This window comes from Rana temporaria, chromosome 3 (genome assembly GCF_905171775.1).
Source record: "Rana temporaria chromosome 3, aRanTem1.1, whole genome shotgun sequence".
Taxonomy (NCBI): Eukaryota; Metazoa; Chordata; class Amphibia; order Anura; family Ranidae; genus Rana; species Rana temporaria.
In genome coordinates, this window is record NC_053491.1 from 460,282,676 (window position 1) to 460,343,623 (window position 60,948).

The 60,948-nt window shown below is 44.0% G+C and overlaps 3 protein-coding genes across 3 annotated transcripts; 2 read left to right on the forward strand and 1 right to left on the reverse strand.

Annotated features, from left to right (window-relative positions):
* The first annotated feature begins 2,187 nt into the window (after nt 1-2,187).
* Nucleotides 2,188-14,053, forward strand: LOC120930585 (homeobox protein siamois-like). Its single transcript, XM_040341760.1, has 3 exons — nt 2,188-2,572; nt 6,228-6,448; nt 13,913-14,053. The coding sequence occupies exons 1-3, from the start codon at nt 2,257-2,259 to the stop codon at nt 14,051-14,053; spliced, it is 678 nt and encodes a 225-aa protein (XP_040197694.1). The 5' UTR covers nt 2,188-2,256.
* An 11,016-nt stretch (nt 14,054-25,069) lies between these two features.
* LOC120933517 (flavin-containing monooxygenase FMO GS-OX4-like) lies at nt 25,070-45,624 on the reverse strand. Its single transcript, XM_040346760.1, has 5 exons — nt 45,421-45,624; nt 33,086-33,224; nt 30,525-30,664; nt 27,116-27,168; nt 25,070-26,147 (listed from the first exon to the last, which is right to left on the reverse strand). Exons 1-5 carry the CDS (start codon nt 45,621-45,623, stop codon nt 25,168-25,170), a joined length of 1,515 nt encoding a protein of 504 aa, XP_040202694.1. The 5' UTR covers nt 45,624; the 3' UTR covers nt 25,070-25,167.
* A 10,385-nt stretch (nt 45,625-56,009) lies between these two features.
* LOC120930586 lies at nt 56,010-60,671 on the forward strand. The gene is made up of 2 exons (XM_040341761.1): nt 56,010-58,175; nt 58,410-60,671. Exons 1-2 carry the CDS (start codon nt 56,184-56,186, stop codon nt 60,669-60,671), a joined length of 4,254 nt encoding a protein of 1,417 aa, XP_040197695.1. The 5' UTR covers nt 56,010-56,183.
* Nucleotides 60,672-60,948: the final 277 nt, after the last annotated feature.

Consider the following 60,948-nt stretch of genomic DNA (forward strand, 5'->3'; position numbering starts at 1 on the left):
ATATTTAATTCTTATTTATCTCTTCACGTTCCCATTATTCTATCTATCTATCTCACATGAGCCCATGCATGTATTTCATATTTACCTCTTAACCAACTCTTGGATATTTCTTCACTGTCCCATTATTCTATCTATCTATTTATCTATCTATCTCATATGCACCCATGAATGTATTTAATCTTTACTTCCTAATTATCTCTTGGATATTTCTTCACGGCCCCATTATTCTATCTATCTATCTATCTATCTATCTATCTATCTATCTATCTATCTATCTATCTATCTATCTATCTATCTATCTATCTCATATGAACTCATGTATGTATTTCATATTTACCTCTTAACCATGTCTTGGATATTTCTTTACAGTCCCGTTATTCTATCTATCTACAAATCACATTATTTATATATCCTTCTTTTAGTCTCAAATCTATCTCTTGTCTACTTTTATTATTTATATATGTCTGCCTGTCTATCTATCTATCTATCTATCTATCTATCTATCTATCTATCAATCTATCTCATATGAACCCATGCATGTATTTTATCTTCACTTCTTAATTATCCCTTGGCTATTTCTTCACAGCCCCATTATTCTATCTATCTATCTATCTATCTATCTATCTATCTATCTATCTATCTATCTATTAATCTATTTACAAATCACATTATTTATAGATCCTTCTTTCAGTCTCAAATATATCTGTCTACTTTTATTATTTATATGTGTCTGCCTGTCTATCTATATATCTATCTATCTATCTATCTATCTATCAATCTATCTCATATGAACCCATGCATGTATTTTATCTTCACTTCTTAATTATCCCTTGGCTATTTCTTCACAGCCCCATTATTCTATCTATCTATCTATCTATCTATCTATCTATCTATCTATCTATTAATCTATTTACAAATCACATTATTTATAGATCCTTCTTTCAGTCTCAAATATATCTGTCTACTTTTATTATTTATATGTGTCTGCCTGTCTATCTATATATCTATCTATCTATCTATCTATCTATCTATCTATCTATCTATCTCACATGAACCCATGCATGTATTTCATATTTACTTCCATATTACCTCTAGGATATTTCTTCACGTTCCCATTATTTTATCTATCTATCTATCTATCTATCTATCTATCTCATACCTATCTCTCGTCTATCTATATGTCACAATAGTTATCTATTCAACTCTTATCTTCTAATTATTTATCTCTAAATCTATTAAATCTCACATTAATATGTGCATTTATCCCATATTATACCACTCATCGATCTTCATACGAGTCTGTCTGTTCTACAGCATCTATCTATTTATTTGTCCATCTATATATCACATTATTTATCTTGTCTACCCTATTATTTCTATCTATCTATCTATCTATCTATCTATCTATCTATCTATCTATCTATCTATCTATCTACAGTATCTCATATGAATCTATGCATATATCGTATATATACCTCTTAACTATCTATTGCATATTTCTTCACTGTTCTTTTATTCTATCTATCTATTCCCATATCTATCTACAACCTATCTATCTATCTCATACCTATCTCTCGTCTATCTATTTGTGCACCTTTAAAATACAATTATATTTATAATAATTTATATTTTTTTAACATTGTCATTATTGATGATGATTGTTGTTATTAGTCTTAGTGGTTGTTGTATGCTAAACAAATGCAAGAGTTGAAATTTATACACTTTTTCAAAATACAGTATTACATTTATTATTATCATTATTTTTAAAATGTGATTTAAAACTAAAACAATGAATGTTCATATTCCATAAGGCTGTCTAAATAAAACTAAATGCATTAACTTAATTATTTAGAATTAGGAATACAATAATATGGGTGGTATGGAAGGTTATACTAAGGAACTGCCCCTTGATGATGTTTTCCTTTGAATGTCAACCAAAGATGTGGATTACATGTATTTGAAGTGTTTAGCAGTTTCACCAAGTTTCTTTTGATATGAAAGGACTCCATGTGTTTACAATATGCAATCTACACACAAATATCTTTTTCTGGTCCAAATGATGTGTGAACAGGCAGACAGCTTTGGGGGGGATCAAGGACCAGAGGTTTCATTGCTGGTCCTCTTAGGGCCATCAAAGTATAGTAACCTTTGTCCTACCTCACCCTTTTGACACTTCATGAGTCACCTCTAATTTATATAAAGAGTTTTAAATGAACTATGACCAATCATTTTGAAAGAAGACCCAGATGAGCCAACATGGAAAATGACCCGGAGTTGGAGCAGGTTATTTGTAATGCTCTTTCCCTACAAGAGGACTATCCTGACCTTTATCTGCCCACCAAGTCAGTGGGCAGCTCTGGGACTTTTCCTTCAGATGTGGAATTACAATTGCCTTTGAAGAACCCAAACACCCTTCAGAACACCCTAGTGGAGCTTTATTCAATTATTGGGTTCCCACAAGAAACCCCAACAAGTGGCACCATTGTTACTGTCAAGCAAGAGGAGTCCACACAAACCACGTGCATCCAGGATCAGCTTCATTGCACAAGTCAAAACACAGCTGCGCTTAACAGTAAGTTCCATACTTTATAAATATGATTTTTTTAAGGGTATATAAACCTGCATGTTTTTTAAGCCAATCTCTAGATACAAACTATTTAAAATACTTTAGTTAAAGGCATAGACCACATAAAGCAGTTAGAGCCAATGGGGTTGATTTACTAAAGGCAAATATATGTGTCACTTTGCAAGAGAGTTTAGTGGATGAAGTGAAGCTTGGCTGACTTCCACCATCCAATCATGTGCAATCAAAATTATTATTATTATTTTTTTTTTAATTTTCCTTGCATGTGATTGTGTATTCTTTGCAATGTGAAATTTCAACATGTTCACTGAGCTCTGGAGAAAATTCCCTTACAAAGTGAACAGCCTTTTGTAAATTAATCCCTATGTCTGATTTTTAGTGAGGGTCCCTATTAGGTGAGTTTACCCTCACTTCCTTTCAGGACAGGAAGTGAAGAGAAATACCTCCAATATGAACAGAAACAAAAATATTTTTTTAGTAGAGTGAATTAGAGTTAGAATATCGTTTTACTGCCATTGGTCTCTTTCTGTCTAACTGACAATGGCTCCCCTAATCAGTCTTATGGGTGTCACTGAGACAGCTGGCCATACATTATACAATTTTCATTATTCAATGTCCTTTAGAATTACCTCTGACTATGTAGTGCAAGGGCTTGTCTGATTGCATATAAATTTAAAGTGTTTAGATTTGACCTCATATTACAGACGGTCCTCGGGTTACAAACAATATAGGGTCTGTAGGTTTGTTCTTAAAGGGGTTGTGAAGGTTTATCTTTTATTTTCTAAATTGGTTCCTTTAAGCTAGTGCATTGTTGGTTCACTTACCTTTTCCTTTGATTTCCCTAAATGTTTTTTTTCTTTGTTTGAATTTCTCACTTCCTGTTTCTCCTCAGTAAGCTTTCCACCATCATCTGAGCGGTGGAAAGTCATTTAGAACAGCTTACTGAACACCTTACCGAGGAGGAACAGGAAGGGAGAAATTCAGACAAAGAAAACAAAGAAAAAAAACATTTAGAAGGGAACTCAAAGGAAAAGGTCAGTGAACCAATAATGCACTAGCTTAAAGGAACCTATTTAGAAAATAAAAAACGAACCTTTACAACCCCTTTAAGTTGGATCTGTTTGTAAGTCGGAACACATTTTTTAAGTGTAGCTCTAGCCAAAAAACGATTTTTAAGCTTTTTGGATTGCATAGGGAAGGGTTAACCCCCCCCCCCCCCTGTACCATTTATTTTGCTGTCTGTGCCCCTGTTCAGAAGATTTTACCTCACTTTCTGTCCAAATGACAATTAGATTTAGAACATTTTGGGTTGTTGTGGAAACAAGCCTTGGTGATAAATAATCAGTGGAGGGCCCCTTTTTCCCATGATAATACTTCCTAGGGGTAGATTTTCTCTCACTTCCTTATGTCTCCCTCCATTTGTAAGTAGGAGTTGTTTTGTAAGTCAGATGTTTGTAACTAGGGGACCGCCTGTAGATGGTTTTGGTCAATCTAAAACTGTACAAGAAAATGGTATATCGTATTGCCAGCCTAAAAAAAAAAATCCTCAGTAAGGCAACATTAAAAAATCTAGCAGAGATTTTGACTTTTCCCAAATAAAATAATCAGAGGTTGGTTATAACCCTTTCAAATAAAGTTATATTATCATGACTATTATACCATGCTAAAACATAGATGCTTTGGGCCAGATCCACAGCCAGCGGGCTTAACTTAAATGTTCCAATTTAAGTTACACCGCCGCAAAATTTCTACCTAAGTGCCCGATCCACAAAGCACTTACCTAGAAATTTGCAGCTGTGTAACTTAAATCCGTCCAGCGCAAGGCGTGCCCAATCTAATGGGTCGAGTCCCATTTAAATTACGTTGTGCCGAGTTTTGAGAATCGCGACGGGTGTAAAAGAAAAAAAAAATTGCGGCGGGAAAATTTTTTTTTTTTAAAAAATTTGACAGCGACGCGGGAAAGAAGGGTCTACTTTTACATGGTGTACTAAGTTTACACTTTGCAAAAGCAGCCCTAATTTTGCGACGGCAAACTAACACTTACGGAAAAAAAACGAAGGGAAAAAGCTTCGTGGATCTCCGTAAGTGCTAATTTGCATACCCGACGCGGAATTTCGACGAAATGCCCCCAGCGGCGGCCGCGGTACTGCATCCTATGATCCGACAGTGTAAAACTATTACACCTGCCGGATCTTAGGAATATCTATGCGTAACTGATTCTATGAATCAGCCGCATAGATAGAAACAGGCATACGACGGCGTATAAGTAGATACGCCTGCATATCCCTTTTGTGGATCTGGCCCTTTGTTACTTAGAATTCATTAAACTTCAAAAATCTGCGTCAACACACAAATGTGTTGGCTTGGGCAGAAAATAAAGGTGTATTTTATGTATGGACCTGCACAAAATGTACAAATCTCACAATTCTAATGGCATGGTGTTCCATAGAATACTATAAGTTATATATTCAAAGAATATTTATTTTTCTTCAATATTATAACTATTTTTAGAACTGTAGAACATTGTACAAAGTGACAAAATGTAAAAATACCACAATTCAGATTTTTTATTGAATATTCTTAGGTGGATTCAGAAAGACTTAGGCCGGCGTATCAGTAGATACGCCGGCCTAAGTCTGAATTTGCACCGGCGCTAATTTAAGCGTATTCTGGAAACCAGATACGCTTAAATTAGGCTCAGATACGAGCGGCGTAAGTGTCTTACACCGTCGTATCCTAAAGTGTAATTTTTAGGCTGACCGCTAGGTGGCGCTTCCATTGCGGTCGGCGTAGAATATGTAAATCACTAGATACGCCTATTCACGAACGTACGCCCGGCCGACGCAGTACAGATACGCCGTTTACGTAACGCATTATCAGGCCTAAAATTATTCCATCAAATAGCTGGAATAGTAATGTTAAGTATGGCTGTCATTCCCGTGTCGAAATTCGAAAATTTTACGTTGTTTGCGTAAATCGTCCGTGAATAGGGATTTACGTCATTTACGTCTACGTCGAAACCAATAGGACCGTGCGGCGTACTTTGCCGCAATGCACACTGGGATATGTAGGCGGACGGCGTTCGTAAAATACATCAATCACGTAAGGTCACCCCCCATTACCATAAAACACGCCCCCTCAGCTAAATTTGAATTAGGCGCAATTACGCCCGCCCGATTTATGCTACGCCGCCGTAACTTAGCAGGCAAGTACTTTGTGAATCATGTACTTGCCTCACTAACTTACGGCTGCATAGTGTAAACACGATACACTACGCCGCCGCAACGATACGCCTGCCTACCTGAATCTAGCTATTTATGTAAATATTCAAAGAGGTTTTCTTTTCTTGTACCTATCATAACTCTTTTTAGAACTGTGGAAAAAATAATGTTTTTATCATTTACCTGAGCTCTGTCCCAGGCCACAACCAAGTCACCCCTTTATTTTTAGCAGCAACACAAAACTCTGCAAAACACTGGTATATTCCAAGCTTTTCTAAGCAGGCTTATTAGATAGCGACTGGTGTAATCTGATCATTAATTTATGAATAAGAACCATTTAGGAGCCATATATATGTTTTTTTTATTTTCATACCAGTTACTTTTCTTTTATTAATATCAGACTTTTGTGGTCTCTTTGATAGGGCCCTACCTTGTGGATGAACAAGAAAGTCATAATATGATCAGAGGTGACATAGAAGATCAGCTTCCATCAACTTCAAGTCAGAAGTCTAGAAAAAGAACCTTATACAATAAACAACAAACCCTCTTCCTTCAAAAACAGTTTAACTTCAATCCCTACCCAGACTATGTGAGCAGATGCTGCTTCTCACAGATAACCGGGATACCAGAACCCAGAATACAGGTGAGAGGTCGTTCTTATTTGTTGTAGAATAAGTTCAAGGGCAATAATATGTGTCAAGAATTGGAAATACACAGTGGATTAAAAAATATTATGAAAATACCCTTTGGAAATCCTACTTATATATTATGAACAATTTAGCCTTCTCTGAACTGAAGATCAAAATGTAATACAAATGTAAATTTCTACTTAAAATAATACATTAATAAATAGTATTAATGTAATTTTTATTCAATGATGTAATTTTAATTTCAACTGTAAATTGTAATTTAAATATTGAATTAAAAATTACTTTTGGCATTTGCAATAGAACCATTAACTATATTTTGGAGGAAAAAAAAGGTATTTAACAACTTAACCCCCGGACCATATTGCTGGTCAAAGACCAGAGCACTTTTTGCGATTCGGCACTGCGTCGCTTTAACTGACAATTGCGCGGTCGTGCAACGTGGCTCCCAAACAAAATTGGTGTCCTTTTTTCCCCACAAAAAGAGCTTTCTTTTTGTGGTATTTGATCACCTCTGTGGTTTTTAGTTTTTGCGCTATAAACAAAAATAGAGCGACAATTTTGAAAAAAATGAATATTTTTACTTTTTGCTATAATAAATATCCCCCAAAAATATATAAAAAAAAAAATTCCTCAGTTTAGGCCGATAGGCGTTAATTGATTGGTTTGCGCAAAAGTTATAGCGTTTACAAAATAGGGGGTATTTTAATGCCATTTTTATTAATATTTTTTTTTTACTAGTAATGGCGGCGATCAGCGTTTTTTTTCGGTACTGCGACATTATGGCGGACACTTCGGACACGTTTGACACATTTTTGGGACCATTGGCATTTTTATAGCGATCAGTTCTATAAAAATGCATTGGATTACTATAAAAATGCCACTGGCAGTGAAGGGGTTAACACTAGGGGGCGGGGAAGGGGTTAAGTATGTTCCCTGGGTGTGTTCTAACTGTGGGGGGGTGGACTGACTAAGGGAAATGACTGATCTTCTGTTCATACATTGTATGAACAGAAGATCAGCATTTCTCTTCCTGACAGGACCGGGAGCTGTGTGTTTACACACACAGCTCCCGGTACCCACTCTGTAACGAGCGATCGCGTGTGCCCGGCGGCAATCGCGCCCGCCGGGCACACGCACAGGAATCGGGGGCGAGAGAGCCGACGTAGAGCTACGGGCTCTCGCGCAGGGGAGCCGACCTGCTGCCTTAAAACGACGGCGGCTGGTCGGCAAGTAGTTAAGAATACTATGTAAAGATATACATTTTTTTCATGTATATATGTTGTCTAGAACAGTGATTCTCAACCCTGTCCTCAAGTACCCCCAACAGGCAATGTTTTGGGAACCAAGCCATTGACTCTGATTTAGAGCACCTGTGCAAAATAAAGGAAAATCTGTAAACATGGCCTGTTGGGGGTACTTGAGGACAGGGTTGAGAACCACTGGTCTAGAAGACAGTATAGTCATTAACCACTTACGGACCGCCCGCCGCAGGAATACGTCGGTATTTGGAAGAGGAATACCGTTGTTATGGTAGCAGCTGGTTCCCATAACCCCAGTATCCTCTTCTTCAGCGGGCGGTCCTTTTTCAGATAAAAGTGGTCTCTGCGGTGGATACGCTGGAAGATCACTTTAATCGGCGGGGGGAGAGGAGCCTCCCACCATCCCGCTGCTGTCCGGTGCCCTCCGCCGCTTACCGGAGCCATCAGAAGCAGCGGAGGTGATTGGGTCTGTTCCCTGCCTGGGTATGGAGATGAGTGAGGGGAAGGTGGCCCCCACCCATCTCCATATCATTGCAGGGCGGAAGCGACATCAAAATGTCACTTCCGCCCAATGCTCTTAAATGGCCATTTTTTTATAATATAAATTTCTGTTTATTTTTTATTGCATTTTAGTCTAAATATGAGATATACTGGTCTTTTTGACCACAGATCTCATATTTAAGAGGACCTGTCATGTTTTTTTTCCATTACAAGGGATGTTTACATTCCTTGTAATAGGAATAAAAGTGACCCCAATAAAAAAAAAACAGTGTCAAAATAAAGAAATGTAAGTAAAATAAAAAAGAAAAAAAATATTTTGTAAAGCGCCCTGTCCCGACACACACGTGAGCAGTGCCCACATATGAAAACGATGTTCAAACCACACATGTGAGGTATCACCATGATCATTAGAGCGAGAGCGATAATTCTAGCCCTAGACCTCCTCTGTAACTCTAATCATGTAACTTGTAGAATTTTTTAAACGTCGCCTATGGAGATTTTTAACCACTTAAGCCCCGGACCAATACGCTGTCTAAAGACCCAAGGTGTTTTTACAATTTGTCACTGCGCTGCTTTAACTGGTAATTGCGCGGTCATGCAATGTTGTACCGAAACGAAATTTGCGTCCTTTTCTTCCCACAAATAGAGCTTTCTTTTGATGGTATTTGATTGCCTATGCGATTTTTATTTTTTGCGATATAAACGGAAAAAGACCGAAAATTTTGAAAACAAAAGATTTTTCTTATAACAAAAAGTAAAAAATATCGAATAAACTAAATTTTAGTCAAACATTTAGGCCAAAATGTATTCAGCCACATGTCTTTTGTAAAAAAAATCGCAATAAGCGTATATTTATTGGTTTTCGCAAAAATTATAGCGTCTACAAACTAGGGTACATTTTCTGGAATTTACACAACTTTTATTTTATGACTGCCTATCGCATTTCTTGAGGTGCTAAAATGTCAAGGCAGTACAAAACCCCCCCAAATGACCCCATTTTGGAAAGTAGACACCCCAGGGAAACTGCTGAGAGGCATGTTGAGTCCATTGAATATTTTTTTTTTTTGTCCCAAGTGATTGAATAATGACAAAAAAATAAAAATAAAAAAAAAATTACAAAAAGTTGTCACTAAATGATATATTGCTCACACATGCCATGGTTATATGTGGAATTGCACCCCAAAATACATTCTGCTGCTTCTTCTGAGTACGGGGATACCACATGTGTGGGACTTTTTGGGAGCCTAGCCGCGTACGGGACCCCGAAAACCAAGCACCGCCTTCAGCATTTCTAAGGGCGCAAATTTTTGATTTCACTCCTCACTACCTATCACAGTTTCGAAGGCCATAAAATGCCAAAATAGCACAAAACCCCCCCAAATGACCCCATTTTGGAAAGTAGACACCCCAAGCTATTTGCTGAGAGGCATGTCGAGTCCATGGAATATTTTATATTTTGACACAAGTTGCGGGAATATGACAAACTGATTTTTTTTTGCACAAAGTTGTCACTAAATGATATATTTCTCACACATGCCATGGTTATATGTGGAATTGCACCCCAAAATACATTCTGCTGCTTCTCCTGAGTACGGGGATACCACATGTGTGGGACTTTTTGGGAGCCTAGCCGCGTACGGGACCCCGAAAACCAATCACCACCTTCAAGATTTCTAAGGGCATAAATTTTTGATTTCACTCCTCACTACCTATCATAGTTTTGAAGGCCATACAATGCCAAGATGGCACACAACCCCCCCAAATGACCCCATTTTGGAAAGAAGACACCCCAAGCTATTTGCTGAGAGGCATGTTGAGTCCATGGAATATTTAATTTTTTTTGCCCCAAGTGATTGAATATTGACCAAAAAAATAAATAAAAAATAAATTACAAAACGTTGTCACTAAATGATATATTTCTCACACATGCCATGGTTATATGTGGTATTGCACCCCAAAATACATTCTGCTGCTTCTCCTGAGTACGGGGATACCACATGTGTGGGACTTTTTGGGAGCTTAGCCGCGTACGGGACCCCGAAAACCAATCACCACCTTCAAGATTTCTAAGGACATACATTTTTGATTTCACTCACACAAATCTTGAAGGCGGTGATTGGTTTTCGGGGTCCCGTACTTGGCTAGGCTCCCAAAAAGTCCCACACATGTGGTATCTCCGTACTCAGGAGAAGCAGCAGAATGTATTTTGGGGTGCAATTCCACATATAACCATGGCATGTGTGAGAAATATATCATTTAGTGACAACGTTTTGTAATTTTTTTTTTTTTTTTTTTTTTGGTCAATATTCAATCACTTGGGGCAAAAAAATGTAATATTCCATGGACTTAACATGCCTCTCAGCAAATAGCTTGGGGTGTCTTATTTACAAAATGGGGTCATTTGGGGGGGTTGTGTGCCATCTTGGCATTTTATGGCCTTCAAAACTATGATAGGTAGTGAGGAGTGAAATCAAAAATGTATGCCCTTAGAAATCTTGAAGATGGTGATTGGTTTTCGGGGCCCCGTACGTGGCTAGGCTCCCAAAAAGTCCCACACATGTGGTATCCCCGTACTCAGGAGAAGCAGCAGAATGTATTTTGGGGTGCAATTCCACATATAACCATGGCATGTGTGAGAAATATATCATTTAGTGACAACTTTGTGCAAAAAAAAATCAGTTTATCATATTCCCGCAACTTGTGTCAAAATATAAAATATTCCATGGACTCGACATCCCTCTCAGAAAATAGCTTGGGGTGTCTACTTTCCAAAATGGGGTCATTTGGGGGGTTTTTGTGCTATTTTGGCATTTTATGGCCTTCGAAACTGTGATAGGTAGTGAGGAGTGAAATCAAAAATTTACACCCTTAGAAAGCCTGAAGGCGGTGATTGTTTTTTGGGGTCCCGTATGCGGCTAGGCTCCCAAAAAGTCTCACACATGTGGTAGCCCCGTACTCAGGAGAAGCAGCAGAATGTATTTTGGGGTGTAATTCCACATATGGGGGGAGTATGTTTTGCGCGTGGGTGTAAGCGTTACTGGCACTAACTAGCTACCTAGCGGCACCAGCGACACTAATACAGCGATCAGAAAAATGATCGCTTAGTGATGCTGGCAATAGGGGGGTGAAAGGGTTAACTCTAGGGGCAATCAGGGGTTAAAACCTTTATTAGAAAATGTATGGGGGGTACCTAACGCTATAAAAACCTAGCGGGCGAACCTCAAAAAATAACTAGCTACCTAGCGGCACTAATACAGCGATCAGAAAAATGATTGCTTAGTGACGCTGGTAATAGGGGGTAAAAGGGTTAACTCTAGGGGCAATCAGGGGTTAAAACCTTTATTAGAAAATGTATGGGGGTACCTAACGCTATAAAAACCTGGCGGGCGAACCTCAAAAAATAACTAGCTACCTAGCGGCACCAGCGACACTAATACAGCGATCAGAAAAAAACGATCGCTTAGTGACGCTGGCAATAGGGGGTGAAAGGGTTAACTCTAGGGGCAATCAGGGGTTAAAAACCTTTATTAGAAAATGTATGGGGGTACCTAACGCTATAAAAACCTGGCGGGCGAACCTCAAAAAATAACTAGCTACCTAGCGGCACCAGCGACACTAATACAGCGATCAGAAAAACGTTCGCTTAGTGACGCTGGCAGTAGGGGGTGAAAGAGTTAACTCTAGGGGCAATCAGGGGTTAAAACCTTTATTAGAAAATGTATGGAGGTACCTAACGCTATAAAAACCTGGCGGGCGAACCTCAAAAAAGAACTAGCTACCTAGCGGCACCAGCGGCACTAATACAGCGATCAGAAAAACGATCGCTTAGTGACGCTGGCAATAGGGGGGTGAAAGGGTTAACTCTAGGGGCAATCAGGGGTTAAAACCTTTATTAGAAAATGTATGGGGGTACCTAACGCTATAAAAACCTGGCGGGCGAACCTCAAAAAATAACTAGCTACCTAGCGGCACGAGCGACACTAATACAGCGATCAGAAAAACGATCGCTTAGTGACGCTGGCAAAAGGGGGGTGAAAGGGTTAACTAGGGGGTGATCAAGGGGTTAAAAGTGTTAGGTCCAGTGTAGCCCCCTACCCCCCCCCCCCAATAAAGGTTTTAACCTCTTGATCACCCCCTAGTTAACCCTTTCACCCCCCTTTTGCCAGCGTCACTAAGCGATCGTTTTTCTGATCGCTGTATTAGTGTCGCTCGTGCCACTAGGTAGCTAGTTTTTTTTTTGAGGTTCGCCGCCATGTTTTTATAGCGTTAGGTACCCCCATAAATTTTCTAACGCTAAAAAAAACATGGCGGCGAACCTAAAAAAAAACTAGCTACCTAGCGGCACGAGCGACACTAGTACAGCGATCAGAAAAACGATCGCTTAGTGACGCTGGCAAAAGGGGGGTGAAAGGGTTAACTAGGGGGTGATCAAGGGGTTAAAAGTGTTAGGTCCAGTGTAGCCCCCTACCCCCCCCCCCAATAAAGGTTTTAACCCCTTGATCACCCCCTAGTTAACCCTTTCACCCCCCTTTTGCCAGCGTCACTAAGCGATCGTTTTTCTGATCGCTGTATTAGTGTCGCTCGTGCCGCTAGGTAGCTAGTTTTTTTTGAGGTTCGCCGCCATGTTTTTATAGCGTTAGGTACCCCCATACATTTTCTAACGCTATAAAAACATGGCGGCGAACCTCAAAAAAAAACTAGCTACCTAGTGGCACGAGCGACACTAATACAGCGATCAGAAAAACGATCGCTTAGTGACGCTGGAAAAAGGGGGGTGAAAGGGTTAACTAGGGGGTGATCAAGGGGTTAAAACCTTTATTGGGGGGGGGGGGGCTATCCTGGACCTAACACTAACTGCCTGACACTAACTGCCTGTCACACTGAAACTAAATGCAGTGATCAGTAAATGATCACTGCAATTTAGTGACAGTGTGACAGGGGGGGGCTGGTGGGGGCAATCGGGGGGTGACCGGGGGGGGGATCGTAAGCCTATGTGTACAGGTGTCAGTGTAGTGCTTGTGTACTCACTGTGTGATGTCTCCGCTCCTCCGCCGGACGAAAATACCGGCGGGAGGAGCGGTGACATCACTTCCTCCTCTGCCTGTGTTTACAATGCAGGCAGAGGAGGGCGGGGGAGGAAGCTGATTGGCTGGGGAGCGATCCGGAGGGGGCGGACAAAAACGAACTGCCGCCCCCGCATCCCGGATCGCTCCTGAAGATTACCGACCCGCGCCATGTACCGGGGGGGGTCCCGATCGGACCCCCCACCGCCGTCAAGCAGAGGACGTACAGGTACGTACATGTGCCTGTCCGTGCCATTCTGCTGACGTATATGTACATGAGCAGGTCGGCAAGTGGTTAAGGGTAAAAGTTTGTCGCCATTCCACGAGCTGGCGCAACTTTGAAGCTTGACAAGTTGAGTATCAATTTACTCGGCATAACATTATCTTTCACAATATAAAAAAAATGGCCTAACTTTACTGTTGTCTTACTGTTTAATTCACTTTCAAAAAAAGTGCGCTTGTAAGACCGCTGCCCAAATACGTTGTGACAAAAAGTATTGCAACGACCGCCATTTTACTCTCTAGGGTGTTAGAAAAAATATATGATGTTTGGGGGTTCTACGTAATTTTCTAGCAAAAAAAAAATGTTTTTAACTTGTAAACACAAGTAGTTAATATCAACTTGTTTTTACAGGTCTGGTTCCAAAACCGAAGAGCAAGATACCAGACGAAACCTCCCGGTTCTCAGGAAACTGAAAATGCCTTAATGGCGGGAAGAAAGACAAACTTTGTATGTGCAGGATCTCCTTATCCAAAAGTATGCAAAAACAGCTAAGAACTTCCACACAAGAACTTTTCACACCCAGAAGGAGAAACATGAAAGTCAAAGTTTAAGACTATTTATATTAAATGGCATTTTCAGCACTTTTTTTATCCCTTTCCCCTTCACACTACTTACTGTGATACCCAAAACTGACCCCCTGCTCTTTTTAAGTCAAAGTGAAGATTCAGTGTTCACTTTGGGTTGTTCTTCTAATGACATTTTTAAAATAACATAATATAAGCTTAAAGGTTAACAATTGTATTCTGGCTTGGCCATTTTTTTTTCAATTTACAGTAAGACCTCTTTCACATTGGGGGGGCGGGGAGCATTAGCTGTAAAGCGCCACTAGTTTTAGCAGCACTTCACTGCTGCTTTAGTGCCGATGTTCGGCTGCTAGCGGGACGCTTGTAAACCCCGCTAGCGGCTGAGGAAAGGGTTAATAGCGACCAAAAAGCACCGCTGCCGAAGCGCTTTGCAGGCGATTCATTTCAATGGGCAGGAACAGTGGAGGAGCGGTGTATACACCGCTCCTTCACCACCCCAAAGATGCTGCTTGCAGGACTTTTACTAACGTCCTGCAAGCACACTACTGCAGTGTGAAACCATTCCGGCTTTCACTCTGGGTCTGCAGGGGAGGCGTTTTTCAGGCGCTTTATATATATATTTTTAGCACAAAGGCGCCTTAATAAAGCCCCAGTGTGAAAGGGGTCTAATAGCAAATATCAGAATTGGGTGTTGTTCATCTGAAACTTTTTTGTAATGCTAATTCGGTGAGGGGAAAAAAAACAAAAAACAAAAGCAATACATCAAGGTATAATATATGTACTGTAATAGAACAAACATTAAATACAATTTGAAACTTTTTCAAAAAAATAATATAAAAAAATGAGTAATAACTATGTTTGTAAGTCTTTTATATTTAAATTGAAATGTCTTTATTTAAATAAAATTTTAAACTTTTTCAAATAATATAAAAAAGGAGTAATAACTTTATTTCTAAGTCTATTTTTATTTAAATTGGAATTTCTTTATTTAAATGAAATTTGAAACTTTTTCAAATAAATAATATAAAAAAAGGAGTAATAATTATGTTTGCAAGTCTTTTTTTATTTAAATTGAAATGTCTTTATTTAAAAAAAATGTGTAACTTTTTCAAATAAATAATATAAAAAATGAGTAATAACTATGTTTGTAAGTCTTTTTTATTTAAATTGAAATGTCTTTATTTAAATAAAATGTTTAACTTTTTAAAATACATAATATCAAGGAGTAATAACTATGTTTGCAAGTCTTTTTTTATTTAAAGTGGAATGGATTTATTTAAAAGACCATACAGTATTTCAGATTTAAATATAAAAAGTTCTGAAGTAAATTAAACACCTGTTAATAAGAGTTTTCGTTTTCAAATCCAATATGTTATATTATGTTAACAAATTGTAAAACTATTACACCATCATTTCTATTTAAGAATAATCCAATTTAAATCCAATGTGTAACTTTGTATGCAAATGTTTTTAAAACATGTACATTAAATGAATGGTTAATAAAAATACATTAAGTAATTAATTTAAATGTATTTTATGCCTAAAGTAATATTGATGGTGCCAAATACAAAAAATCAAATAGCGCAAAATTATTTGTTATTTAAATAAAGAAAAATGGAAAACTATTAGACCATAATTTCCAGTCAAATATATTTTTTTTATATGAGTAATTACTTTATTTTATGTTAGTAATTCCTTTTATTTTAGTGTCTAGAGGTAAGTAAATAAACATTATTTTCACACTCTGATAAAGATTTGATAAGGTGTGGTGTACTGTAGATCAATGCAAACAGTAAATGCTTCTCTAAACCATAACTTCAAAGAAACATCAAACACAGGGGTTTTTTTTGGTACCCCAATACACATTCTAGTTTCTGCAGAAATGGGCCAGAACCACGCATAGGGCTCAGTAAACTGAAGTCATCTTAAAAAATGCATTGTAAGCAGAAACTGAAAATACTGTACTATTTTTCACAGTTTAGTATTCACTAATAATATATTTGTTAGATTAAATACAGTTACTATTTTTTTTGTTTAAGACAAATCTTCCTGTAGCTATTGTATTCCGACAGCCAGCACCAACAGCTGTCAGAATACCTGAACAGTGGCTGCATCCGATTGGATGCTGACATTGTTTGACTCTTTCTGCTTGGCTCCTTCGATTTATCAGTAGAAGGATGTCAGGTGGAAAAGGGCCAACAAGGCCACCCACTAAGGGAGTTGTGGTTGGTTTATCAGGAACCGGACAAAATTTGAACAGTGTATGGCCAGTTTTACTCTGCAACAGGGGAGGGCTGGGAAGATTTGGCCTGGGAGACAAACACAACCAACTGATCCTTTCATGGTAGGGATCCCTTTGTGCCACAGAAAGTGTACCACACAAAGTGTGCCGGTACCATGGGACTGCATTGATTGGTGGGCATATTAGGGTGAATATTGTCTTAGATAACAGTAACATATATAGATATATATATATATATATATATATATATACAAAGCTTCTAATCAACTCCCTGGTCATCTCTCGCCTTGACTACTGCAACTCCCTCCTTACTGGCTTACCTCTAAATAGGCTACCCCCACTTCAGTCCATCATGAATGCTGCTGCCAGGCTCATCCACCTTACAAACCGTTCAGTGTCTGCTTTAACCCTCTGCCAATCCCTCCATTGGCTGCCACTCAACCAACAAATTTCATTCAAGATACTAACAATAACTTACAAAGCCATCCACAACTTGGCCCCCAGCTACATCACTAGCCTAGTCTCATAATACCAACCAAATTGTTCTCTTTGTTCATCCCAAGACCTCCTGCTCTCTAACTCCCTTGTCACCTCATCCCATGCTCACCTTCAGGACTTTTCCAGAGGCTCTCCCATCCTCTGGAATGCTTTACCCCAATCTGTCTGACTTTCTCCTACTTTGTCCACCTTCAGATGAGTCCTAAAAACTCATCTCTTCAGAGAAGCCTATCTGGGCCCTACCTAACAACTGTACATTTATTTTCTCAATCATCACATCCCCCAAAGTTATTACCTCTTGTATCTCTTGACCTTACCTCTTAGATTGTAAGCTCTAAGGAGCAGGGCCCTCTGATTCCTACTGTGTTAAAGTGGTTGTAAACTCCTTTTGTTGACTTCTACCTATAGGTAAGCCCAGAATAAGGCTTATCTATAGGTAGTGGAAATATCTCCTAAATGCTTGTAGTGTAAATTGCGCATGCGCTGGGAAGAAACTAAACTCCGTGCTGTTTCTTCCCTAGCGTGTGCTGTTACCGTGCACATGCGCGGGAGTGACGTCATCGCGGCTCCGGCCAATCACAGTGCCAGAACCAGGAAACCTGGAAATAACCTCCAGGAGAGATGTGTATGGCCGGAGGGGAAGACGAGGGCGGCTTCCGGGGCTTCGATCTAAGGTAAGTAATTCATAATAAGCTAGTATGCTAGTCATACTAGCTCATTATGCCTTTTGGGGGGTTTAAGAGGGTTTACTTCCTCTTCAAAGAGTATTGTATTTGTACTGTGTACCCTCAAGTTGTAAAGTGCTGCGTAAACTGTTGGCGCTATATAAACCCTGTATAATAATAATAATAATAATAATAATAATAATAATAATAATAATGTATTGTAGCAATATAACACGGGTACTGACCGGGGATTCAACTATAATTAAGGTCTGAATGAGGGGAAGTCTATACTCAGCAGCAGGCCAACATATATTATTTGTACTGTCCTGGGATATCTTATAAGAGTACAGATACTGTAGCTGCATGTAATACTGGGCAGCCATATTCAGCCCATTCCTTCCCTGTTCTTCACCTTCTTTGCCATGCCAGTAACCAGTGTAAGTACATTCACTATAAGAATGAATTAGCAGTTCAGCTGTTGTGCAAGAAATGATGAAAAAGTAATAAAAATAAATATTACAGGTAATTACAAAAAAATAATATTTTTCCAGTTGTTCAGTAAACATGAATAAGCAAGAAATTGAAAAATTTCGACTTTCCTGGAATCTTTAAAGAAAATCAATTATATTTCATATGTTTTATCTAATATGTAAATCTGATAAAAGCATTATTGTCCATGTTTTTATGTTTTTAGAAATCTTCTTTCTATTCGGATTGTTTCATTATGCATGTAAAACTAGGCAGCCGTATTCCCTTATAGAATGTTCAGTTTTCAGTTGTAAAGGATCAAAGCACTGCTGATATATCTGACCACACCTGTCTCAGTGACAGCCTATTGTCAGGTCATCAAAGCTATAAGTAAGGTGACAAATAAGGACAAAGGACACATTTCATAGCTTAACAGACTATAAAATTACATGGGGATTGGGTGTTTTGATGTTTGCATTCTTTTATATTAAATACATGCTCCTCCATGGGCAAAGAAAATGGTCACTTTAAAGCACATGTAAAACCAAAATCTGTTTGTGTTTTGGATTGAAGACTTCCACTCATAGACACAACAGAAAGTTGGAGAAAAATCTCTCCAGAATGAGGGGAAATTTCCTCTTAAACAATTTTCAAATTCAAACATATTATAAGATGATATAAAAGCCATCACAAGCAATTGAACAGGTAATATATTGGTATTGGTTCCAAGGTTTGTGTCAGCAGCGGTCCCAGGAGCTCATATTGGTGACAAAGTGGGCTAGATTCACGTAGATCAGCGGATCTTTAGATCCGCTCGATCTATCTGATTTAAGATACGCTGCCACTTACCACTTACCTCCAAACTTGCGGCCACGGATCGTAAAACCCCCGGCGGAATTCAAATTCCGCGGCTAGGGGGAGTGTACTATTTAAATCAGGCGCGTTCCCGCGCCGATTTAAATGAGCGTGCGCCGTCCGCGAAATTTCCCGCGTGCATTGCTCCCACTGACGTCACTAGGACGTCAGTGGTTTCGACGTGAGCGTAACTTGCGACGCGCGGGTTTCTGAATCGGCGTACGCAAACGACGTAAAAAAATTCAAACTCGACGCGGGAACGACGGCTATACTTAACATTGGCTGCGCCTCATAGAAGCAGGGGTAAGTATACGCCGGGAAAACCGCTACGGAAACGTCGTAACAACACTGCGTCGGGTCCACATACGTTCGTGAATTCGCGTATCTCGCTGATTTACATATTATTCAGCGTAAATCAGCGGGAACGCCCCCCGCGCCATTTTCAAATTGAAAATAAGATCCGACGGTGTAACACAGTGTAACACTGTCAGATCTTAGCCATATCTATGCGTAACTGATTCTATGAATCAGGCGCTTAGATACGACCAGTGTAAGTCAGAGATACGACGGTGTATCAGAAGATACACCGGCGTATCTCTTTGTGAATCTGGCCCAGTAATGGATTTGGTTAATGGGGTTGTAAAGGTTCGTGTTTTTTCACCTTAATGCATCATATGCATTAAGGTGAAAAAACACCTGGCAATCACCGGCCCCCCCAGCCCCCCCCCCCATTTTACTTACCTGAGCCTGTTCACCCGCTCGCCGCGTACCAGGCGTCCTCTTCTCCACTGAGTCCTGGCATTGATTGGATAGATTGATAGCAGTGCAGCCATTGGCTGCCGCTGCTGTCAATCAAATCCATTGACATGGGTGCTGGGGGGCGAGGCCGAGTCATACACTCGGCGTCGTTGGATGCCAAGTGTATGCCTCGGGAGGACGCCCACAAGATAACCCCCTTGGGAGAGCTCTTTTCCAAGGGGGTTATCTAATGCAGGAAGGAGCCATGACAGCTGCCGAGGGACCCCAGAAGAGGATGTTCGGGGACACTCTGTGCAAAACGAGCTACACAATAGAGGTTAGTATGACATGTTTGTTATTTAAAAAAAATTCTGGTGTTCACTTTGTTATCCTGAAGTGTTGCTTCAAACTTAGCATGTATCTGGATGACTCCATTTTTTATCGCAGTAACACAAAGAGCCGGTGTCTTCCAGGCTCTGGTTATAATCTGATTCACAATGGTTGTGGTGTAAAAGAGGAGGCAACGTTGTTTCCTGGTCAGCTCCAAAGGTGAGTAATTTAGTAGTACTATCTGTCGATCAGGTGGGACATGTTTATCAAACAGCAATGACAGTATAGTAAAGATTTCCACCCAACTATAATAAAGATTTCCACCCAATTTTCTTAAACAATTTTCCATTATATATGTCCACCCTGGATGCTTACCCAAAGCCGGCGTTTAAGGGACATATACCCTAAATTGCCCAAGAATGCTCTGTGCTTTCCTGTGCAGAACATGAAATCTAGGTGCAGTGCAATTTCAGCCCATTCATTTGAATGAGAAATCACGCTGGATCACGCCAATGCATGCAATATTTTATAAAGCTCACAGCAAACAAATCGCATGATACTCCTAATGTGATCCGATGCAGGCAAACATGTATAGAACTTGGGTTAACCAGCGTTCTGGTGTGAACTGGCCCCTTATCCTGTTCCAGTGGCAGCTCTAAAAGTTTGAATTTCCCATCACATTCTGTTCTGAGTAGCAATGGTCATCAGGACTAGGGATGAGCCGAACATACCCGCGTTCGGTTCGCACCAGAACTTTCGAACGGACCGAACGTTCGCACGAACATTTAGAACCCCATTAAAGTCTATGGGACTCGAACGTTCGAATTTAAAAGTGCTAATTTTAAAGCCCAATATGCAAGTTATTGAAGTAAAACGTCTTTGAGAACCCGGGTCTTGCCCCAGGGAACATGTATCAATGGAAAAAAAAGTTTTAAAAACTGTAGTTTTTTCTGGAGCAGCGATTTTAATGATGCTTAAAGTGAAAAATAAAATTAAAAATTCCTTTAAATATCGTACCTGCTGGGTGTCTATAGTAGTGGCACGTGTTTAGAAATGTCCCTGCACAACATGAGATTACTATAAGAAAAAATTAATTTAATACTGCTTGCGGCTTTAATGTAATGTTTGGTCCCTGCAATATGGATAAAAATCATTGAAAAAAATAGCATGAGTTTCCACGCCACCACTCCCCCCAGGTCATTACAAGACCCAGTGCCGATCCTGACCTCCCTGGGGCCCTAAGCAAAATGACCTGGCACATTAAAAATGAGAAGCGGAGGGCGCTGACGACAGTGACATGTCACATTAAAGAAAGTTGAGAAGCGGGGGGAGGGGGCGAAAATGACTTCTCACCAGGCGGGGCCTCTAGTAATTTGGGGGGCCCTTCGCAGCTTTGCGGGGCCCTAAGCGGCTTGCATAGTGAGCCTATAGGGAGGATCGGCCCTAACAAGAACCTTTGGCCCTATATACTTTGAACAGCAGTATACAGGCGGGGCAAACAAGATAAGGACTGTAGGTTTGTTAAGTAGAATCAGAACCATGTCATACTTTGCTGCTGCATATTGCACAATTTCCTAAAGAGACCCTCAACAAACTACATGACACTTGTGCCTGATGAGGCCACTGATGTTCCAGTGGTGGTGGCCCGTGAGACCGTCCATGCAGGCTTGGCCCCCCAAAGCGCACATGCTGTGTGGCAACAATATGTCGATTATTTTAGGGTTGGGCGGGGGGGGCATTACAATGCCAGATCTTGGCTCAATAAAACATTTTTTGGGGAAAGAAAAATTCTAGAAAAAAGAGGGGTTGCCATCCGTGGCCCCCTTTGAACAAATTCTGTGAAGAACTCCTGTTCTCTGAAGGCCTCCATAATTTCTGCAAGTCAAAATGTAGCAAAAAAAGCTAATGTCAGTCAAGCCTTAGCTTTCTTCCCATATCTAACCCACAAACTCATCCACTGATCATAAAATCCAAAATCAAGTTTCGTATCGTCGTACTGCACGATCGTTTTTCCGACGTTTTCTACCGACTGTGAACGACGTTCTCACTCACGTAATATCCCTTTATACACTGCGCATGTGAGAAGCTCTGCACGTTTCCCCGCACACAGGCAATACAACACGTTAGAGCACTGCAGCTAGCACAATCTACTGCCTGCCAAATAGGAATAGCTGATCTAGCTAAGCTATACAGTGTATAAATATATGTACAACTCCTAGGATGTATATATATCCTCTACACACTGTAAATTTAACTAAACTGACTAGCCTGCCTGCTCTATCTATCTATCTATCTATCTATCTATCTGGTAGAAAAGACCCTGGGCCGGATTCAGAAAGAGATACAACGGCGTATCTCCTGATACGCCGTCGTATCTCTGAGTGCGCTCGGCCGTATCTATGCGCCTGATTCAGAGAATCAGTTACGCATAGATATCCCTAAGATCCGACAGGAGTAAGTGTCTTACACTGTCGTATCTTAGGCTGTAATTTCAGGCTGGCCGCTAGGTGGCGCTTCCGTATTTTTATGCGAGGAATATGCAAATGAGTATTTACGCCGATTTAGAAACGAACGACCGCCCGGCGCTTTTTTTTTACGTCGTTTGTGTTCGGCTTTTTCCAGCGTATAGTTACCCCTGCTATATGAGGCGTAGCTAATGTTAAGTATGGCCGTCGTTCCCGCGCCGAGTTTTGAAATTTTACGTTGTTTGCGTAAGTCGTTCACGAATACGGCTGGACGTAATTTACGTTCACGTCAAAAGCAATGGCGTTTTGCGGCGGATTTTCGAGCATGCGCACTGGGATGTTTTCACGAACGGCGCATGCGCCATTAAAAAAAAACGTCAAATACACGGGGTCAAGCAAAATTTTAATAAAACACGCCCCCCACATCCCCATTTGAATTAGGCGGGCTTACGCCGGCCCACATACGTTACGCCGCCGTAGCTTAGGGCGCAAGTTCTTTCTAAAAACGGAACTTGCGCCCAAAGTTACAGCGGCGTAACGTATCTAGGATATGTTACGCCGGCCGGACAGATACGCTCAGGTATCTGAATCCAGCCCACTGTGTCTCTCTCTCTCTCTCTCTCTCTAACTGACTGACTGTCTGATCTGTTCTTTAACAACGCCGCAACACACTACACGCGGCCAACTTGCAGGCGGCCTTTTATAGTGTGGGGCGGGTACTAAACCTCCTGTGCCATAATTGGCCAAAGCCACCCTGGCTTTGGGCAATTATGGCTCTCCGTTTTTTGCGCGCTGTGATTGGCCAAGCATGCATAGTGTCATAGTGCATGCTTGACCAATCATCAGCGCGCAATGCCGCAGTGAATTATGGGCCGTTGCACGTCACTCGAATTTGGCGCGAACGGACCATTTTGTTCGAATTTCGTCAAACGTACGAACAGACGATGTTCGAGTCGAACATACGGTCGAGTCGAACACAAAGCTCATCCCTAATCAGGACAAATCCCTAATCAGGATAAATCTCCCCTTTGGGGTTGGAAATAAAAACCTGCCAGAGGCTCTAACCCATCCCCAATCCATCCAAAATTAATAAAAGATTGGCTTCAGATATTCTTTAACCGCTTACCGACCAGCCGCCGTCATTATACAGAAAGAAGAGAGGGGAAGTTGGGGACTTTGAATGAGGTGCATATGAGCTGCACCTCCATCCCTGATTCAAGAGAATAATACAGGAGTTTGGGACTTTGAGTGAGACTGTAGGCATGGTGTAGGTATTCAAGGGGTACATATTTATTAATCATAAAAGCATGACACATCTCCAAACAGAAATCACATGAGAGAAACAACATTCTAGTAAATGCTATTCCTTAAATTCACACACACACACACACACCTTTAAAACCTTACATCATACATCAAGGGGGTGAATAGGGTTCAAAGGGGCAGTATTTTCAATATGAAAACAAGATCAAGAACACAGGGACATTACCTCAAACTAGCTGGAGGACATGATTCCCGGTGGACACCGGCCCCCAGGCCCAGATGTTAAGGTGGTCCGTGCTCCAGTGGCTATGTTCCCCTTCTCTACCTGCCAGGGTCGGAGGCTAGCTCAAGTTACAGTCTTTACAGTTTTTATTTATTTAATTTATTTTTTCCTTTTGCTATGTGTCCCTTGGCTGAATCCATCCAAGCTAAAAACTGTGTACCCCTGATGGGGGGTGAGTGCACCGCTTCCTACACCCTGTTCCCAACCCTTTCCCCTCCCCTTCCCCTTTTTCCATCTCAGGCCTTCTCTTCTCTCTACTTCCTTCTTTCCGTTTTCTCTTCTGGCTGACGCTCTCCAGCCGTATCTTGGCTTTATTTATGCACAATCTGATTATTGTATATGGTCAATTGCTTTTGCATTTCATTATTGTTTTCTAAAATTCATTGCATATGGTATTAACGAGTAAGGGTGTCCCAGTCAACTGCCTACATTAGGTAATTCGACCTTCCTTACTCCCCTGAGCCTTGGACGCAGCTGATCCCATGGGGGCGTCCGGGTCGGGGGAGGTCATCACAGGCCGAGGACTAAGAATTAACATTTTCCAAATCCATCTCTTGCTGCAGTAACTGCTTGTACCATTTTAACATCTGCAATAAGGATTGTTCATGTTTTATGATTTTGTGATCGAGTCGCCCTTTGTCGGACGCTCGGTCACACCCTTCTGTTTATGCTGTCTTAAAAACTCAATAAATCTTTATTGAACCTAAACTAGCTGGAGGAAAGTTCAAAACTAATTTAAGAAAGTATTATTTTACTGAAAGGATAGATGATGCTTGGAACAAACTTTCAGCAGAAGTAGTGAGCCAGTCAACAGTAACTGGTTTCAAACATGCTTGGGACAAACATAGATCTACGCTCAGACAAAAAAAGTTACGGAAAAAAAATCACACACACACACTCTGACGCGCAAAATTCCGACGCATGCTCGGAAACAATTTGACACATCCTCGAAAGCATTGAACTTAATTTTCTCAGCTCGTCGTAGTGTTGTACGTCACTGTGTTCTTGACGGTTGAAAGTTCAGAGAACTTTTGTGTGACCGTGTGTATGAAAGCCAAGCTTGAGCGGAATTCCGTTGGAAAAAACATCCAAAGTTTTTCGATGGAAAATATGATCGTGTGTACGGAGCATAACTGTAATGCCTGCCTTCATTTTGTAAAGCGATGAGCAAACTGTTGGCGTGATATAAATCCTGTATTATATTAATAATGTTTCTATGTTTCTATATACAGTGTACTTAGATTCATCAGTCCCTGCCCTCAAGGAGCTTGCAATCTAAGGCAATGACTTCTTAAAAGCATTTAAAAAAGGAAGTGGAACCTCTCCCTTCATCTCATACTCCTCTCTGTTCAAGAGCTTGAAGTTAAGTCTTCGGTATAATGTAGGTTCTATATTCTTGAAGTTCCAACAGGCCTGAAATATTTTGCAGAGCACGGGGGCCAATGGCTCAAAACCTGCTGTATCGGCAAGCCCTTGCATGTACTCCCAATAGTTTTTTCCAAGGCGGTGAAGATACTTTAAGGGTATCCCAGAATTCTGGGTTTTTAAGACTTCTTCGCGGGATTCTGAAAGCATTTCCTCTGGAGGAGGTAGCTGGAATTTACCTCCCAGTACAGAAAGAAAAAACTGTGCCTGGCAATGAAACAATGAGAAAGGAATCACAAATTTAACAGCTCCAATGAAGCCCAGAGTAGGGTAGCGAGCATGAAAGAGATGCTTGTAGAGTGGAGGGAGATGACCCTGTTCCCCATTAGTTCCCACAATGTCTTCATCCTCCAACAAGTCCACTCTAGGAAGGACTGATTTTACAGTAAGTGTTTCATTTACTTGAGGGTTTTCCTCATTTTTTTTAAACCCTTTCCCAGATTCCAATTCTATAAGTTCATCTAAATTTTTTCTCTTCATCTTATCTCTCTGGTCTATCTTCTGGTTTTCCATCATGTTACTGCCAGTCAACAAGAATGGGTAGGTATATTTATAACCAGTACAGAAAATCAAAGTGTCAGCCATTATTTCTGTCCCGTCTTCACAAATCAGACTATTGTGAGTAGCCCGCACAACTGGAGGCACAAATGAGAGGTTTGCAGGCGGGGTCCACTGTAATGGAGAACCCTGGTGGCTCAGACTGACATGCTTAGCATGTGGAGACAGCTCTAGGGATATATCTAATCCAGATGGTCCTGCACCCAGTACGACAACTGAATGGAAAGAGAAGACTTCTGGGTAGCGGTAATATTTGCTGTGCAACACTTGACCTGAAAAAAGAGTGGGAACAACTTAATGACAAGTACATTTATATATTATATTCTTAAAAATATCTATCCCAATTGTACAGTACAGGACACATTCTGTATATGATTTGGAAATACAACCTCTGTGGTGCTCAAAAACTCAGCCTCCCTCTTGGCAAAGAAACCATGTAACAGGAAAGGTGTTCGGGACAACATAAATCCTCAATTATAAAACCAACCAATCTTCGAACCCAATTTTCACAGGGCCTTGATTATATTTTTATGGACAAGCCTACCCCATTTCTACACCCTGCTCGGTGAATACTCTCACTAATAACAATCCAGGTGCAAGGCAACTGTGGCAAAAACTCAAGCAAATACTAACCCTACTGAAGGCCTGTAAACATTCAAACAACTCAACACCGCTCTTCGCTTCTGAACAGATAAAGAAGGCAATTTATGATGATTGGGGCAGACTTTAAAAAGATTTTTACCCCCTTCAAGAATAATGGTGGTCTGGTACAGTTGCCCGGTGGCGTGTTTGGATAAGGGTCTGGTATGGATTTTGGTGGAACCACGATTACGATAAGCCCTCAGCCAGCAGACCCCCACAACCACCGGGCAAGTGTTGTGGGGAAGAGGCCCTTGTGCCCATCAACATGGGGACAAGGTGTTTTGGGGGGGACCCCAAAATACCCTCCCCATGTTGAGGACATGTGGTTAGGTACGGTTCAGGAGGGGGGACCTCTCTCGCCTACCCCCCTTTTCCTACGGCCTGCCAGGTTGCCGGCTCAGATAAGGGTCTGGTATAGATTTTTGGGGACAGTAAGTGAGAGAAGTGAGGGAAAATCTCCCCAATGAGCAGACAGCAATAAAAACGTGATTGAAATTCTAGGTTTTAACTACCTTGTACTCCATCTTTACCCAAATAAATTGCTTTATTTCACTAACTATCCTTGTCCTTGAACCTGATTTGAATGTTATTTTCTCACCTTGAAACTGCTCCAGCCCTTCAATGTCTGGCAAAAATGGATGGGAGTAGTGTCTACAGAATAAGAGAAAAGTGAGTGTCAGGTTTATTGAGCAATGCATTTTTATTTTTTTGGATAGTGTAAGGCAATGGTTAAAGCTGATATCCAGCCCCCCCCCCCCTATTCCCCCACCACCCCCTCTAACTGGTATTATAATTTAAAAAATCCCTTTTTGCTCCCCTAAAGCCATCGTCACATAATGTCCCAATCTCAAGCCTTCTCTATACTTTTCACAGGAGATAGGCTCCTTCTTTGGGTGTCCATGTCACCACCTGCTTAAAGTGGATGCTTCTCCTTAGGATCCATAAGAGGAGTTTACAGCGGTAATTCCAGTGTCAGGAGACTGATAGGTCAACACTCAGCAGTGGCAGGGGCTACTTTTGAATGTGTGAACGGTGTCCAGGAGCACTAGATACCTTTTTTTTGGTCTGCCCTGCTCCCCAGCCACCTAGGCAAGAATGATGTCTTCTCTTCTTTGAAGTCTCCTGAGATATCAGCGTCACATATCCCAGGAGGTTGCAGGAGCAGAAACACACAACGGCCAGGGGGAGCTGCCGCATATCATTAGGGGCTGGCTTCCTGAACCCAGAAAAGGCAATCAGGCTCCTGATGAGGTCACAGAAGAAGATGGGCCCGTAGGAACTGAGCTGTTGCACCTAAGCAGTGGAGTTCAGCAAGATTAATTGGACAGGTGAGTATGTGAATCCAGGACAAACCTGGATAACAGGTAAGGGGGACTATAGAAAAGTTGGGAGGGGGGTGCTAGAGTAAAATTCCTATTTAACCACTTTAATACCAGGCACTTACACCCCCTTTCTGCCCAAGCCAAATAGAGCTTTCTTTTGGTGGCATTTGATCACCTCTGCGGTTTTTATTTTTTGCTAAACAAATAAAAAAATACAGATTTTTTTTTAAGTTTTTCTTTTGTTTCGGTTATAAAATTTTGTAAATAAGTAAGTTTTCTCCTTCACTGATGGGCACTGATAAGGCGGCACTGATGAGGTGGCACCAATGAGGTGGCACTGATGGGCACTGACAGGCACTGATATACGGCACTGATAGGCACTGGTAGGCGGCACTGATGGGTGGCACTGATATGCAGCACTGATGGGCATTGATAGGCGGCACTGATGGGCACTCATGGGTGGCACTGATAGGCTGTACTGATGGGTACTTATGGGTGGCACTGATAGGCGGCACTACTGGGCACTGATAGGCGGCACTGCTGGGCACTGATATGTGACACTGATAGGCACTGATATGCGGCACTGATAGATGGCACTCATAGGCATCCCTGGTGGCACTAGCACTCGCAGGCATTGCGGATGGGAACTGATTGGCAGCTGTCTGGGCACTGATTGGCATATCCCTGGTGGTCTAGGGTAGCATACCTGGTGGTCCTGGGCGTGCATTTGACGGGAGGCTGTGCTTATAAACAATCAGCACAGACCCCCCTGTCAGGAGAGCAGCCGATCGGCTCTCCTCTACTCGCATCTGTCAGACGCTGTCAGATGCTGTTTAGATTGTGATCAGCCATGATTGGACATGGCTGATCACGTGGTAAAGAGCCTCCGTCGGACTGACACACTGCACCACTAATCGTCGCGATGCACGCCCCCATGGGCACGTGGCGGCTGTTATCCTGCTGGACGTCATATGACGCCAAGTCAGGATAACTGAACCACCGCCCTGCCGTCATTCTGCTATAGGCCGAGTGGTAAGTGCTTAAGTACTTACATTTATACTCCCTGTACACAAATGAAGGCACTGAGTGATATAGAGGTTGGATGATTCATCAGCGACAAGCGTGAAAAGGCTCTACAGGCCATAAACATTGCAAATTTCTTTCCTGCAACAAGATACATTTGCACGATTCCCCCATCAACAGACAATGCTGACAGGAGAATCCCTCCTGCCGAGCAATTGTCTGCTCCCGAGGGCAGGGAAAGCTGTCCCTGCTAGGAGAAGACCATAATTATTGCTAGCGTTTATAGCAGCCCATTAAGGATAATCACAACTGAATCCGGCATGCTGGTTGTACACAAGTTAGTTGAGCAATCAACTTGGTATGTTCATCCTGCCCACACAAGGTTTGATTTTCGTTTGGTTCCTGCTAAACCGGCCGAGTTTCGAACCGTCTATGGCCGGCCTTAAAGCGGGGGTTCACCCAAAAAAAAAATTTTAACATTACATTCAGCCGAGTTGTCAGAATGACAATCGGCTGTTTTTTTTTATTTTATCCCCGTACATACCATATTTTCACCGCCGCTTCCGGGTATGTCTTCTGCGGGACTGGGCGTTCCTAATTGATGGACAGGCTTCCGACCGTCGCATACAGCGCGTCACGAGTTGCCGAAAGAAGCCGGACTGCGAGTCGGCTCTATACGGCGCCTGCGCACCGACGTTCGGCTTCTTTCGGCAACTCGTGACGCGCAGTATGCGACGGTCGGAAGCCTGTCGATCAATTAGGAACGCCCAGTCCCGCAGAAGACATACCCGGAAGCGGCAGTGAAAATACGGTATGTACGGGGATAAAATAAAAAAAAACAGCCGATTGTCATTCTGACAACTCGGCTGAATGTCATGTTAAAATGTTTTCACTGGCCACAGGTCACTGGCTGAAGAAGGAACCAATGAGCTGTTCCGAAACGCGTCCCACCTCTATGACACACTTTCTGCCCTCTTCCTGGTTGTGTTCCATGCTGGTTTTTGTCTCGCTTCCTCTGACATCATCCCCAGGCTCCATCACCATTGTGATCCCTAAACACTCACAGCACAAATTGGCTGTTATCCTGTGGACTTCCCTGGAAGCTTTATCATCAGACTGGGACTGCCCTGCCACTGGAACATCTTCTGGACACACTTACCTGCTACATGCCTGCTTCATCCACCATCTTGTAAGTGTTTTTAACCCCTTTAGGGGATATTAAAAGTTTTATATTTCTGCACTTAGAGGCGCCTTGTTTGTTTTTCTGTTCCCATTAGAGATTGCTTGTCTCCCTGAGTGCTGCCTAAAGTGTGTGAAGATCTGCTACCCTCTCCAACACAGACATTATCTGTCAGGATTCAAATTATTGGAGAGCCCTGGATATACACATTTTTCTGCGACGGTCGGAAGCCTGTCAATCAATTAGGAATGCCCAGTCCCGCAGAAGACATACCCGGAAGCGGCGGTGAAAATACGGTATGTACGGGGATAAAATTTTAAAAAAACAGCCGATTGTCATTCTGACAACTCAGCTGAATGTAATGTTAAATTTTTTTTTTGGGGTGAAGCCCCACTTTAAGTTTTTGAAACCTAAATGAAGAGAGAAGAGGAATGAGGAATCCATACATAGGTTGGGGCATCTAGAGGATTTCTGTTTCTTACCCTGCACAGACCATGATGGCATCAAACCGTTCTGTCACAGGATCTCCATTGTCCTGAGTTTGGGAGGTCACATCCCAGGAAACCTCTGAGTTCTTCCCTTCCCCCAGTACTGGAGTGACCGACACTACCCGGGTATTAAACTGCAAAGCAAAAAAGGACAGAGGCTTGAAGAGTGCCTAGACCGAAAATCAAAAATGAAATATATTAAGTCAATACACTCAATCACTCCATCTGTTCAGGAGCAATGGTGTCACCCTAGGTAGGTATTTTCTTTTTGGGTGTACACCAAAAAAAGCTTCAGTTGGTTTTGACACATAGCATTTTACAATTCAACATCTGGTGGGTTTTTATAATTCACAGAAAAAAACAGAATCCATAACCTGTATCATTTTTATTTTATTTTATTCTTGGGGGAGCCTTATGCAATTCCTAGTTGTAACAATATACCAAATAAATTATATCTCTATCACTTTTTTATTTTTTTCCTGGTTTTGGATAGCGAGTGGAAGGACTGCTGTAATGCCGCCTAGACACGCTTGGAATTCCCAACAACAAATGTTCGATGGGAGCTTTTGGTTGGAAATTCCGACCGTGTGTAGGCCCCATCGGACATTTTCTGTCGGAATTTCCGACAACAAAAATTTGAGAGCTGGTTCTCAAATTTTCCGACAACATAATCCGTTCTCGTAAATTCCGAGCATGTGTAGACAATTCCGAAGCACAAAATTCCACGCATGCTCTGAATCAAGTACAAGACGGAAGCGATCGGTCTGGTAAAACTAGCGTTCGTAATGGAGATAAAACATTTGTCACGCTGTAATAGACTGAAAAGCACAAAGCTGAAAAACATGAATCGTCTCTCTTCAAACTTCTACTAACACAAGATTAGCAGAAGGAGCCCAAAGGGTGGCGCACTTGGTATGGAACTTTCGTTTTATTTTGCCGTCGTACGTGTTGTACGTGACCATGTTCTTGACGTTCGTAATTTCCGACAACATTTGTGCGACTGTGTGTATGCAAGACAAGTTTGAGCCAACATCCGTCGGAAATGTATCCATAGTTTTGTTGTCGGAATGTCCGATCGTGTGTATGCGGCATAAGGGTTCTATTGCTGTTTGTGCCTCAAGTAGGGAGATTCTTCCTCCCTGTCTGTCTTAATAGTCACTGTCATCAGGACATAAAGTGATGGAAAATACAAAAATCTTACTGATATCACCTAAACAGGAAGTCAGGAGGATGTTTTTAATGGGTACACCTCTTAGACATATGTCTGAACAATGCTCTATATTTACCAGTGGCGGTCATCGAGGGCGGGAGAAGACATCGAGGGACATGGAAGGAGGATGGCTGACCCGAGAAAGGTAAGTGTCAGGCGGGGGGGGGGGGGGGAGGGGGCATTTTACAGGTCACAGTGGCAGCATTTAACTGGGCACAGTGGCGACAATTGCGGGGCACAGTGGCTACAATTGCTGGCCTGCTGGGCACAGTAGTAACAATTGATGGCACATACAGGTCACAGTAGCAGCATTTTACTGGGCACAGTGGCGACAATTGCGGGGCACAGTGTCTACAATTGATGGGCACAGTGACAGTGGGAACAATTGATGGCAATCATGGCACAGTGGTAACAATTGATGGGCACAGTGGTAAAAATTGATGGCACAGTGGCGACAATTGATGGGCACAGTGGCGACAATTGATGGGCACAGTGGTGACAATTGATGGCATGGCATAGTGGTGACAATTGATGGCACAGTGGCTGTGTTTGATGGCATGGCACAGTGGTGACAATTGATGGCACAGAGGCTGCGTTTGATGGCATGGCACAGTGACTGCATTTGATGGCATGGCACAGTGGTTGCGTTTAATGGCATGGCACAGTGGTGACAATTGTTGGCACAGTGGCTGCGTTTAATGGCATGGCACAGTGGTGACAATTGATGGCACAGTGGCTGCGTTTTATGGTATGGCACAGTGACTGCATTTGATGGCATGGCACAGCGGTTGCGTTTGATGGCATGGCACAGTGGCTGCGTTTGATGGCATGGCACAGTGGTGACAATTGATGGCACAGTGGCTGCATTTGATGGGCACAGTGAGGCTGAAATTTTTTTTTTTTTTATTATTCGTTTGCGCCCCCCCCAAAATTTTGAACACCAGCCGCCACTGATATTCACTATACATACACATTAATAATGACATGCCTGAACACTGCTCCATATTTACTATAGATACTCATGAATGAGGACATGCCTCAACACAAATCCATATATACTATAGATACACATGAATGAGGACATACCTCAACACTGCTCCATATTTACTATAGATACACATTAATGACCACATACCTGAACACAACTCCATATTTACTATAGATACACATGAATGAGGACATACCTGAACACCGCTCCATATTTACTATAGAAGAACGTAATAAGGACATACCTGAACACTGCCCAAAATTTATAAGGGGTGAAAATGTTAAAGTATACAGTATGTGTTAAATGCCTGTCCAATATAATCATAGAAATATGTCTCATAGGCACCCCCCATCTCACCTTGATGTGGGGTCGGATGGAGAACCTGTCCGTATAATCCTCCAGGTATTTCAAGACTTCGGAGTGGTGGATGAAGGATGGTAGGGACGGGTCAAAGGCAAAATCAGGGAACTCCATGATCTCTTTAGGGAGGTTGGTACTGTAAGTGAAAACATATTGATAATACAGATGAAAATAATACATCATGAAAATGACATTCTATTATTAAATGGTGGGTAATGTGTTGGATTTTAGGGGCTCTCTAATGCAGCTCTGGGTACCTTAATGAAGGTAGAAATATATCCAGGTTGTCTACATACATTGCAAGACTTCTGAAATAATGTTTAGCAGGAGCCCTGCAATGTATGTAGACATGTATGTAGAAAACCTGGATCCATATCAGGGTTGCCAACTGCCAGTAAATTTACTGACAGTTTGTAAAAATCTGTGATTTTTTTACAACTGCCAGTAAATATCAGGGGTTGATAATTTCATGCTGTGTTGACTTTTTACGTTTAAATCAAGCAAATTACTTTGTTATAGGTATTGTCAGTGTTTCCATATCATGTTTATACTGTTCAAATATTCACTGTGTTCGTTTTCAATAGGAGTTCTGTCATTTCTCAGATTGCCAGTAAAAAATGTGCTCCGCAAGTAAATTTTCCATGTTTTGTCAGTAAAAAATGCTGTGGGAGGCTGGCAACCCTGATCCATATACTTCTAAAGATATCGGCCTGGATTCACAGGGAGCGGGCGCACATTACGCCGCGCAGCGCAGAGAGGCAAGCATTGAATTCACAAAGCCAATGCTCCCAAAACTGCGCTGGGTTTCCATGGCGCAAGTCAGCGTAAGTGGAAGTGGGCGTGAGCCATGCAAATGAGGCGTGACTCCATGCAAATGATGGGCCGAGCGCCAGATAGACACGTATCACCAACTGCGCATGCGCCGGGACGTGGACGCATCCTTCTGCGCATGCTCAGAACCACGTCGGAACAACTGCCTAAGATACGCCGGATCACTTCCTACGGCGTGAACTTAACCTACGCCCAGCCATATTCACATTCAATATAAACTACGTAAAATACGCCGGCTTGAGTTCCCTGATGCAGACCTTTGCATGTCTGCTGCTGGGTTACACCTCCTTTATGGGGCTTAACTTTACGCCGGATGTAGAACTTACGCGCACATCGCGTAGCCTGCGTCGGGCGCATGTACGATCGTAAATCGCCGTATCTTCCTCATTTGCATATTTGAATAGAAAATCAATGGGAGCGCCACATGCGTCCAGCGTAAATATGCGCCCACTCTACGCCGGCGTAGGCAAGTTACGTTGGTGGAATGAAGCCTGTTTTTAAGCGTATCTTAGTTTTGTGGGCCCGGCGCACAGATACGACGGCGCATATTTGCACTTACGCGGCGTATCTGGAGATACGGTGGCGCAAGTGCTTTGTGAATCCGGGCCATCAGGAACATATATTTTTAGGTGTCAAATAGAGGTTGATATAAACTCATGTTAAAGTTTGTAACGGTTTGGGATTACATTAAAGCGGAGTTACAGCCAGGGTGGGGAAAAAAAAGTCAGCCGCTACAAATACTAAATTTTAATATAAGAATATATATTAATATTATTTATAAGAACAATTACCTGTCCATGGATCCCGCGATGTCGGCACCCGAAGCTGACCTGCCTATCAGCTCTGGGCGCAGGCACCGTCATCCTTAGTAAGGGAAACAGGAAATGAAGCCTTGCAGCTTCACAGCCTGTTACCTACTGTGTCCTAGAAGGCAATAGGGAGGGGGGGGAGGGGCGGGATGTTTCACGTGCAACGGTGCGATCTTACATGGACGTGGGAGCGGATACCTGGTTTTGACAGGTATCCGCTACCCCCACACCTTCCAAAAGGTGGCAAATGTGGTAGCAGAGGGGGGGGGGAGGGTGCGAACAAGCCACACTTCCACTTTTGGGTGGAACTCCACTTTAAGTATATTTGCGAACGTCTTTTTTAACGGCATAAATAAAATCATTATTTTACAACACTGTGCTTTCACCACACAGGATCTGCAGAGCATTGTGGGCCCTCCAGCAAGACAAACAGTTTCTTTTGGACTGGCTCTCCCTAACTAAGTGGTGGCTGGTGCTCGATAATTCAGGGGGGGGAGCGCAAACCAATGAAGCCGGTTACCCCCCCCCCCCCCCACGGAGACGGACATAAATGCTGGGGACACCCCTGGAATATTAACCCCTGCTCGCTATTTGTTATTCATTCACTATTGTCACACAACTGGGTGGCTTCGGAGGAACCTCCCCGAGCCCACCTTTTTTTATAGCCTATGGCCCCGTACACACGGCCGAGGAACTCGACGTGCCAAACACATCGAGTTCCTCGGCCAGTTCAGTCCTGGAGCCGCCGAGGACCTCGGCGGGCCGAGTTCTCCCATAGAACAACGAGGAAATAGAGAACATGTTCTCTATTTCCTCGCCGAGGTCCTCGTCGGCTTCCTCGGCCGAAAGTGTAGACACGGCCGGGTTTCTCGGCAGAATTCAGCCAGAAACTCGGTCGGAAGCTGAATTCTGCCGAGGAAACTGGTCGTGTGTACGGGGCCTATTAGAGCCAACATGCTTCAAAGAAAAACACCCCCCATTGCAATCCATGCATCCGGTGCCCTGCATGTAGATTAGGGGCTGGACGCATTGACAGGAAGAGCAGCGCCCGTGCACCCCTAATGGACGGGCCGCCACTTCTCTAACTGAATCCCTATGGAAGCATATGTGAACCAAGTAGTCAGGGAGGGAGGTGGAAGGGGAGTCATTTCTCTGATTATTCAGTTGTGTGGATACATTTAACACCTTCCCTACCGAGTCATATTAAAATGACGTCGGCGGGAACCTTTTGTCTTTCAGACTGGATGTCATATGATGTCCTTGCATTCACGGCCACTAGGGGGCGCGCGCCCCCGCCGCATTCGTCGGGACACGGTGCGCGTGTGTGGCGGCCGCGATGTCCGCCGGGCACCCGCGATTGCCCGCAATCAAGGCAGGAGCATGGATCTGTGTGTGTAAACACACAGATCCATGTCCTGTCAGCGGTGAGGAGACTGATGTGTGTTCCCAGTACAGAGGAACACACATCGATCTCCTCCCCTTGTGAGTTCCCTCCCCCTACAGTTAGAACACACTTTAGGGAACATATTTAACCCCTTCAGCGCCCCCTAGTGTTAATTCCTTCCCTGCCAGTCACATTTACACAGTAATCAGTGCAATTTTATAGCACTAATCGCTGTGTAAATGTGAATGGTCCCAAAAATGTGTCAAAAGTGTCCGATATGTCCGCCGCAATGTCACGGTCACAATAAAAATCGCAGAGCTGGGCATCTGCTGAGTGTGGGGTACTTATGAGCTGTGGATCTGCAGAATGAGGGTACTAATGAGCTGGGGATCTGCTGAACAAGGGTACTGATGAGGTGGGGATCTTCTGAGTGGGGGTACTTATGAGCTGGGAATATGCTGAACAAGGGTACTAATATGCTGGGGATCTGCTGAGTTGGAGTACTAATGTGCTGTGGATCTGCTGAATGAGGGTACTTGTGAGCTGGGGATCTGCATCATGAGGGTACTGATGAGCTGGGGATCTGCTGAGTGGGGGTGTACTAATGAGCTGGGGATCTGCTGAGTGGGGGTACTTGTGGCTGGGGATCTTCAGAATGAGAGTACTAATGAGTTGGGGATCTGCTGAGGGGGGCTACTTATGAGCTGGCGTTCTGCTGAACATGGGCACTAATGGGTTGGGAATCTGCTGAGTGGGGGTACTAATGACCTGGGGTTCTACTAGGCCCCTTTAACCACTTAAGGACCGTGTCCTGCACATATACGTCGACAGAATGCCACGACTGGGCACAAGCACGTACAGGTACGTCCTCTTTAAGAGCCCAGCCGTGGGTCGCGCGCTGCCAGCGTGCGCATGCGACCCGGTCCGAAGCTCCGTGACCACAGCCGCGGCACCCGCGGACCCGATCGCCGCCGGTGTCCAGCGATCGGTCACAGGAGCTGAAGAACGGGGAGAGGTGTGAGTAAACACACCTTCCCCGTTCTTCACAGTGGTACTGTCATTGATCGTCTGTTACCTGATATAGGGAAAGACGATCAATGATGTCACACGTCCAGCCCCGCCCCCCTACAGTTAGAAACACACATGAGGTCAAACTTAACCCCCTACAGCGCCCCCTAGTGGTTAACTCCTAAACTGCAATTGTCATTTTCACAGTAAACAATGCATTTTTATAGCACTTTTTGCTGTGAAAATGACAATGGTCCCCAAAATGTGTCAAAATTGGCCGATGTGTCCGCCATAATGTCGCAGTCACGAAAAAAAATCGCTGATCGCCGCCATTAGACATAAAACTATCCCCTATTTTGTAAACGCTAGAGCCCGTACTATAAGCCCGTACTATAACGTCGGCTCTCTAAGCGGCCACTAGGGGCACGTGCACCCGCGATCGCTCGTTACAGAGCGAGGACCGGGAGCTGTGTGTGTAAACACACAGCTCCCGGTCTTGTCAGGTGAGAAATGCCTGACCGTCTGTTCATACAATGTATGAACAGCGATCAGTCATTTTCCCTAGTGAGGCCACCTACAGTTAGAACACACCTAGGGAACATACTTAACCCCTTCCCCGCCCCCTAGTGTTAACCCCTTCCCTGCCAGTGGCATTTTTATAGTAATCCAATGCATTTTTATAGCACTGATCGCTATAAAAATGCCAATGGTCCCAAAAATGTGTCAAAAGTGTCCGAAGTTTCCGCCATAATGTCGCAGTCCTGAAAAAAAATCGCTGATCGCAACCATTACTAGTAAAAAAAAAATATTAATAAAAATGCCATAAAACTACCCCCTATTTTCTAAACGCTATAACTTTTGCGCAAACCAATCAATAAACGTTTATTGCAAACAAATAATTACGAAAAATATACGTATCGGCCTAAACTGAGGAAAAAATATGTTTTTTTTATATATTTTTGGGGGATATTTATTATAGCAAAAAGTCAAAAATATTGAATTGTTTTCAAAATTGTCGCTCTATTTTTGTTTATAGCGCAAAAAAATTAAAACCGCAGAGGTGATCAAATACCACCAAAAGAAAGCTCTATTTGTGGGGAAAAAAAGGACGCCAATTTTGTTTGGGAGCCACGTCGCACGATCGCGCAATTTTTTTTTTTTTTTTTTTAAATTTTTTATTTACACAACATACAAGGCTGGTCCACATGAACCACATCAATAACAATACAACAGCCGTAGTCAGTGTACATGTGTATAAATTCAAGTGGCATTGCCTAAACATAACAGTCTGCAGCCGTGGCCCAGCCTCCCATATCTTTTCCGTTTTCTAAGAGCGAAATGAATTAGGAAAAAGGAAGGAAGAATGCCGGAACTGCTCGGATAGGCAGTCCAGCAAAGTGAGAATATAAGGTTAGCTAGAAAAGCGGGGGTGAGGGAGGGGGTAGAGAGAAAGAAAAAGGAGGGGGGGGGGGTCTCGCGACCATGGACATCCAGTTACATCTGGCTTTCTCCTTCCAGTGGCCGCCCCGGCCTCGCATTCAGGAGGGCTTCGGGGCAGGCACAGGTGGGTCAGTCTAATTGTGGGGTCTGATGTTCACCTCTGAGGGCCTGGCCCTCCTCTGAGTATTTGAACATTGTCCAGAGCTGCCACGTCTGAGAGTATTGTTCGTTTCTATCCTGCTTTGAAAGGACCAAATCTTCTAGCCAGCCAATCTCGTCCACCTTCCTCAACCACATGGATACAGTCGGTGGGTGCGGTGACTTCCAGCACAATGGAACGCAGGCTTTAGCAGCGTCCAGCAAGTGTCTTACAATGGATTTTTTATAGATCCGCGCCGGGGTGTCTGTCGCGTGGAGCAAGAAGTATGCCGGATCATCCGGCACCCTTCGATCCGTGAATTTTTGGGTGATTCGCCTGATTTCCTCCCAGTATGGCCTAATGCGTGGGCACGTCCAAAAGATGTGCATCAAAGTCCCCTTCTCTAGCTGGCATCTCCAGCAAAGATCCGATACGTCTGGGAACAGTTTATTCAGCACGACCGGCGTTCTATACCACCTTGTCAGAAGCTTGTAATTAGTCTCCTGGACTCTAACGCAGATCGATGATTTGTGCGTGAATGTTAAGATATGTTGTCTCTTATTAGTTGTGAATTGGGCTCCCAGGTCTTGTTCCCACTTCCCTAGGCTCGGGAGTTGATAGCTTTCTGGGGGCTCCACTAGTAATGCATGAAGCAGCGAGAGCGCATGAGGTAACGCTCCCGTCTCTTCGCACATCTCCTCCAGTGACGTAAGGGTACGGCCCGCGGGGGGGGGTGTCATGGTCTTAAGAAAGTGGCTTAGTTGGCCGGCCCTCAGAAAGTCCAGTCGAAAACTGCTCGAGCTGTCCATCAACTGCGCTAGCGTCTTCCACCTGCCCGATTCACTGAAGTGTGAGGCCTGGAAATAACCTGACTTGCTTAATGTGGTGAACCTGGCATCGTTAAGACCGGGCGTGAAGTCTGGGTTGCCCAGAATAGGGCGCAGGGGTGAACTTTCCGACGCAAGGTGGCCCTGTCTCAGCAGTCTGGAGCAGATTTTTATAGTGTTTCCTATTATCGGGTGTTGGTATACGTCTATGCTTTGTAGGGTTTGGCACCACGGGGCGCGTCTCAGTAGGACCTCGCTCTGTTCCTGTTCCAGTCGGGGCCAAAGTTTAAGTGATCCGTGACGGCACCAGTCTATGAGCCGATTAAGTTGCGCCGCCTGGTAGTACGTTTTTATGTTTGGCATGGCCAGTCCCCCGCTTAGTTTAGGTAGGTAGAGTACTGCTCTCTGCACCCGGGGTCGCCTCCCTGCCCACAGAAACTCCCCGAATGCGGTCTGCGTTTGCTTCAAGTATGTCGCCGGGATGTGAATTGGGAGAGCCTGTATTAAGTATATAAATTTCGGCAGTATAGTCATCTTTAGGATGCTGTTCCTCCCGAACCATGAGTGTAGTCCCGTGGTCCACTCATTCAGTAGTCGTTGGACTGTCTTAAGTAGGGGGGGGAAATTAAGTTTGTAGATGTCAGAGAGTTTCGGCGGGATGCGCGTGCCCAGATATGTCAATGCTAAATCCGTCCATTTCAGTTTAAAGTCTTGTTCAAGTCGTCTTAGTTGCTGTTGTGGAATCCCCACTCCCATCGCCTCAGATTTTGTAAAGTTAATTTTTAGGTTGGCCAGCCGGCCATATTCTTCTAATTCCCGCATCAAATTTGGGAGGGACACCGCTGGATTGGTCAGGGAGAACAGCATGTCATCCGCGTAGGCTGAAATTTTATAGTGACCTTCCCCCACCGTAATCCCGTAGATATTTGGGTTCTGCCTGACGTGTTGTAAAAAGGGCTCCAGGGTCAGAGCGAACAGGAGGGGTGACAATGGGCAACCCTGCCTAGTCCCATTAGTAATCGGGAATGGGTCCGACAGTGTGCTGTTCGCCCTCACCCTGGCCGTGGGATTCGTATATGCCGCCGTTATCCAGTGTAGCATCCTCCGCCCCACTCCCACATGTTTTAAGGTGGAGAACATGAATTGCCAATTCACTCGGTCGAATGCCTTTTCGGCATCCGTACCTACAAAAACACATGGGACCTTTGTCTTGTTTGCTACATGTAACAAGTTTAGTACCTTAGTTGTATTATCCCTGGCCTCTCTGGTCGGGACAAAGCCCACTTGATCTAGATGTATGAGGTCGGGGAGGTATTGTTGAAATCTAGTGGCGATCAGTTTCGTGAATATTTTTATGTCGGTGTTTAGTAAAGATATGGGGCGGTAGCTACCACACTGGCTGGGGTCTTTACCCTCCTTATGAATTACTGCTATTTGTGCCTGCAGGGTGTCTATATGAAATGTGCCCTCTGAACCCACCGTGTTAAACAGGTTTACCATCCGACTACCCAGGGTCGGGAGTAGGGCTTTGTAATAAGCCGTGGTGAGGCCATCCGGGCCTGGGGCCTTGCCTGGTTTTGAGGACTTTAGCGCCGCTTGGATTTCCGACAAGGTAATTGGCTCTTCCAGTGTCTCCCTCATGTCTGATGTCAATGTCGGCATGCCAGAGCTGTTTAGGTATGCAGATGTCAAGTCTCGGTCTGGGTCCGCTTGTGGGGAGGGGAGGTTGTAGAGATGGGAGTAGAAGGTCTTAAATTCTTGTGAGATTTGGTGTGGTAATGATAACTTTTTCCCATCCCTTGCCACTATATGTGGAATATATGATGCTATATTTTGCTTGCGGATCGCCTGTGCCAGCATCCTCCCACATTTGTTACCCGACTCATAAATTTTTCCCCTGCACACCTGCATTGCTGCCTTTGCCTTGTAGTGTAGCAAGTCTGTGATCTGCTTACGGACAATATTCAGGTCCGAACCCACCTGGGGAGTCGGATTCTGTTTATGTTGGGCCTCCATTATGTGTAGCTTAGCAAGCAGGGCATTTAACTGCTCCGTTCTTGCTTTCTTCAGCCTGGAACCATGTTTAATCAAGAGTCCCCGCACAACCGCTTTATGGGCTTCCCACACCACACCTGCAGTACTATCCTGTGTTGTGTTCGTATCAAAATAGTGTCCCACCTCCCTGACTACTTCCGCCATTGTGTCCGAGTCTTGTAATAGGCTCTCGTTCAGTCGCCAGGTCTGTCTCTGTGTGGTCTGGGTTTCTGCTAGGGCGTAGATTAATGTGATCGGGGCGTGGTCAGACCACGTAATGTGTCCGATCTTTACCTCCTTGACCGCATCTAACTGCCTGTGGGGAACTAGGAAATAATCTATCCGCGAATAGGAGCCATGCGGTTTAGAGTAAAAGGTATAGTCCCTCTCTCCAGGGTGGAAGAGGCGCCAAGTATCGATCAGCTGAGCCGAATGCATCGCCACATGTATCCGTTTTCGAGAGTCTCTAGAGGTTGAGGCAGTGCCCGTCGACGTGTCCTCCGACGGGATCAATGGGATATTAAGGTCGCCCCCTATGATTAGTCGGCCCTCCGCAAAGCGTGTCAGTTTGCTCAAGTGTCTGGTCAGGAATGAGTCTTGGTGGTCATTGGGGGCGTATAAGTTCGCGAGGGTGACCTGCGTTTGGCCGATTTTGCCCTTCAGAAAAAGAAAGCGTCCTGCTTCGTCTAATTTAGCTTCCCCGAGTGACCATGGAATTCTGGCCGAAATCAATATGGAGACCCCCCGGGACTTTGATTCCGTATAATTGGAGTGGTATACTACAGGGTAGTATCTATTTTTTAGTAGGGGTAGTTTTTGGTCCCTAAAGTGTGTCTCCTGGAGCATAATTACATCCGCTCCCAGGCGGCGCATGTCGTATAGGAGCATTCTCCTTTTTTCCGGGATGTTTAATCCCTTAGCGTTCAAAGATACCACTTTTAGTCTGTCCATGATCGCGAGTCACCGGAGGGCGAGCCCCCCGGTCCAAATAAATGGGGAGGGGTCAGGGAAGGGGGGAGGGGTCAGGGAGGGGGGGGGGTCCAGTCCTCACACTACGTGTGACTGGGAGAGTAGAGGGGAGTAGGAGGGGGAGATAGCGGGGTAGAGAGTAGAGTTTAAAGATTTAGGAGGCCTACACAAGGGCGTGTGGCCAAAGTAGAAATACTAATATAGCTCAAATAGCTAAAAGCACTCTCCAGTGAAACACTGGCAATTGAGCGCAGGCCTAGGTGGGTAGATGGCAGAACAGGACCGGCAGAGCAAGCTCCCGGTACCCCGCCCCCCCCCCCCACCGGCAGTCAATGTCGTTAGGATTAAAGCCCACATTGCAATCAAGTATAACACATGTGAAAATATCAACACAACATTCTTAAAGAGGTAATATTAAGGTGTAACCAAGAGGAACAATTAAAGATAGGGTCATAAGACTCTTCAAACAGATTAAACCCAGAAGGACCCTATAGTACGTCTCCCAGCGTGGGGTGTTAACTCCCCTCCTCCCTCCCGGGAGAGAGAACCCCGTCAGGCATCTGAACAGTATGCCAGAACTATTACGTGAGACCAGTTCAGTGAGCAGCCGCACCATCCATCCCCCCCCCCCGCCCCCTCTCCCTCTCTTATACAGAATTTCTTTCCCCATAAGCCGTATGACTAGTTCTGCATTATAACGCTTCCGCTGCAAACCCCCTCTGTTCTGTTACACATCTCTCCCACCGTATGGCATGTCCCCACATAACAAAAAGCAGTCTGGTACCATAACCCCTGTCTCTCTTTGGGGCACAGGGGGGGGGGAATCCCCACTCTCCACAGGGTCAGCACGATGAACTCATGTGCTGCGGAATTGCTATGGACCAGCAGGGAGTGTCAGTGTCAGGCTGGCCGAGGCCCTGCATCACATGGATCTCCCCAGATCCTCACAGATAGTAAACCAAATGAAGGGGGGGGATAATTGCCAACCTCCACCCTCCTCCCCCGTGGCCGAGTAATGTGTGGGCTGCAGCAGAGGGCTCGTCCAGCTAAGTCTGTGCCTGCGGGTGTTCTCTGATATCTCGGGTCAGTGTGGTAGGAGGCCTACAGCCATCCTTGCAAAGGAGGGGGCAGATGCGGGTCAGTGTACTCCGAAATCTCGGCTCGCCAGGGTATCATGGCCTATACAGGTGGGGCTTCCAGCAGCTCCTAGGGACGGCAGGGATAGTGTGTCGTGAACGGGGGTACGGGGATGTGGCGCGTAATGCGGGCCGCGGCGCAAGGCCTACTCACGTCCCTCCTGTAGTGCGTCTCCAGATGGTGCCCGCCGGCGTCGTCTGTCCTGGCGTCTCTGGCGTTGCTGTGCTGCCACTCTGTAGCTGGAGGGTCCCGATCTTCCAGGTGCGCGTGGCAGGATTTGTAGCCAGTCCGGGATCTGCACCGGCTCCGCTCCCAGGAATCCGAACAGTCCAGGCAGGTCCGCAGGGGATTGCACCGTGTAGGCCCTTCCGTCCTTCCTGAACGTGACCGAGAGTGGATAGCCCCACCTGTAAGTGAAGCCCAGTTGTCTGGCGAGTTCCAGCGCCGGCTTCAGCATTGCCCGACGGCGGAGAGTTGCCCTGGACAGGTCCGGCAGAACTGTGACCGTTGCTCCGTCAACGCGCACCTCGCCTCGTTCCCATGCTCCCCGGACAATTCGCTCCTTTTGGGCGTACCTCAGCAGCCTGCAGAGGACGTCACGTGGCCTGTCCGGGTCTTCCAGTCTGGGGCCCATCACTCGATGCGCTCTATCGATCTCCACCACTGCCGTAGGTTCTTCCAGAATGTCCCGGAATAGCTCCTGGATCTTCTCCTCCAGGGCTTCTGCCTCTACCGTCTCCGGCACTCCCCGAAGCCGCACGTTGTTGCGGCGACTTCGGTCCTCCACGTCCTCCAGGTGGAGCTGTAGGGCGATCGCCGCGTCTCGGTGCTGGTCCCTCGCCCGTTCCAGGCCCGCCACCCGTTGCTCCAGGGCTGAAGATGCCACCTCACCCGAAGTCACCCTTTCCGTCAGTGTGGACACCTCCGCCCTTACTTCCTGGATGTCGCGGCGGTGAGTTTCCTCTAGTTTTAGAATCAGGGCTTCTATGTCGGACCGCGTGGGTAGGGCCTTCAGCAAGGCCCGGATCTCTTGCTCCGCCGAGGAGCCCCCCGGGGAGGAGGACGGGGAATCCATTTGTAGGACCGGGGGTCTCGGGGTTGCCGCTGGCTCGGGTGCCTGTTCTGGCTCGTCAAGGAACAGGAGCCACTCGCCGTCCTCTCGTGCGTCTGCCAGGTTGGCCCTTGCTGAGCCTCGTGGTGCCGTCGCTCTGGCCCCCGGAGAAGCCTGAGCCTGGTACTGGAAATATTGGTGCAAATCTCTCGCTGGCGTGTTGGATCTTGTCACCCGGGTGTTAGTTTTAGTGCTGCGCTTCTTAGTCGATTGCATGCCGACTTTTCTGCTGTTTTGGCCGGTAAAGGGGAGGACAAGGCCGGGAGCTCGAGGAGAAAGCAGCTTCACTCAGCCATGTCCAGGCCACGCCCCCGCGCAATTTTTTAAGTTAAAGCGACGCAGTGCCGAATCGCAAAAGGGGCAAGGTCCTTAACCTGCATATTGGTCCGGGTCTTAAGTGGTTAAAACAATTAGAAAATGAACACACACAGGGCATTTGCCTAGCTTCATTAAAGCTTCAAAAAGCATCACAGAAGCGTCAAAAAGATTGGTTGAAGCGGTAGGCACTTTCATGTGTGTTAAAGTTGATGTGTAAATGAGCTCTTAGCAATACCTGATGACTGTATCATTTCATATAACATAATAGAGTATTAGAAGCTCAGCCTACAGAACAAACTTGCCTCCAGGCTCCATAGGCTCTTACCTCAGGTCTCTGTACATGCTGGAGTGGATGTGCGCCCCGCTCTCCACCTCTTCCGTGTAAACCCAGGTCCCCCCCACTTGTTCCGTCATCTCCAAAACCACAGGAGGTTCAAAAGTCAAAGGTCGGGAGAGGATATGACGGGCGCTACAGAGTCCTGCCGCTCCAGCGCCAATCACCGCCACCCGTAATCTGCCAGACGCCATGATGGGGTGAGGGGTTTGCTGTTGGGAAAATAAAATCAATATACAAATAAGAAAAAGGTTTGAAAGCTAAAACCTGGTAACAGGTATTTTTTTTAACTTTATTTTTCATTTTGCCCTCTGTGTCCCATTAGGGAGATTTCCCTTTACTTCCTTTCCCATAGCCAAAACACTAAGGCCCAGATTCAGAAAGGAGTTACGACGGCGTATCTCCAGATACACCGTCGTAACTCTGAGTCTGAGGCGTCGCATCTCTGCGCCTGATTCATAGAATCAGATACGCCTCACTGTTGCCTACATACGAGCGGCGTAAGTCTCCTACGCCGTCGTATCTTGGGGTGCATATTTACGCTGGCCGATAGGTGGCGCTTCCGTTGATTTCCGCGTAGAATATGCAAATGAGCTAGATACGCCGATTCAGAAACGTACGTGTGCCTGGCGTATCAAGATACGTCGTTTACGTAAGGCGTCGGACCGGCGTAAAGTTACCCCTCATAAAGCAGGGGTAAGTCATGTTAGGTATGGACGTCGGAAACGTACGAACAGCGTCATATTTTACGTCGTTTGCGTAAGTCGTCCGTGAATAGGGCTGGGCGTAGGTTACGTTCACGTCGACTAAGCATTGAGCGGGGGTAATTTACTTTGAAAATACAACGTGATACTGAGCATGCGCGCGCATGGGCCGTTCGTAAAGCGCGTCATTTACGTGGGGTCGCCAATCATTTACATACAACACGCCCCCTACCAGCCTAGTTTGAATTAGGCGGGCTTACGCCGGCCCATATACGCTACGCCGCCATAACTTCGGGCGCAAGTTCTTTCTGAATACGGGACTTGCCTTTCAAAGTTACGGCGGCGTAGCGTATATGAGATACGCTACGCCCGCCTAAAGATAGGTGCTTCTTTCTGAATCCGGGCCCAAGTGAGGAAATCCCTCCAAAGTGAAAGAATCCCTGGTTGTCACCAGAGCTAGCGTCCCCATTGGAAGATTTTCCCTCTATTACTATACTGAGGACAACCTAAAATTTTAGATTTTCTTTTTCCTTGAATCTCAATGATAACGGAAAATAAGACAAATAGAGAAGATGAATCGCCTTAATGGGGATGGTAAAATCCCGACAGGTGTTCTAATTGCTCTCTAATTCATCCAAAAAAAACGTAAAAGTAAATGTAAACCCAATCACTGAAATCTCATAGTCTTTAACATGTCAAAAAAAACTCAAAAGACAATTTTAATTTTTAACCACTTCCCACCCAGCCTATAGCAGAATGACGGCCGGCGGTGGTTCAGTTATTCTAACTGAACGTCATATGTCGTCTTTCAGGATAACAGCCGGCTCACACCCGCAGGGGGCGCGCAGCATGGCGATTGGTGGTGCGGCGTGTCAGTCTGACACAGCGCAACACCGATCTCGGTAAAGAGCCTCTGACAGAGACTCTTTACCATGTGATCTGCCGTGTCCAATCACATCTGATCACAGTGTAAACAGGAAGAGCCGTTTATCGGCTTTTCCTCACTCGTGTCTGACAGACATGAGTAGAGGAGTAACTATCAGCTGCTCTCCTAACAGGAGGGAGTCTGTGCTGACTGATTATCAGTGCAGCCCCCTCCCGAGGATGCCCACCCAGGACCACCAGGGAATGCCACCGGGACCACCAGGGATGGCCACCACTGGTGACCAACAGGTATGCCACCCATGGCCACCAGGGATGCCAATCTATGGCCAAAAAATTATGCCAATCAGTGTCCATCAGTAATGCCTGCCAGTGCCTCCTTAAAAGTGATGTCCATCAGTGCCACCTATCAGTGCCCATCCATGCCCATCAGTGTTGCCTATCAGTCCCCATCAGTGCCACCCATAAGTACCCATCAGTGCAGCCTTTCAGTGCCCATAAGTGCCACCTAGAAGTGCCCATCAGTGCTGCCTATCAATGCCCATCAGTGCTGCATATTAGTGCCCATCACTAGTGCCTCTCAGTGCCACCTCATTCCTGCCACCTCATCAGTGCTGCCTTTTCAGTGCCTGTTAGTGCAGCCTCATCAGTGCCCATTAGTGAAGGAGAAAACTTACTTATTTACAAAATTTTATAACAGAAACTGAGAAAAACCTTATTTAAAAAAAAAATGGTATTTTTTCATTTGCTTAGCAAAAAATAAACACCCCAGAAGGGATCAAATATCACCAAAAGAAAGCTCCATTTGTGGGAACAAAATGATAAAAATGTAGTTTGGGTACAGTGTTGCATGACTGCGCAATTGTAATTTAAAAAGTGACAATGCTGAAAGCTGAAAATTGGCCTGGGCAGGAAGGTGGTGAAAGTGCCCGGTATTGAAGTAGTAGTTTTTTTGAAAAAAAAAAAAGACTAAGTCTAAGGCCCCGTACTCACGACCAAACATGTCTGCTGAAACTGGTCCGCGGACCAGTTTCAGCGGACATGTTCGATCGTGTGTAGGCAGTAACGGACAGGATTCCAGCAAACATTTGTCGGCCAGACCGTTTCCCAACGAACAACTGTTTCCTGGTCTTGCTTTAAAACAGTCCGCTGGAATCGTGTCCGCTCGGACATGTTCGGTCGTCTGTACACAAAAGCAGCGTACAAAAACCCTGCGCATGCTCAGTCAAAATGAGGAGACGGGAGCGCTCGTTCAGGTAAAACTCGCGTTTGTTTGGGATATGGCACATTCGTCATTTGCGTCTTAAAACGTCTTAAAACGGCTTAAAACGGCGCAATAAACAACAGTTTATTGCCTCGTTTTATTAATTCTTCTCTTGCTAGAATAACCCCGTTCTCTTGCTGATGCAATTTCAACTGAGTTGTCCCATACTGAAATGTGACATTTCTTGCTTGTGATGTAATCATTTAAAAATGTTTTCTAGGCCAGACGTGTGTTTTTGTTGGTGGTCCTCCATATTTTTTAAATTTAAATTTGTAAAGGAATGTTCATCTTCTTTTTTTTTTGGGTGTGTTTCTAGTTATGTCACCATGTTGTTCATTTTGTTCTTACATGTTATTTTTTTTTTTTAGGGCATTTTTTGTTTTTTTATTTTTTTAATTTTAGAATATTTAACCATGTTGGCACACCAAATGTACCCCCCCCCCCCCAAGGAGTTTGTGTCCTTTGTAAATGACCCATTGGATTTTTTTTTAAGGTTTGCTGCCTAATAATCCCCACAGTATAACAAACAATAGACAGGTTTTCAAATGAAAGCAAAAAGCCATTTATTTTGGCAAATGTCATCCAAAAAAAAAACAGAACGGCAGCACTAGAACAGATAGCAAACTATATGCAAACTCGCATTTCCAACATGGTGAAGAATAAACTACCAAACCTCAGGAGGCAAACAAAAAAATCTGAAGCAGCAGCACAGAACCAAAGGAACCCAAACTGTGGTAGTCCAAACAATATGTCCTTTGTGTGGAAGGAAATGGAAGGCAGGGAATCACCGTTTCCTCCTCTTTCCAGCCTTCCCTCCAGGCTGCCTTCCAGCGGATCTTACACGGGCTCTTGCAGGTGGGGTCGATGTGGCAGCAGGAGGATGGTGTTCAGCAAGCCGGGCCGGGTCACATAGCCCAGTGTCTGGGGTCAGCAGGCCCTTCTGCATCCACCAAAGGACCTGGTTCATCAGGGCCTTTGCCAGTCTTCTCTGGTCCTCCTCCCCTTCATTTAAATCGTGTGCCAAGGAGGCACTGAAGGCCTCTGTGGGGTTGAGGGGGGTCCTCATGATGGCGCTTGCCTCCTGGATCATGCGGAGGCTTGCCTCCTCCACAGGCCTCAACTGCCTCCTTCGGCCTGATGGCCTCACCTGGGGGGGGAGAAGACTGGCTGGTGGTGGTTGTCCTGGGCGGGGGGACCTGCTGCAGGCCACTGGGCTCGGCCTCCTCCTGGCTGCCACTGACCCCGGCCTCCTCCTGGCTGACAGAGACGTGAGGATCTGCCACCTCCTGGCTGATCTCTTCTTCCTGTGTCAAAAAAAGGGAAATTTTTTTACTATTTAGCCAAATCAAAACACACACATTTTCATGTTTTTCTTTTATTATTTTAGGTTCATTATAACTTGAATAGACTCTCCTTCTGACCCCTGCAGTTGTCATCCCTGACACCTATTTGTCTGGCGACCTTTTTTTTTGGTTTTCCCAGCTTGGCTTTTCTTTTACAATATCAACTCATTAATCCACCAATAATTATTTACGCCAGAAATATAGAGGAAACTACTATACCTCCTCATCGAAGGGTGGCAGATCTGCATCTCTGTCAGCCAGGCCCTCTTCTTCCGACTCTGCAGGGCTGTGGTCATCTGGGGAAGGTCCGCTGGAATGTAGCGTGGAGGGAAGGTTGGAAGCAAGACTAGACATCGATTTCCTGCCCTCCATTTCCTTACGCAAAAAAGCCATCTGTTTGTAATACCACAGTTTGGGTTCCTTTGCTTGTGTTGCTGCTGCTCCAGATTTTTTAGATTTATTAGCTTTGTATGCTCTTCTATATGTGCTTCTCAGGTTGGCAAGTTTATCCTTCACCATGTTGGCAGTGCATCCTGGCACCCATGTTTGCATATAGTTTGCTAGCTCCTCTAGTGCTGCCGCTCGTACATCTTTATTGCAATATAAAGAGTTTTTTGAATCCCACAGGATGGGCGTGTCCTCAAATTTTTCAAGTAAGGCCTCTATTGCTTCCTTAGTTTGGAGGAGGTCCATTTCCCGGCCTTATTTTCTTATTTGATTTTTGAGTCTAGATTAGCAAAACATAAACCAAATAAAAATAGATATTAAAAAGGATCAGCGTTGACCTTGATATAATATGTGTCTCCAAATTTATGACCTACCGTATATCTAATTACAAACACAGTCTCTCTTGTTGTAAAAATGATGGCCAGCTCGGCCGCATTGGTTGTACCAAACATTGATTTGCTACATGCAGACCCATTGGTAACATTGCAGTAACTATTTTTAATATAGAAACCTAAACAATGCTTACAAATGAGAGCATTCATCTAGGCACTCTTTCATGTGTAGATCTCCTGCCCCTGAGAATGGATGACATAAAAGACACTTCCTAATGACCTCTGTACAACCAACACTGAACAATACTTTGCCTGATCTGAATACACCATTCAAAAAGATTTAAATGAGGTACAGCATTGTTCACATCTCTATTTTGTGAGGTGTCCAAAAGCATTTGGATACCAAAATAACATTGTGGTACTCAAGAGACAGAATAGCTTAAAAAGGGTGCAACCAACAGACCAAACCCCCATCCCATGGCTCTCCATTTTCTAGGCCTCTGCTGATCCCATTTTGAATTTCCTTACCTTCCTGTCTCTCGCTCCTCGTTTCTCACGCTCACCTAATTACCGCGTAACCTGCGTAATCACGGCGTGCGCCTTTTATACACTCCGCGTATGTATGAAACGCCGCCCTCGTCAGCTTTGCCATGCCCCTAATCAATGTGTTTCGGAAATATGGCGTTAACTGTGTATGTTCTGGATGCGCATTCGAATATTCTCCGCGTAACCTACGTAAACACGTTGTTTGCATTCTCTACATTCCGCGTATGTATGAAACGCCGCCCTCGTCTCCGCCCATGGCGGAACATTTCCTCTTTTCCCCGCCCATAATCTCTGTGGGAAAGGAAAGATGGCGATGTCACACGAGCGGGCACGATGCTCTCAGGCCGCAAGTGAAGGGACAGAGGCAGGGACGTCCCGATCCAGGCAAAGAAGATACAAAGCCACTAATATGCAGTTCGAGGAAATGGTGGAGTTAGTTTCCATCATGCGGAGGAAGGACTATGATGGTGAATTAGGGCCATACAAGACCCCTAACCGCCGAAAGGCACACATTATGGACAAGGTGGCGAGGAGAATGCAGAGGATGTTTGGGATCACCAGGTCCAAAGAACAGCTGAGGAAACGCTGGTCCGACTTAAAATTGAGGGAGCCACATCAGATGAAGAAGATCCTTAAAATTCTGCGTAAAAGTAAGTAAATTTTTTGGGGGTTGGGGGGGGGGGGATTGTCTGCAAGAATGTGTTGCCATGTATATTTCACCATCTGCCTCCTTGGCCTGCTTGTACTTTTGAAGACATGTTGACAGTTTTTGTTTTTTACGTAAATACCTACCTATTTACAAATAGTGTTCTTAGTAAACCGCGTAACATCACATCGTTTCTCAGAAATGCAAGGTTATTCCAGGAACAACACACATGGACATGGCTCACTGGCCAAAAACTTTGTTTGTAAACATTGTGTAAAAGCTAGTTTATAAAAATCAAATTAAGAGAATGTGAAAGGCAAACAGGATTCTTTCTAAAAACAGTGCTAATAAAGCAGATGTTTTCCCATCTGCAATGCAGAGCACCTGTGTCTCCCAAAAAAAATTAACGTTTTTGGTAGGGTCTCCCAGAAATACAGTTTAGGGGGGACATCCATGTGTGTCACTTTGCTAAAAAGGGGCAGGATCAGAGCTTGCCATAGAAGTCTGTCAAAAATGTAGGTTTGGTGAAAGATAAAACTAAATAAATGAAAGCCTCTTCTAAGCAATGTATGCAATTTCTGCTCTCCAATATCTGTGTGCTGATGAGTATACCTTTTGTTTTGTGTTATTTAGGGGAAAGAAGTCGCCAGCATTTGGAGGAGGCAGAGAGGGCCAGACAAGGCCAAAATCTTCCATCTCGCCATGTGGAGGAGGAGGAGGATGTGGAAGGAAAAAAGGATGTGGAAGGAGAAGAGGATGTGGAAGGAGAAGAGGATGTGGAAGGAGAAGAGGATGTGGAAGGAGAGGAGGATGTGGAAGGAGAAGAGGATGTGGAAGGAGAGGAGGATGTGGAAGGAGAAGAGGATGTTGAAGGAGAGGAGGAAGTAAGAAAGGAGGAAGGAAGAGAGGAGGAAGAAGTAATTTTGGACTTAGAATTTATAGCAGATGAAGGGCAAGTTGAGGAAGAAGAATTTGGCGAATTGAAAGAAGGTGGATTGATGGATGAAGGAGGAGTCGATGATGATGGGGAAGTGGTTGAAGAAGGAGTCGTGGAAGATGATGGGGAGGTGGTTGAAGAAGGAGGAGTCGTGGAAGATGATGGGGAAGTGGTGGAAGAAGGAGGAGTGATCGAAGATGGCGAAGTTGTGGAGGTGGAAAGGAGAAGACCATCAGGTCAGTGTCACCCCAGCTTGATTTGGCAAAACATATGTAGATAGGCCTCATCAAATATTTTAGTTTTGATTGCCCATTTTTTTTTTTTAGGGGATGAAGATGGTGTTGCAATTTTTTCGCGTGCAAGTGCTGCTATAATTATTCAGCAGGTAATGGAGTGCAGCACTTAAATGCACAATATGCGTGAAAGGATGGTTGTCATGGAACAGAATGTAACAAATGTCCTTTTGGAGTGCAGCACGGAAATGGACAATATGCGGCAAAGAATGATGGTCATCGAATCTAATTTTAAAAATATTATTGACATGATGGGCCGTGTCAAAGACTGAAACACCCCCGCCCATCCCCCGCCCCCACAACCATTTTTACTTTTTTAATAATGAATACGCCAAAATTTGAAGATGCACACACAGTGTGCCAACATGTGCTATCTGCCATCACAGAATATCTAGAGTCTGTGCTTTGTGGGTCCAACCCCCTCCTCCATCCTCAAGTAGTTGAGAGGAAGGGTTTGCTCCCACAAAACACAGACATTGATCACCCATGATGTCAGATAGCACATGTGGCCATTTGTCTGTTGAACCAATGACATTTGGCGAGTTTTCACTGAATGTGTGCATCTTCAAATTTTGGCATGTTCCAGTGTGAAAGCACACCATGACTGACTGCTGTTGTGAATTCTTATATTTTTATAAGGTTTAAGTTCTTTTGTTTGTCCATTTTGTTAATTTTTGGATACTATAAAGTTTAGACCATAAACAATCAAAGAATAAACACCAAACAAAAAAAAAAATATATATATATATATATATATATATATATATATATATATATATATAATTATATATCTTAAAAAATCCTAAATTTAGGGAAGTCGAGATTTGACACCAAAAACAAATATAATCGTATTTAAAAAAAAAAATACCAAAAAAAATTTTCAACAAGAAAAAAAAAAATATATATATATATATATATTTGTGAAAAAATAGAAAAAGATAACATTTCGAAAAATCGGAAAAAAATATTTTACAAAAATAAAAAATATTTTTTTTGGAAACAAAAGGTCAAAAAAAAATAATATCTTTTTTTTGCGAAAAAAAAATGCAAAAAAAAAAAATGGCGGTAAACACCCCACCAAAAAAATTTGATATATATATCTCTCTATTTTTGGAGCTTATTGGCAAAAGTTTTACAACATTATATATATATATATATATCTATGTAAAAAAGAAATAGAACTATATTTGATAACCAAAACTGTGAACTTGTTTAAAAATGTATATTCTTGAGAATATTTTTTGGTAAATAAAATAAAAAATTACTAAAAAAAGGACTAAAAATATTGTAGACTCCTAAGTCCAAAAGCAGGGAGTACTTTAAAAAAATAACAAATTTGGTGTGGTCATGAACAAGCAGAAAATAAAAAGCTTGACCTCAAAATTTGAAAATGGAGTGGCTTCTTATTTCTAGACTCAATACCCTGTTTGTAGATGAGTGAATAATGTGCTAATGTGGTTATTTACTAAAAGTGGAGAACTAAATTTTGCACTATAAGTGCAGAAGTTAGTTTGAGAACCAGGAAGACAGATAAAAAGAGAAAAAGCATTAATGACAAACAACTGTATAAAGTCCAATGGTCTAATTATTTATTAGTTCTGTGAATATTTCTTTCTTTTGGGGGCCGAATTAGAAAGAAATATGATCTGGCATAGCAATGGCCCCCCGACCCATGAAGTACTCAACATATTTGTCGCGTACCTCACGAGCTGATTGGGTGGCCAAGCCAGCGCGACCAGTGTCCAGCCCGGGAAGGGGATCTGAGGGTAGTCTTGCCTCAGAACCGATGTCGGGTAGGTACGTCTGGGAGTGCTTGCGTAAAAAGTTGTGCAAAATGCAGCAGGCAAATACAACGGTGTTCAATTTATATTCCGCCAAGTGTATCACTGTCCTGAACAGGCGGAACCGGTTGGTGAGTATCCCAAAGGCATTCTCGACTACCCTCCGAGCCCTGGCCAACCGATAATTAAACACCCTCCTCTCTGAGGTGAGGGTCCTCTGGGGAAAAGGCCGCATGAGGTGAGGACCAAGCCCGAAAGCCTCGTCCGCTAGGAACACAAACGGAAGTCCTTCCACATTATCTTCATCTGGTGGCAATGCCAGACCACCAGCTTGGAGACGATCATAGAAATCAGTCCGTGAGAACACTCCCCCATCTGACATCCGGCCGTTCTTCCCCACGTCCACATATAGAAACTCATACTGTGCCGACACCACCGCCATCAACACAATACTATGATAACCCTTGTAGTTATAATAGTAGGACCCCGAGTGGGGTGGGGGCACTATGCGGACGTGTTTCCCATCTATTGCTCCACCGCAGTTCGGGGAATCCCACCGCTGGGCAAATTGGGAAGCCACAGACTGCCATTCCTGTGGTGTGGAGGGTAGCTGTGGGGACAAACAAATAAAGAGATTTAGTACTTTTGTGCTGTCACGCAGCTTTTACTGTCTAGCAGTTATTACATGTTATGTTATTATGTTATTTGGTATGATCCTTACCCCCCAGATGTTCTGGCTAGTTTGGTTGCTCCCACCCACCATTTCCTGCTCTAAACCCATTTTGTCTTAGTTGCTTGAAAAGTCTGCAGAGTGTGGGAGCTGTGTAACTTCATTGGAAATTTACCTATGGAAAAGCCTCTGTTTATATCCTTGTTATCTTGAAGCATAAAGAAGCATTGGAAAACACCTCTGGAGTCTTTATTCATTGAGTAAGCTGTCTGTTAAAGTCATCATTCAACCTGCTGCATACATCCTTACAGACTGGGTCTACAAGAAGCTTGTCACAGGTACAACCGATGCGGATACAGAACAGTAAATTTCCAGTAAATTTCCAGAAGAATCCATCACACAGCTATCTCTGCAGCTTCAGAAACGTGAGTAACCACGTGTGTGTGTGTGAAGAACAAACATCCTAACACAGGAAACCATCTGCAGGCTGTACACTGAGAGTTAGGCCTGTGTGTGACTCTTGCAGCCACCATTACTCTGTGTATGAAGCCAGCCTTCTACTGAATGCTCCATAACAGTTCACTGCCAGGGACTTTTGTCTTTATTGGGGAGCAATAAGAACCTTTCGAACTGCTCAAAGACTGTATCATAGCTTCATCAAGTCCCTAGGATTTATCATTGTCAAGCTGTTTTGGGTTGTGAATCCAATACCTGAATCTACTGAAATAACGGTGTACTCCTGCCTGTATAAAGGCATAGTGAGCTGAGCCATCCAGTCTGAACCAGTTGCAGCACTAGATGTCACAAATATCCAGCTCCTCAGTTCAATCTGCCTAATATCAGAAGTCACTACAGAGCTCAGCTCTGGCAGATTTGTAACAAGACACCAAAACTACAGCACTTGTCATTATGTCTGACAGAGATTCCACAGAGTCACCTGCATTTAACGAAGATAAAGCAGACTCCTTACTTCATTCTGCTCATCCCGCTGGAGGCCCTCATCCATCCTTGAAGGCAAGAGAGGTTTATGAAGCAAGTAAGGAAGAAACATCTAGTAAACTGACTGCATTATGGCATAAGACTTTAAGTTGTATAAAAACCGCTAATGAAACTAGCAACAATCCTGAGCAATTGAACACTGCTCTCTCAAGGGTTAAGAAGGCATTTGAGAATTATAAAAGACTTTCTGAAAAGTTCTATTCCCTATTGTCACATTCCAGCATGGAGGAAGCCGCAGTGGAATTAAAGGACTTTACTTCTACTGACCAGCAGAGGTATAGCACATATCTTGAAGCAAAGGCACAGATAGAAGGTAGATTAGCACAGCTACATGAAACTACATCCTGTAAATCTGCTTCTTCCAGACACTCAGGTAAATCTTCTAGATCTGCCCGCTCCTATCATAAATCCTCTTCTAAGTCACTGCGGTCCTGCTCTGTAAGGTCAACACTGAGCGACCAAATAGTCAAAGCTCGCCAGAAGGTCGCAGCAGCCCAGGTTCAAGCCGCCTGCTCTGAAAGAGAAGCAGCCATCAAAGCAGAAGCTAAACGCATTCAAGCAGAAACAGAGGCTCAGCTAGAAATCCTTCAGAAGAGTAAAGAAAAGGAAGTAGCATTGGCGGAATTATTCGTCTTGGAACAAGCCCTATTGGAAGAAGAAGGAGCAGCTTGTCCCAGCTTGGCTGCTTGTCAAGACCCCATTGAAAGGACCCTACAGTTCGTCTTAAGCCAGAACCACGACATCACAGTCCCACCTACAGTTGGAGATTTTTCTCATAATCATCCAGCATGTGGACCAGAAGGCAACATGTCACAAAATCAAGCTGGTCAACTAGACACACCTGCTAACAGAGACACTCCACAACTACCGCATGTCACAAAATCAAGTGAGTCAACCTACGCGGCTCACGTGCCACCCTATGCGAATAGAGATTACAAGGGTACAGCAAAAGACTACAGGATGAACTCTATGACCCCTGTGAAACAGTTCTCTTCAACTTCAAATGCTCAGAGACCTTTAGACATCAGACCCTTACCTAGATTGAACCCATCTGCAACACCTTTCGCTCCACCAACCAGCCAACTTCAGATACCAACCATGGCTCAAGTCGGCGCACCATCAGTATCCCCGGTGGCTATAAAAACTGAAAGCATCAACGCTACGGAGCTCAGCAAGAGTATGGCTTTACAAGAATTGATCACAACTGGACTGTATAAATTTGATGACCGCCCAGAGAACTACAGGAGTTGGAGATCTACATTTAAGGCAGTAATCAAGAGCTTGCCCGTTGAACCTCAAGCAGAACTTGATTTACTAATAAGGTATTCGGGGCGACAATCTTCAGAACAAGTAAAGAGACTTAAATCTGTTTACATCTATAACTTTAACGCAGGCCTTGATGCTGCCTGGGAACGTCTAGATCAAGACTATGGGAGTCCCGAAGTCATTGAATCTGCCTTATTCCAGAGACTAAACGACTTTCCTAAGATCTCTGTTAAGGACAATCATAAGCTTAGAGAGTTAGGCGACCTCCTTCATGAACTTGAAATTGCTAAGCTAGATCCTAGTTTACCAGGTCTTAGCTATTTAGACACTGCTCAGGGCGTGAATCCTATTGTAGCAAGGTTGCCTAGTTATCTTCAGGGAAAGTGGACTAGTGTAGGATCAAAATATAAGTATGAACATCATGTTTCCTTCCCTCCCTTTTCTTATTTTGCAGAGTTCGTGCGGAAGGTTGCAAAATCCAAGAATGACCCAAGCTTCTTCTATCCAGATACAACCACCACTCCTTTAACCACCTCAAGGGGTATTGCCACCAACAGTAAGTTCAAGGATTTAAAGTATCCTATTGCCGTGAGGAAGACAGAGGTAGCATCCAACGTCTTGGCTACAGGCATTAAGGCAAGCAATCTCTTTTTTTTTTTTTTTTTTTTTCCCTCGTTGGGCTTCAAAGCGGAGCAGGTAGGGTGGGCTGTGTGGGAGGACCCCCTCACACACCCACCATTGCCACCCGGGGCATGGAGAAAGGTGGCAGATTGCCTCTGGGGGAGGCCTGCCTACTCCCAACTCCTGCAGTCCGGCTCCTCTCTCGAGTACACGCACAAAATACACTTTAAAAGAAAAAAAAAAAAAAAGGCAAGCAATCTCAATCAACAGTGTCCTATCCATAATGCGCCACATTCTCTCTCCAAATGCCGTGCATTTAAGGATAAGCCTATTGAAGAACGCAAGTCATTTCTCAAAGAGCATAATATCTGTTTCAAGTGTTGTGCATCCTCCGATCATTTAGCAAGAGACTGTAAGATCACCATCAGATGTTCTCTGTGTAACAGTGCCAAACATGTGGACGCTCTTCATTCAGACCTGTTCAAAAGGAAACCTTCACCCGGCAGCAACCCCAAGCCTACATCAGATGATGGCGGGGAGAGAAGTGAGCAACATGCCAACCCCGTAACCACAAGGTGTACAGAGGTATGTGGAGAAGGGCTTCATAGCAAGTCTTGTAGCAAGATATGTCTTGTAAGGGTTTTTCCTGAAGGATGCCCACAAAATTCCATAAAAATGTATGCCATACTCGACGATCAGAGCAATCGCTCATTGGCCAGTCCAGAATTCTTTGACCTATTCAACATTCATGGAGAGGCCTGGTTCTATACCTTGCAGACATGTGCAGGAAAGATCAATACTTCTGGAAGAAGAGCCCATGGCTTCATAGTGGCATCAGAATATGAGGACATAGAGTTTCCTCTTCCGACTCTAATCGAATGTGATCAGCTACCGAACAACAGAGAAGAAATCCCCATACCAGAGGCTGCACGTCATCACCCCCATTTAAGCCACATTGCTGACTACATTCCACCACTTAACAAGGATGTTAAGATCTTGATTCTACTAGGGAGAGACGTTCCTAGAGTCCATAAAATAAGAGAGTTATGTAACGGTCCAGACGATGCTCCTCAGGCCCAGAAACTTGATCTTGGATGGGTGATAATAGGAGAAGTCTGTTTAGACCAATCTCACAAGCTCTTGGATGTAGCTTCTTACAAAACCAATGTTGCCTATCGGTCGATGAAATGTCCATTGCATTATTATGTGAAGGAAAGACTTGATTTTAAAAACGAAGTTCCATATCAACCACTCCAAGGTATAAACTGCAAGCTCACTTCTCAGAAGGACCTTGGCGATTCAGTGTACCAGACTACTTGCGATGACAACAAGATTGCCCCTTCAGTCGAAGATAAGGAGTTCATCAAGATTATGGATAAAGAGTTCTTCAAGGACAATTCCAACAGTTGGGTAGCTCCATTACCCTTCCGAGTACCAAGGCTTACCCTCCCTAACAATCGAGGACAAGCTTTAACCAGATTTGCTGCACTTAAGAAGACTCTCTGTAACAAACCTGAGATGCAAGAGCATTTTCTAGCATTTATGCAGAAGATTTTAGATAACCTTCACGCTGAACCAGCACCAGACCTCAAGGAAGGTGAAGAATGCTGGTACCTTCCATCCTTTGGAGTCTACCATCCTCGTAAACCGGGGCAAATCAGAATAGTCTTTGACTCAAGCGCTCAGTTCCAGGGAACCTCTTTAAATAACGTTCTTCTAACTGGTCCAAATCTAACGAACAACCTAGTAGGAGTGTTGATGCGGTTCAGGAAGGAACCAATTGCCGTGACAGTTGACGTCCAACAGATGTTCCACTGTTTCATAGTCAAAGAGGACCACAGAAATTATCTCAGGTTCTTGTGGCACCGCAACAATAACATTAATGATCAGGTGATAGATTATCGCATGAGAGTCCACGTCTTTGGAAATAGTCCATCTCCTGCCGTGGCAACTTATGGACTGAGAAGAACAGCGCAGGAAGGCAAAAAGGAATTCGGATCTGACACCAGGCAATTCATTGAGAGAGATTTTTATGTGGACGATGGCCTAAAATCCTTTTCAACACCTGAAGAAGCCGTCAATCTGATAAAAAGAGCTCAACAGCTCCTGTCGACTGCTAACTTAAGGCTCCATAAGATTGCATCTAATAGCAGTGAAGTAATGAGGTCTTTCAATCCAGAAGATCATGCTAAGGATTTGAAGGATTTGGACTTGGGAGTAGATGCCCTACCCACTCAAAGGAGTCTCGGTCTTCTCTGGAATATAACTTCAGACACATTCACCTTTCAGGTATCTGACTCCAAGAAGCCATTCACCAGACGAGGAGTCCTGTCAACTGTTAATAGCCTTTACGATCCCCTAGGCTTTGTGACTCCAGTTACCGTCCAAGGGAGATCCATACTTCGCCAGCTTACTGAGCGAGTGACAGATTGGGACGCCCCTCTGCCAGTAGACCTGCTGCCTAAATGGGAGAAATGGAGAAACTCCATGAAAAGTACTGAAAGAACTTAATATCCCACGCTGCTATTCACCCACTTCAACTTCAAGAAGTCTGAGGAAAGAGATTCACGTCTTTTGCAATGCATCTACCGAGGCTATAGCGGCTGTGGCTTATCTCAAGATCATAGATCCCTCCGGGAGATCCTATGTCGGTTTTCTACTAGGAAGAGCCAAGTTAGCTCCAAAACCTGCTCACACTATTCCAAGATTAGAATTGTGTGGCGCAACCCTAGCTGTTGAAGTCGCAGAATTCCTGCAAAATGAAATGGACTCTGAAATTGATCAGGTT

Bases quoted from the DNA above. Each gene is read 5' to 3' on its own strand.
- LOC120933517 (XM_040346760.1), bottom strand. From the start codon at position 45,623: ATGGCGTCTGGCAGATTACGGGTGGCGGTGATTGGCGCTGGAGCGGCA. The intron at 33,225-45,420 runs GTAAGAGCCTAT...TTTCACTTACAG, and splicing joins AGCATGTACAGAGACCTGAG to TACCAACCTCCCTAAAGAGA. The intron at 27,169-30,524 runs GTAAGAAACAGA...CTTATTCTGTAG, and splicing joins GCCATCATGGTCTGTGCAGG to ACACTACTCCCATCCATTTT.
- LOC120930586 (XM_040341761.1), top strand. From the start codon at position 56,184: ATGTCTGACAGAGATTCCACAGAGTCACCTGCATTTAACGAAGATAAA. The intron at 58,176-58,409 runs GCAAGCAATCTC...AAAAAAAAAAAG, and splicing joins TCTTGGCTACAGGCATTAAG to GCAAGCAATCTCAATCAACA.
- LOC120930585 (XM_040341760.1), top strand. From the start codon at position 2,257: ATGGAAAATGACCCGGAGTTGGAGCAGGTTATTTGTAATGCTCTTTCC. The intron at 2,573-6,227 runs GTAAGTTCCATA...TCTCTTTGATAG, and splicing joins AAACACAGCTGCGCTTAACA to GGCCCTACCTTGTGGATGAA. The intron at 6,449-13,912 runs GTGAGAGGTCGT...TTGTTTTTACAG, and splicing joins TACCAGAACCCAGAATACAG to GTCTGGTTCCAAAACCGAAG.